We start from the raw sequence: 72089 nt of genomic DNA, 5'->3' as shown, positions 1-72089 counted from the left end.
ACTCAATGACCATCCATCCAAAAGCTCATGGAGTGATCTCTCCCAAGTCACTCTTTCACAGTTAATTTTGTTTAATCGGCGTCGTGAAGGAGAAGTTTCTAGAATGGAGGTCAAAACATATCTGCAGAGAAACCACATCAACATACAGGATGATATTTTGGAGAGTCTATCACCGTTTGAGAAGAAATTATGTGAGAATCTCACCAGAATAGAAATAAGAGGAAAGAGGGGTCGGAAAGTTCCAATATTATTACCAGCAAATGTAAAGGAATCAGTAGAACTTCTAATCAAAACAAGAGAAGATGCTGGGATTTCTCAAGCTAACCCTTACATATTTGCCCGTCCCAATTATGGATCACTAGAGAACATGCGTGGATGTGACAGCTTAAAGCGATACGCTAAAAGCTGTGGGGCTAAACATCCAGAGAACATCACTTCTACTAAATTGAGAAAACATGTGGCTACAGTTTCTCAGTTACTCAACTTAAAAACACATGAACTTGACCAGCTTGCCACATTTATGGGACATGACATCTATGTCCATAGGGAGTTTTATAGACTCCCTGAAGAAACGTTGCAAATGGCAAAAGTCAGCAGAATTCTTTTTGCCTTGCAAAGTGGAATAAGCAAATATAAAGGACAATCTTTGGAGGACATAACACCTAACATAAACTGTAAGTAAATGATTTCTGTGTATTGTGCTTTATAAACAAGGGAAATGCTGCACACTTGGTAAAACTTTGTCAATTTAATATATTATAAATAATATTTAATCATTTCAGCTGAAGAGGGCTCCAGCTCAGACTCAGAGGATGGTAATTCTAAAAAACAGACAAGCAGAGGCGGTAAGTTTTAAGTTGTCATTTTTTAATATAATTATTACTAATATTGAGTTAGGAATTATATACTTAAATGCAATATGGCTATAATTTAGTGTGCAATTTTAATTAAGGGTTGCTTCTCCATGTTTCAGAAAATGCTGACAAAGAGAAAGATCTTTCTGAAATTAGGGATCTCGACTCTGGAAAGGCTGCAGCCTCTCATGAGGTGATTGGACATATGAGTAATCCACTATTGTCCTTCAGTCAAAAACGTATGTGATTCTATACACTAAAATACGGAAGTTCTAAGCATTTCTTTTTACAATTGAAAGATGTCTTTTGTGTTTTCAACTTGTATAACTCTGTAATACTGACATTACATTTTACTTATTCATTTCTTCGTATATTTAATAACCAACTAAATTTCTTTCTCCTCTCCTTCTTTATTAGGAAAACCCAAAAAGCCCTGGTCAGAAACAGAGAGGAAAGTCATAGAACTCTATTTCAAGAGCAACTTTAAAGAAATGAAGGCTCCTGGAAAAGTGGACTGTGAAAAATGCTTAAACAAAAATACAATTTTAAAGGATAATGGAAGAGATTGGAAAGCAGTTAAATACTTTGTGCACAACAGAATAATTTCGATTAAGAGGAATTTGACTCAAGGGTATCATGCTCTATATCCCTGAGAGCTTGTGATGTGGACTATCAGTGTTGAATCATAACTGTAATAGTCTATGTAAATGGAGCATCAGTGTGTCAAATAATTGATATTAGCTTGTTTTAGATGCATGTCTAAACTTTTCAAGCAACAAAGTCTATTCTGCTTGGGCCTCTCAGTTATTGAATGCCTTGTTATGACTTTGGTTTTAGCCACTTTAAAATTTTACAAATTTCTTTATTTTACCTTTAATACCACCTTTTTTCCTTTACCAAACTATATATGTTTATTGTGATTTTAAATTTACAGAAAGTGAAAGCAACTTATTTAAAAAGTATTACAGAAAAAAATATAGTATTATTTAATGTTATTGATTTTATTGTTGTCAACCTGTAGCCTGGAGCCACTTATCACTGAGGGTGGAATTGCACTACTGCAAGGGGGGTGGGGACGGGTGGGGTTGGGGGGCTGGTCTGGGGTGCTCTATTAGTGAGCTTATGCTATTTTGCAGGTAAACTCAGCTTGACAGTTTATCACTTTGAAGAGCATTTCCATTGTGTGTGCAACTTGCAATCCAACAAGTCAAAATGTGCAATAAGTGCTTTTAACAACTAAACGTTTTTAGGCAGCTGTAACTAATAATGAAATAAAACATTTTTTAAATAATAATGCAAAATAATATTAAAATAAAATGAATAAGAAAGTTTTAAACAGCAGAAAGTCATAAACAGCAACAGGTCTGTGCATGTAGCAGTGAACTCTGAAACAACCATGTTGGCAATAAAGTTAATTTAATTAATTTTGAAAAAAAATACAATTAAATGCAGCGCTGCACGAACTGTTCGCTTGAGTCTGTAAAAAAAATTGTGTGCTCTGCCAGCCGAAAGCATGTCGCGTGCACCCAAAGTGAACCCTGGCAAACACCGCGATAATGTCACAGATATTTGTTGACTTGGAAATGTGCAGCTGGCTCACATTATTTATATGACCTAAGGATGTTCAATTTTATGTTGTTTTATTTCCCTGATTGACAACTTACACTTGTTAACCAGTCCTTACCTGTTAGTGACATGTACCTTTGGAATTAAATCTAACCAATATAATGCACAATATTGACATCATGGGTCAATGATTCATTCAGTCATGACCACTAGTAGCTTTTAACTTCATATTAATTAAATTAAATATAATAAATACAATTAAATGCAGTACAACAATGAAACATGTTACCTAAACTGAGATGTGATATGTTTTTTAGGTTTAGGTCCACGGTTTGTGCACAATGCTCTTATGTTGTAAAATCAAAGCCACATATTGCAACAGCAACAAAACACTGTGGAACGTCTGATCAACACTAGAAAAGTCTCTTGAAATCAGTACTGACCCTGATAAAGCAGACATATTCACTCACAGATTCACTTTTCCACTAACAGCCACAGTTCAGCTTCTGGAATTGGTTCGCATGAACATTTTTAAACCATCAAAGTGGATTTTTAATATAATTATCTTTTTAGTTTCATCTGTGTTGTCTTGTATGTCAAATATTGAAATGTTAGCAGTGTTTTCATGAGTGTGAAATTTAGTTTATGATATTGTGACTTTGCTGAGGTATGTGTGTGTTACTGACGCGTCTGAGAGTGTGTCTTCTCTGTATAGAGATGTAAATGAGCAGCGGGGGTCAAGACAGTGGAGGAGGGGGTCAGCAGCAACACAAACTCTGCTAGCCTCTCTTCACTTTAGTCTGCTAGAAATCTCTTAAATTTAACCGTCTTTGTTGAACAAAATGGCAGTGATGCTCAAACAATTACAGCATTAATCAAAAGCTGATGAAGATATATCATAAACTATTTTCCTTTGGTTTCTTTATTTTCATGTTCTCTGTTCTATAGTTGATGATAATCTGAGATCTCAGGCCCTGTCCACAGCAATAATTGTTTTGGGTTTTTTTTGCATTCATACAAGCATTGTTTCAAGGGCTGCGAGCAGATGGAAATGGGGAAACTGGTTAAAATGGTGTGATGTGTATGCTACACCTTATAGAGTAAAACAAGCAGACAGAGTAGCAAGATACACTAAATCACAGAATAGTTGTGCTTCAGCACAAAAATGGCAACAAAGATTACTAAAGTCAGACGATTTTACTATCATGTGACTTTTGATAATCTGTGAATCCTCATGTTCTTTATGCTGCTGTTTATCATTTATTTACAACTATACCCCTGCAAAACCTGTCACAGACACATATCCATTTTAATTTAATTTAATTCAAATTACATTTTCAGCTAAAGACTGGTTAACAAACAGAAATGAAATAATAATGTTTATTTTGTTTTATTTTCCTGATTGAAAACTTACACTTGTTAACCAGTCCTTACCTGTTAGTGACATGATTAGAAATGTACATTTGGAATTAAACTTATTTAAAATGGATAAATAAGGATTAATGTCATTTCGAGCTATGGTTTACACAACACTGGTGCTGTCCTGAAACGAACTTTTTGAACAATGGCTTACAGAGTAAAAACCTGTAACTCTGGAAGAAATGGACTTTATGAAGTGTCTTGACTGAAGTTAGTTTGTCATGGGCCATGAATGAAAAGTTAGTGACTGAAATGGCAGAGGTGGCCTGATGGTGGAGAATTTGTATCCGCCATCAGCTGTTTGGACTCATAGTGTGAGAAATGAACTGCAGTTGAACTTGTCGCAAAATTATTAACAAAATACCAAAAATCACATATGGTACAATGATGAACACTAACTTGTTGTTGTGTAAAATGCAGGAGGAAACTAGCGTCTAATGCTGATGTAATGATGATAATCCAGCAATGTGCTATAACATGTCAAATGGGATCATGAAAGGAGCATTCAAAAATCAACTCATGTAAACTCCTGAATCATATCAATGCCTTATTCTGATTAAGAAACATAATTAGATTACTGATGTCTATGTAAACAAAATCATTGACAGATTACAGAGCTGTGTTTGTGCTGCAGGCACTGCTAAGTTTATTTACACTACTATAACAACATGGTAAAGCTGTGTTAACTCTGTGCTTGGTTGTGTCTTTGCCATCATCTTCTGTTTCTGTCTGTACTCTGCATGTTAATGACTCTTCTGTGAGTTTACTGTATCCAGCATATAGGTGTGGTATACACCTTTATAGGTATTACACCATTTTAACCCGTTCTCCCATTTCTTGAAATAATACTAGTATGAATGCAAAACTTTATAAATCTGCAAAAAATCAAAAAATAAATATAACAATCGTTGTTGTGTAGACAGGGCTTGAGATATCCTGAACTATAGAACAGAGCACATACAATCAAAGAAACAAAAATAAAAGTGTTTATGATATATCTTCATCACTTTTTTCTTTAAATGTTAAAAAGTGTTTTTGTTTCCTATTTTTGAATTGTCATGATTGTCATTTTGAGAAACACAGACAGTTGGAGGTTAGAGACAGAGTTAGAGGTTTGTGTTGCTGCTGACCACACCACTGTAACCCCCACTGCTCATCTACATCTCTATACAGAGCAGACACACTCTCAGACGCTTCAGTATACAACACACACTACAGAGAACAGTTCCATATGCAGAAAGTACAGAAAGACTTTGTCAGTGGTAGTAATTAATAGTGATCTGATTATTTAAAGTAACGTTTAAATATTTGATATAAAAGACAACACAGACAAAACTAAAAAGGTAATTATATAAAAAAAATCCACTTTGATGGTTTAAAAATGTTCAGGCATGAACATTTTTTCAATTTCCATCTGCTCGCAGCTCAGATTATCATCAACTATAGAACAGAGAACATGAAAATAAAGAAACCAAAGGAAAATAGTTTATGATATATCTTCATCAGCTTTTGATTAATGCTGTAATTGTTTGAGCATCACTGCCATTTTGTTCAACAAAGACGGTTAAATTTAAGAGATTTCTAGCAGACTAAAGTGAAGAGAGGCTAGCAGAGTTTGTGTTGCTGCTGACCCCCTCCTCCACTGTCTTGACCCCCGCTGCTCATTTACATCTCTATACAGAGAAGACACACTCTCAGACGCGTCAGTAACACACACATACCTCAGCAAAGTCACAATATCATAAACTAAATTTCACACTCATGAAGACACTGCTAACATTTCAATATTTGACATACAAGACAACACAGATGAAACTAAAAAGATAATTATATTAAAAATCCACTTTGATGGTTTAAAAATGTTCATGCGAACCAATTCCAGAAGCTGAACTGTGGCTGTTAGTGGAAAAGTGAATCTGTGAGTGAATATGTCTGCTTTATCAGGGTCAGTACTGATTTCAAGAGACTTTTCTAGTGTTGATCAGACGTTCCACAGTGTTTTGTATGTGAAATTTGTATGTGAAAAGCCAAATATGTGGCTTTGATTTTACAACATAAGAGCATTGTGCACAAACCGTGGACCTAAACCTAAAAAACATATCACATCTCAGTTTAGGTAACATGTTTCATTGTTGTACTGAATTTAATTGTATTTATTATATTTAATTTAATTAATATGAAGTTAAAAGCTACTAGTGGTCATGACTGAATGAATCATTGACCCATGATGTCAATATTGTGCATTATATTGGTTAGATTTAATTCCAAAGGTACATGTCACTAACAGGTAAGGACTGGTTAACAAGTGTAAGTTGTCAATCAGGGAAATAAAACAACATAAAATTGAACATCCTTAGGTCATATAAATAATGTGTCATATAAATAATTTAAATTGGACAGTGTATATATTTAGGTGTTTTGAAACATCCTAGAGATGTGGACTAATAAGTTGACTTAATTCCTTCATGTTTTCCCAACACAACTCTGTTGTGTGGAACCCAGCATTTTACAGTGATGGATAAATTATAAATAAATCAGATTTCATTCCTATTCCTTGAATAAATGTTAAAAAATGCAAATATTCTGACACTACACACAACTGGGTAATTTAGTTCCTCACTTCACAACAAAACCTTTGAAACCCTTGAAAAAAAACAGTATTCAGCAGTAAAACAAATATTGAGTTTTGAGCTCCAAAATTTTTATGTTGTGTTTGTGATGCTGAGAAATGACGAATAAATGAAACATCGTTCTTAACCAGCCTAGCTTAGATAGTATGGAGCAACACATGTTCAGATGACTTCATATTTACTAATATTTCACTTGTTGAATATCTCTGAAACAACAGTGTTGATAATTATTTAAAAAACAGCAATTGCCTTAAAACATACACTGTAAAAATACTTAAAAGAATAAAAAACATACCAGCTTACCAGTAATTAGAAACAAAATCATGTATTTTTCTTTAAAAAAAATACTACATACAGTCAATCGTGATAAATTTTAAATAACTCCTTCAAATAAATGCAAAGAAATATTAAACACTAAAATGACACTAAACTAAGTTATTCTTTTGACTAGAAAGAAAAATTTTAACCAATCAGTTTACAGTGTACTAATGGCCTGTTTATCTGGGCTTTACTGGCGATAATGGTCAGAAATGTTGGACCATTATTGCCTTTTTAGCATATCAGTAGAGGACACAAACCAGCCAGACAGTAATGTGTGTATTGTGGAATGGGCTAAATCTAAAAAATAGAGTCAGCATGCTTGTGTTTGCTTTATAATTTAGCAAGGTAAAAAAAAGCTTTGTCTCCTATTTTGAATCATCAGGCAGAAATGTTTGTAAAATAGTATGTATTATGTAACACTCATAGTAAATATAACACACATACACACACAAACACTGCAGAGTACTATATACTTTGTCAAATAAAATACAAACCTTTAAATATATATTTGCTTATTTAATTGAAGTATGACTTGAACGATTTTTATTTTTGTGCAATGATTCGTATGTAGATAGATTTGACAGCTACTGTTATTGGCCACGTGAAAAACCTTCAGATGTAATTTACTTTTGTTTAGACGCTGACTAAAAACAAGTTTTGAAGTGTTTTGATGTTTATGTGTTATCTACATTTTCAGGGTTAAACTACATATTTGTACGAAGAGTTTGAGTCAATATTGTGAAAATTGCACATTTAACTTAAACAGTTAATTTACGAATTGTGAAAATGTTTATATTATACAGAGTAATGTGTTATGCATTTATGACCAAATAAATATAAACAGTTTAAATACAAGTAAAATAATAAGTAATAGCCCTAAGGTAACTTTTTGTTTGAATTTGTGTATTTTTCATATATTTTTTGCTTGTATTCTTGCCATGATAAACTTATATGTTTATATAGCAACCCATGTTCTGTTGTCATTAATATGTTAATAAACTTTAGGTAGAACTGTCAGAGATATAAACACAAAAGCAAGTGATGCAACAAAGTTTGAAAATAAAAAAATCTTAAATGATTATAAAAATTGTTTAAAATAACAATAATTAAAAAAAAATCTTGAACGACATTTATGATAAATATATATGATTATTAATGACTTCTCTATTTATCTGTCTGATTTTCCGGGGGTTTTCTTTTGACAACCACCTGACATTGTAAAGAATATGTCAACAGCGGACGCGTCATAAAAGGCTCGTCTGTATGTTGCGCACGCTGTCAGCAGAGGTTCACGATGCTGCGCCAGGAGAAAGTATAAATCAGCCTTTAGTATTGAGCGGCACATGTTTGGATGACTTTATATTTACTAATAGTTCCCTTTTTCAATATCTCTGTAAGAACAGTGTTGATAATTATTGAAAAAGAAAACAGTTATTGCCTTAAAACATAAAAAGTAACTGTAAAAACTGTAAAAAGACTGAATATATATTAATTATAAAAATAAAAAAAACACAGTAATTGCCTTAAAACGTACACTGTAAAAATACTTGAGAGATTTTTTTATAAACATTCCGAAATTGGGCAAATTATAAAAAATATATTTTTTGTATGTTTTATTTGTATGCTTTATATCTATTACATGTATTACTTTCAATGTCAAGCCTAAAATATTTGCAGGTAGAACTTATTTAGCATTAAATGTTTCTATCAGAATATTCAATAATAAGTAAAGGTTTAAATCTTCATCTTTAAACAAAAAATATATTAGTGTGGCCAAAGTTTGTCCTAAAGTTTAACATTAAATAAAGTTAGATTATGATTAAAATTCAGTGTTCCAGCTAAGGTCCCCTGTTGGATAGGTAAACGCCACTCAGAGCTTCAGGTCCCCACTTGGTGTGTGTTTTAGTAAAAATACAGTAACATTCACTGAGAAATAGATCAAATGTGTGTGTGCTCATTTAAGTTGGGCAGTGTATATATTTAGGTGTTCTGAAATATCTTAGAGAAAAAGTTTCAAAAAAGTTTCAAAAGGTCCCCTGTTGGATAGGTAAACGCCGCTCAGAGCTTCAGGTCCCCACTTGGTGTGTGTTTTAGTAAAAATACAGTAACATTCACTGAGAAATAGATCAAATGTGTGTGTGCTCATTTAAGTTGGGCAGTGTATATATTTAGGTGTTCTGAAATATCTTAGAGATTTGGCCAAAGTTCTGGATTGAGTTTTTGTCAGTTTGTTCTGTTTCTTCATGTATTTCCAGACAGACTGGAGCATGACCAAACTGACATTAATCTAAAGCAGATGTTTTTGATGATGTTCATTGGCAGCTTTATTATGAAAGCAGTTTCCACAGTCCACACTGCAACACGAAAATGCCGTTGTCATATTTTTCATAAATAAATGGTAAATATCCATTTTTCATTTCCTAAAAATGCCATCTCAGTGTGGAAAGAAGGCCGAAACAAATATGTGTTTTAAACAAAAAATATATTAGTGTGGCCAAAGTTTGTCCTAAAGTTTAACATTAAATAAAGTTAGATTATGATTAAAAATTCAGTGTTCCAGCTAAGGTCCCCTGTTGGATAGGTAAACGCCGCTCAGTGCTTCAGGTCCCCACTTGGTGTGTGTTTTAGTAAAAATGCAGTAACATTCACTGAGAAATAGATCAAATGTGTGTGTGCTCATTTAAATTGGACAGTGTATATATTTAGGTGTTTTGAAACATCCTAGAGATGTGGACTAATAAGTTGACTTAATTCCTTCATGTTTTCCCAACACAACTCTGTTGTGTGGAACCCAGCATTTTACAGTGATGGATAAATTATAAATAAATCAGATTTCATTCCTATTCCTTGAATAAATGTTAAAAAATGCAAATATTCTGACACTACACACAACTGGGTAATTTAGTTCCTCACTTCACAACAAAACCTTTGAAACCCTTGAAAAAAAACAGTATTCAGCAGTAAAACAAATATTGAGTTTTGAGCTCCAAAATCTTTATGTTGTGTTTGTGATGCTGAGAAATGACGAATAAATGAAACATCATTCTTAACCAGCCTAGCTTAGATAGTATGGAGCAACACATGTTCAGATGACTTCATATTTACTAATATTTCACTTGTTGAATATCTCTGAAACAACAGTGTTGATAATTATTTAAAAAACAGCAATTGCCTTAAAACATACACTGTAAAAATACTTAAAAGAATAAAAAACATACCAGCTTACCAGTAATTAGAAACAAAATCATGTATTTTTCTTTAAAAAAAGAAAAGAAAAAGAAAATACTACATACATCAGTCAATCGTGATAAATTGTAAATAACTCAGACTTTATTCTTATACTTCAAATAAATATAAAAAATTTAATTATTTTGACATTAACCACTAAAATGAAACTGAACACAGTTGGGTAATTTAGTTTCTCACTTCAAAACAAAACCTCTGAAACCTGATCAAAAAAAAAACTATTATTTATTTAGCATTTAATGTTTCTTTCAGAATATTTAATAATAAGTAAAGGTTTAATTCTTCAAAAGTTATCATTTAAATAAAGTTAATTAAAGTTAAAAGTTTCAAAAGGTCCCCTGTTGGATAGGTAAACGCCGCTCAGTGCTTCAGGTCCCCACTTGGTGTGTGTTTTAGTAAAAATACAGTAACATTCACTGAGAAATAGATCAAATGTGTGTGTGCTCATTTAAGTTGGGCAGTGTATATATTTAGGTGTTCTGAAATATCTTAGAGAAAAAGTTTCAAAAAAGTTTCAAAAGGTCCCCTGTTGGATAGGTAAACGCCGCTCAGAGCTTCAGGTCCCCACTTGGTGTGTGTTTTAGTAAAAATACAGTAACATTCACTGAGAAATAGATCAAATGTGTGTGTGCTCATTTAAGTTGGGCAGTGTATATATTTAGGTGTTCTGAAATATCTTAGAGATTTGGCCAAAGTTCTGGATTGAGTTTTTGTCAGTTTGTTCTGTTTCTTCATGTATTTCCAGACAGACTGGAGCATGACCAAACTGACATTAATCTAAAGCAGATGTTTTTGATGATGTTCATTGGCAGCTTTATTATGAAAGCAGTTTCCACAGTCCACACTGCAACACGAAAATGCCGTTGTCATATTTTTCATAAATAAATGGTAAATATCCATTTTTCATTTCCTAAAAATGCCATCTCAGTGTGGAAAGAAGGCCGAAACAAATATGTGTTTTAAACAAAAAATATATTAGTGTGGCCAAAGTTTGTCCTAAAGTTTAACATTAAATAAAGTTAGATTATGATTAAAAATTCAGTGTTCCAGCTAAGGTCCCCTGTTGGATAGGTAAACGCCGCTCAGTGCTTCAGGTCCCCACTTGGTGTGTGTTTTAGTAAAAATGCAGTAACATTCACTGAGAAATAGATCAAATGTGTGTGTGCTCATTTAAATTGGGCAGTGTATATATTTAGGTGTTTTGAAACATCCTAGAGATGTGGACTAATAAGTTGACTTAATTCCTTCATGTTTTCCCAACACAACTCTGTTGTGTGGAACCCAGCATTTTACAGTGATGGATAAATTATAAATAAATCAGATTTCATTCCTATTCCTTGAATAAATGTTAAAAAATGCAAATATTCTGACACTACACACAACTGGGTAATTTAGTTCCTCACTTCACAACAAAACCTTTGAAACCCTTGAAAAAAAACAGTATTCAGCAGTAAAACAAATATTGAGTTTTGAGCTCCAAAATCTTTATGTTGTGTTTGTGATGCTGAGAAATGACGAATAAATGAAACATCGTTCTTAACCAGCCTAGCTTAGATAGTATGGAGCAACACATGTTCAGATGACTTCATATTTACTAATATTTCACTTGTTGAATATCTCTGAAACAACAGTGTTGATAATTATTTTATTATACACCAGTTATTGACATCAAAAATACATTGTAAAATTACTTTTAATTGTATATAATTATACAAATTTATATAAAAAAACGTATTAAAACTAACAGTAAACAGTTAAAATAATCAAGTAATTTTATTTTGAAAGTTAAGCAAGTCATTTATATATTCATCCATACCTACATACACTACACAACACAGTCAAAAAAGACTGATCAATTCTAAATATACTAAACTAAATTTTTCATTATTGTACACCAAAATAATAAATATGACTAAATACAATTAATGTAACCACTAAAATTACAATAAACAATATAATTCCTCACTCCACAACAAAACCTTTAAAACCAATTGAAAAAAAACTTTCAATAGAAATAAAATGATTGATTCTTGAGCATCAGAATCTTTGCAGTTCTTGGCAAATTGGAAATAAAACAGGCATTGCTCATATCCAACAGGGGACCAGGGCTCATACTAACTAATTCAATTTTCTTTGTCTACTCTAAGCTCACATTTCTTCACACAAAGTCCAATTTCTGTAAACCACATATTTTATTTAATAGACCAATAAAAGCTGCTGCTTTATTAAGCTTTTTAAATGTATATAGTAATTGTCCTACAGTATTTAGCACTAGAGTGAAATAATAATGGAAATAACTGATATTATTTTGCTTCACTTTAATCTTAGATGTCCTAAATGAGTAAAGTTATATTTGAAGAATTTAGAGGAGTTTAGAAGTTTAAAAGACTCTAGACTAAAAGACTTTAGAAGTGTTAAATCTCCCCCAGAGTCTCTCAGGGCCATCAGCCATTCACAGACAATAGAGAAGTGTGTGTGAATGACGTGTGTGAAACAGCCCGCAGTACCTCCCCCCAGCCTACAGAGACGCTGCTGAGAAGGACTTTACACACACACACACACTTAGGTCCCCTCATGGTCAAAATTAAAAAAACATTACCAAAGGTCTTTTCACTTGATTTTAGCATGTTTTAAGGCATGACCAAGAGGGGACCTGAAAAAAGGTCCCCTCTTGGCTCCAGGTCCCCTCTTGGTGGGTGTGTAACCACGACATGGTCCCCTCTTAGATAGGTGCGCAAGTGCACACACACACACACACACACACACACACACACACACACACACACACACACACACACACACACACACTTAAAACATGCACTAAGCACAATGCCATTGACCTTTAAACCCAAAACCTCCTGTGCGCCTGTGAGTTGAACAGCAAATGTAATGTTTTATATAACGCAAAGCATTAGTTTTTTCTTCGAAAACCTGTTTCCATTATATTCAGCTAATGCTTTCTAATGTTTACATTTTACTCTCTGTAGGCTGTGAGAGTGATTCCAGGAGCTGTTCGCTGCGTTTCTTTCCATTATTGGACTGAAATACACAAGATTGTTTGGTCAGTCGCTACATGTTTCGTCAAATATTTTTGAATAATGGCCACTAAACTGTATTGTCCCTGGCAACACTGTGCACATTTTAGGTCACAAGGCACTTAATGCCTTATTCAAATACTTTTAGCTCAAACCAACATTTTCCGTCCATATATTTATTTGATTTTTAAAAAGAGATGTTAACGTATATTCTAGTGTCATTACTGTTAAATAAACTCAAACATGGTCTTGTATAAAGTTTATTTAGTGATAATGGGCAAATGACTGTACATTATCCTCCTTATTACAATGCTATTTATACAATTTAAAAAATCCCTTGCGTATTTTGACCTTTGCAGGATTGAGCAAACTTAAAGCGATAGTTCTGAGAAAACTGAAAACTCTGTCATCACTTGCTCGTGCTTCACTTGTCACAAACCTGTTTGAGTTTCTTTCTTCTGTTGAACACAAAAGAAGACATTTTGAAGAAAACTGAAAACCGGTAACCACTGACCTCCGTAGTGTTTGTTTTTTTCTAATATCGAAGTCAATGGTTACAGGTTTTCAGCTGTCTTCTTTTGTGTTCAACAGAAGAAAGAGACTTTTGTGTTGAACAGAAGAAAGAAATGATTTGGAACCACTTGAGGGTAAACAGTAAATAGTGAGAACATTTTTATCTTTGGGTGAACTATTCCACTAAAGAACTGACATCCTTTCAGAGTTATAAATAAATTGTAAATAATTATTGGAATATTTTTGACAAATTATGCCCGTTGACCCATTTTTGGCTGCTTAATTTTGTGCCAGTAGCTCAATGTCTGTATTTTATTTTTTATTTTTTTTATTTAATTTTAAAGGTCAATAGCATATAACTATAATTTTACAATAAAAGGTATAGATACCAGAGGGAGATAAGGATACACATACAAATTACATACATATAAACATACAAGCTGTACAATTTTTTTAAATACATTGCCAAAATGAAATTTTTGAAAGTGAGTAGGGCTTTCTTGTTTAAAAAGTCTACAAGACTAGTCATATTTAAGCATATTTCAGTCAACAAAACCATAAAATTAGGTTTCCTATTAGTAAATTTAGGCGGCACAGTGACTCAGTGGTTTGCACAGTCGACTCACAACAAGAAGGTCACTGGTTCCCAACTTGGCCAGTTGACATTTGTGTGTGAAGTTTGAATGTTCTACCCGTGTAAGTTTCCACTGGGTGCTTCGGTTTCTCCCACAGTCCATGCTATATAGGTAAAGTGAATAAACTTTATTGGACGTATGTGTAAATGACAGTTTCCCAGTACTGGGTTGCAGCTGGAAGGGCATTCGCTGCGTAAAACATATGCTGGAAAAGTTGGCGGATCATTTCGCTGTGGCGACCATTGAAATTGAGACTAAATCAAAGGAAAATGAATGAATGAATTATGAATGAACCGCCAACTTATCCAGCATATGTTTTACGCAGTGGATGCCCTTCCAGGTGCAACATATCACTGGGACACATCCATACACACTCATTCACACTCATACACTATATGCAATTTAGCTTATCCAATTCACTTATATTAATGAATGTGAAATTTGGTTAGCAGAATAATCAAATGAATTAAATTAAAACAACTGTCCTCTTGGTTAGGATAGTCAGTAAAACCATTTTCCATAACAACGATAAAGGTTTTGAACAATGAATATGATCATTAATACTTTTTTGAGCCTCACACTATAATGTAGCAGAATAAGTGTGATACCAAAATAAATGTAAAGCAGTCTCCTCATATTCATTGCAAAAATAAAATAAAATAAAAATTATATCAATACCATTTTAAAGTTTTGCAAACTATAATGTTTTGCAAAATAAAATTTGTGGATTAGATTAAAGGATATGTCTTTAATTTTATTTCTAATATGATGGAGAAATGCTTTTCTCCAGCAAATTGATTTACTTTTTAATAAAGACATATTATATAGTTAATAAAGTGCTGCACTGCACTGTAAGAAAAAAACAAAAAAAAAAAACAAAGTTGACTCAACTTAAAATTTCAAGGCAACAAACTTTCACTTAACTTGACTCAACCTTCTACCCAATTACTGCACTTGACTCAATTTAAGTTGATAATAATAATAATAATAATAATAATAATAATAATTTTTATTTATATAGCGCCTTTCCAGAGCTCAAGGACACTTTACAAGGAATGCAACAAAAAGATAAACAAACATACATGAGGTCAAATATAACAAACTGGAATTACACAAACAAGACCTAAGAGACATATGAGCAGAGTAGTGGTGGATCAGATTAAGTGGTCAGTTTGGCAGATCAGAATCGAAGCATTCAGAAAATAAGTGAGTCTTAAGTAAGGATTTGAATTCAGAGATATTATTAGCAGAGCCGAATGAGTGTGGTAGAGAGTTCCAGAGTTTGGGTGCGGTAACACTAAATGATCTGCCCCCCATTGAAGAGAGGCGGTACGGAGGGACAGCAAGAAGGCCAGAGTCAGCAGACCGTAAAGAGCGAGTTGGGGTGTAGGGGACAAGCATGTTGCAGAGATAGGAGGGTGCTAGGTTATTTAAGGATCTAAATGCAAGGAGGAGAATTTTGAATTTAACGCGGTATGCAACCGGGAGCCAATGAAGATCATACAAGATTGGGGTTATGTGAGCCGAACGTTTGGTATGAGTGAGTATTCTAGCTGCAGAGTTTTGAATATACTGTAATCTGGAGATGAGGCTGGCAGGCAGGCCAATGAAAAGAGCATTACAGTAGTCGATGCGTGAGGAGACAAATGCATGGTTGACAGTCTCAGCATCCTTGCTACTGATGAAGGGACGGAGTTGTGAAATGTGACCTAAGTGACAGAATGCAGATTTAGTGACAGATTTAATGCGAGACTAAAAAGAGAGTGTGGAGTCAAAGATTACACCTAATTTTTTTACAGAAGTAGATGTTTTAATGTGCAAGCCAGCAATCTCACAGGAATAACTGGTGGAAATATTGCTGGTAACTGCTGGGGTGCCAATAAAAATTATCTCAGTTTTGTCCATGTTAAGTTTTAGGGAATTTGAGGTTAGCCAATCGTTAATATCCTTCACACAAGCAGAGATATTGTCAATTTGGGCGGATGAGGTAGGTGTACATACAGAGTAAAGTTGAATATCGTCAGCATAAAGATGATAGTTAAGACCGTGATGTTGTAGAATCAGACCAAGTGGGATTAGGTATACTGAGAACAATAGTGGGCCAAGAACAGAACCCTGGGGAACACCTCGCTTCAGGGGGACAGTAGATGACTGAAAATCCATAACAGAGACGAAGAATTGTCTATCTGAGAGATATGAAGAGAACCAAGAGAGAGCAGTACCAGAAACACCCAGATCAGAGAGACGTGAGATAAGTAAATCATGAGAGACTGTATCTTGTGACAAGTTGAGTCAACTCAAATGTAATAAAAAGTTTGTTGCCTCGAAATGTTTTTAAGTTAAGTCAACTTTTTTTGACAGTGTGGATATAAGGTACAGTAATGATTTCTGTTTGGAAAAGGGCACAAAAACTGTATTATTATTTTTATTATTATTATTATTAATTTGTAAAACAATTTTTAGCAACACAGAATTTAGTAATATCAAAGAACACTTAATCAGAAGGGTTCATGATAATTTTATATTTTATAATAACCTCTGAAAATTACACTGTAACCCCTAACAGTAAAAATCATTAAATGAAATAAGTTGTTTTTAACTTATATGAATTATATGAATTAATAAGTTCATTTTTTTTGTTGTTTTTTTTGTGTCAATTTTAATACTAAAAGCAATACCAAACCGTTTGAGTAGCTAGAGTATAGTTTTTTGGACTCAGTTCAATGTTTATATTACTTATACTCATGCATTACTTAATATATTTGGTTTTTGAAACTTAAATGGTATGCTGTAATCGGTTTCATCCAACAGTTTGAATTCACTTATTGGGTTTGACAGTGTAGGCATAACAGATAAAATCTCTTGGGTACTTGAAATTTTGTAGTGAGAAAGAACTACAAGCTCAATGTCTGCTTTCAGTTTCCCCAGATCATTGTTGTGACAGCCTAACAAACAGTCCTGAGCCAAACACATCACTGGCTAAGCCTACTTTATTAGGTTGTTCAGGTGGAAAGCAGTTGCGCTAAAACAACAAGCATATACAGTTGAAGTCAGAATTATTAGCCCCCTCATTTCATTTTTCCCCAATTTCTGTTCAACGGAGAGCAGATTTTTTCAACACATTTTTTCAACATAATAGTTTTAATAAGTCATTTCTAATAACTTGTTTATTTTAACTTTGCCATGATGATAGTACATAGTATTTTACTAGATATTTTCAAGACACTTCTCAACAGCTTAAAGTGACATTTAAAGGCTTAACTAGGTTAATTAAGTTAACTAGGTAGGTTAGGGTAATTAAGAAAGTTATTGTGTAACAGTGGTTTGTTCTTTATATTATCAAAAAATATTTGTAGCATTAAGGGGCTAAAAATATTGACCCTAAAGTTAAAAAAAAACTGCTTTTATTCTTGCCGAAATAAAACAAATAAGACTTTCTCCAGAAGACAAAATATATTCAGACATACTGTAAAAAATTCCTTGCTCTGTTAAACATAATTTGGTGAATGTTTATAAAAGAAAAAAAAATTCAAAGGGGGCTAATAATTCTGACTTCAACTGTTTGTATTCACAAAATGGTTATAGAGCAGAAACAATAACAGTGGATTAATGTTCTGAAATTAGCTTTCATGTAGCACATTAGCGAAACAATTTAAAAGAAATAAAAATCAACCCTACAATCTTTCTTGTGCATTTCTCAGAACTTTAAAGGGTTTTCTAAATCGGTGAGAGTTTCTGTGATATGATTTAACATGTTTTCTAACATCTCCTTTGTCTGTAGGATACAGCTTTGTTCTCTACTTAGTTTATGTTGAGCGTAATGTAGTAAAAAGCAAGCACTAATGTTTTCATCCAACTCTTTCATCTTCCCTCACACCATCCATTGTCATTGTGTCACACTTGACAATCAATTTTTGTTTGCTTTAGTCAAAAATAAATACTATTATGGAGATGAATTGGAAACGTCTTATTTCCTGCATTTGTCCATCAGGAGTGCATTGGGCCACATCCCTCATTATACAACCAGGAACAATTGTACATCCAGACTTTGATCTGTAATATCAATGCTTATTATAGGAGGCCTGACATGGAGTGTGTCTGGTATCTTGACAGTATGTCAGCTTCATCTGAACATGCCAAAAGACATTTCTGTCTGTATTTTCCAAGCACAAAAATATGTAAATGCTCTTAAAGATTTTCTTAAGAAGTAAAACCACTGAAAACATTTAAACCACTGAATTTACAAAACCACTGAAAAATCTATATCAAGTTTTTTTTTTTTAAAGATGTAAAACCACAGAAAATCTGTATACTGGAAAAAAATCTGACAAAATTGAGTGAGTTCATGTTTTCCAAAATAATAATAATAATAATAATAAATGGTTAAAGATGTGTGTACAGGAAAACAAGACAAAATATTTAAGAAAAATATTTGAAGTAAAACAATTTTTTTTCATTTGTATGCATTTAGAAGTTAATATTAATTGACACAACAGCATTAAATATTTTTTTTACATTAAAAAGGGGATTCTAAAATATTTAGAAAATCCTTACATAACATAATACAACAATATGATATTACTTTTGATTTGATCATTACTGGTTAGCTTTCCAAATTTTTTATGCAATGTTATATGTATTTTAAATGTATTTATATGTATTTTAAATGTATATTTATAAGAAATATTTCTTTGTTTATTTCCGTAATAAAAACGGCAGTTGGTTTATTGTTGACTGAAATATTTATAATTATTAATCAATAATTAGTTTTGTTAAAATACTTAAAAATAATTATTTTAGCATACTGTTAAGAAGGAAAATTAAATGAAAAAAATCAATAAATAAATAATAAAAATCTTCACCTATGATGAAAATCAACTTTTGTAAGCTTTTTGGACAGAACTGTAGCGTGTCCACATATTGGAGTGATATAAACCTAACAAGTCTGTTTTTTTAATTTCCTAACGTTAAAATAGGACTCAAATCCCATTGATTTTAAGGCCCACCACAACGTGACGTAGGTGTGTGGTTTTCCTCGCCCATCGAATTGATTCGCCATGTCTCCATAATAACACATATAATAACAAATAATTAATTTTTATAATTTTAATTTTTTTTTAAAAACAGAGCATGTTTGTATAGTAGAGTAAAATCTCTAATAAACTTACTTGGTATATTTGACTAATGAGCTGTATCTCAGCTTCATCCATGTCTGTCTCTGTCACCGACTGCTGTCTATTTGATGTAACGCATGATGAAAAGCAAACACGCATGTGGGAACGGTGGGTGGGTAGAAGCAGCTCATTTGCATTTAAAGCCGCAGGCTACAAAATAGCTTCACTGTTTTCAGACAGCAAAATGGGCAAACTCTGCAGGCTATAATAAATAATCTGATGGGTATTTTGAGATGAAACTTTACAGACACATCACATTCTGGAGACACCAAAGAGTTCTCTTACATCTTGTAAAAGGGGTAAAATAGGTACCCTTGAAATAAAATAACAATACAACACAACATTAGTGTTGAATTGATATTAGTTTTTTTTCCAAAGTAATTTTTTGAATAGAAAAGTTTTAGTCAACTTTAATTTCAACAAACCCTTATCAGGAATAGAGCTGTTTTTCCAAAGCATGTGACACTTTTCCTCATAAGATATTTATTTATATAATACAAATGGGAGTGTTTTTTTTTTGTTTGTTTCTTTAAGGAAAATTTCAAAAATGAATAATTAATTTGGCCAAAGTGCTTCTGAATATGGTCAAGAAGTGAAATTTACTCAAGGCTTCGCTGACATTATCATTCAGTTTCATGATCAACAGTAAATCAGACCACAAGTGCTCCATTCACCTTCCTTTTCTGTGCTTCTTTTCAGCGTCTGCAACAGAGCTCCCTTTCAGCCCGTTTTCCACCTTCTCTCACAAATAAATACAATCATCACTGCCATAATTACTAAATGACGTCAACACTCTCTCGGGCCTCCAAATAAGTGTAAACAAAAACACGCCAATGAAACAGGCTTGTTAAAATCATTACCATGAGAAGCGCTAGTAATCCACATAAAATTAATCAAACAGTTACATGGCGATTTCATTTCCTCAGTGTTCTGCCAGTGTTTGCTTCACCTGCTTGGTACTATAACATTACACTCTGTTTAAGGTGAATCCTTTGATTCAAGAGCCTTTGTTTGTGCACTTTTGTCTGTGTCTGTGGTACAGAATCTGCAGTTATCTGTCAATTTAGGCTTTCCTAGATATTCATCTGTCATCCCTTTCTGCTCCTCCCAGGCTTTTGTTGCTTTCCTCTGCGTGTCTATTAATGGACGCTGGGCAGAAACGAGAACGCTTTAGTTCAAAGGGAGCTTTAAAGCCGCATTTCTGTCCTTGATCTGTCTACTTTTTGCCTTCTGCCCCCCACTGAGGTAATGAGAGCAATCAGGATGGGCCTCCGCTGAGCGGGACGGCGCTTCAACACAGATGTGCTCCAGCACACGTGCAGGCAAAAAAACACCTATAATCCATATCCATGCCCAGTTACGTATTCTTAACTATGATGCAGGTTATTAGGCTGTGACTTGCAAGCAAATGAAGATCTTTTGTGCGATTTAATATGGTTTCTTCCAAGATTGCAGAAAGCATTTATGGCTCCAGCATCAAGCTTTTGTGTGGCTTAAAGGGATAGTGCACACAAAATTGAAATTCTGTCATCATTTACTTAGTCGGCTCGTCCAAATCTGTGTAGCTTATTTGTTCTATTTTTTTTTTATGCCACATGCAAAAGAAGTCAAATGGGTGCAGTGTTGTTTTAGACCCATTAAAAAAGTGAAAATCACTGTATTAAAATACTGATATTATAGTAAGATAATTAGATAGTATTTTAGACAATTAATGATTTATGGTGTCCTGCATATTTCCACCCATAAAATCCAAGAGAAAAAGCTCCAGTGTTGTTTTTTCTCTGTTAAAATATGGAAAAAATACCTATCCATCACTCAGTAATTAACAGAGTTGTCCTATACATACACTACATGACACAAGTCTTGTTGTTGATCCTAGTTGTAAGAGTAACAAATAATAACTTGACTTCTAGTGGATCATTTGCAAAAGTGGCAGAAGGTAGATTTTTCTGATGAAGCATCTGTTGAACTGCATTCCAATCATCACAAATACAGCAGAAGACCTACTAGAACCCACATGAACCCAAGATTCTTGACCCAAGTTTGATGAAGGAAAAGTCATGGTTGGGGGATACATACAGTATGTAGTATGGGGACGTGCGAGAGATCTGCAGAGTGGATGGCAACAGCATGTGCTCCAGGATTGGCCATCCCAGTCCCCAAAAATTAATATTGTTGAGCATGTCTGGGGTAAGATGGAGGAGGCTTTGGATTGAATCCAAAGGGGAGTCATACACAATATTAATTCTTTTCCCACTGCACCATGACTTTATATTCTATACTGTACATTATTTTTGTAAAGTGACAAGACTTTTGTCTAAGCAAAGTCAGATCTTGCTGCAGTCTAAAAAATGCAAGGTCATTTCAACCCAATTCTGGGTGTAATAGGGACTAACCCAACTGCTTGGTAATTTTTTTTTATTAAATTAGTAGGACCAAAATTAAACCAGTGTTTGGGTTAGTCCATATTTTACCCAATTTGGGTTTAAATAACCCAGCATTATTTAGAGTGTGTCCTAATTAAATAATTAAAAATCAAGACATGATCATATTTTATTTTGGTAAAAAAAAAGCATAATCTTGAGGCCATTGCCTTTCATGTAAACCACTTCTGATACCAAATGATCAACTAGAAGTCAAGTTATTATTTGTTGTTCCTAAAACTTGTGTAGGCTGCAAGACTTTTGTCAGGTAGTGTATATTACTAGTGAAAATCATCATTTTACTGTAATCTTTACATTAAAATGAAACAACATGCTTATTCTGAACTGTATATACAGTATAGCACGGATAAATAGGTAAAACACTAGTTGTTTGAAGGACACTGCCATATAAAACTTCAATCAATGTAATAATTAAAAACATCATTGGTAAATTGGGGCTAAACTGTGATCCTTAAAAAGATTTGTTTGTTATTATTAGTTATAATGAATGACATGTATGTATGATTCATCAAGTCATTCATATGAGTAATGTTTTGCTCAGAAGAAAATAAAACTGACCAAACACAAAAAATAACACGAAATTCACAGGAAAAATAAAGCTGTAAAACACTTGTTTGACATCCCAAATTTGACTTTCCTCTAATTTAACCTTAGACTGGCTAACTTGCTCTGGTCTGCAGGTTTTAAATAGTTTTCCTGCTGTCTTTACAAGTTCAAGACAGATTTCTTTTTAAGTGTTTATGTATAATAACTAAATGAAAGAAGCTTTCATGATGAAACAATGTTCTGCAATGAGAAAGTGGAACAGGTAAGATTTATTTATGGCAAAAGGTAAGTTAATCCATAAACCGATATTTGTAAGGACAGCTCATTTATTTGACCTTTTTATGATGCAACTTATAACATGGATGGACATGCATTTATTTCTGAGGTTAAAACAGTGACTTTCAGCCTCAGTCAATAAGAGTGTTGTTTTTTAATCTGAATTTGTTGATTCAGTGTCGTTTTCATCTGGCCATAACGAAATCCCAAGAGAAATGTCTTAAATGAACTGGTACTTCATGCCTTTTCACACAGAGGACCTCACATTGATTTTATTGCTTGTCAGTTCAGCGTTTTCTCCTTGCATTCCCCTTGTAAAGCCGCTAGATCCTCCACACAAAAGACTCACAGATACTTCACCTCTCCTGTGCCTTTGTGAAAATCATTGGATTAAGAAGCAGGAGCTTCCAAAGTCATCTGAGACCAGGTGTTAACTCAGAGTCACCATAGTCAGCAAAGTCCTATATGCAAATCGTCACCTTGGAATTATGGAAAGTTCTAGCTGCCTTTTTTTAAAAATCAAAATCGAGTTATTCACATATTGTTTTTCTTTGACAACTATGGGTTACATTTTAACAAAAAGCAGCTAACATTTTCCCATTAAAACATTTCAAATTTTAAGATATTTATTCTTATTTTCATCCTTAAACAAGTTTAATCATATATATATATATATATATATATATATATATATATATATATATATATATATATATATATATATATATATATATATATATATATATATATATATATATATATATATATACATAACCAAAACATATGGGCTAATGTAGCAGGAGACTGCTGGCATCTTGTACAGATAGGGTCAACAGAGGAATACCTCCTTGCCAGCTTGGCCTTGGAAAGATGAAGTCTATGTACCTCTTTAAATTGAATAAGGTTATGTCTAGCACAAATAGAGGATCTATAGATATAGCCATATTCCAATCCTTATCTGTCAAACTGATATTAAGGTCTAGCCATCAAGTTAATGTTAATGAATCTGCTGATATGATCAAAGAATAAGCACAATATAGTGTTAATTCAATTTTTGCTAATGTTAATTAATGAAAATTAGTCAGTTATTTTTAGTTCCTACAGTGTGTAACTAAAGTTCATGAACACATTTTTAAACAATGTAATAGTAAAAGTTAAATTATGATTAATAAATGCTGAACAAGTATTGTTTATTTGTAGTTCATGTTAGTCAATACATGAACTTTGACTAATGAAATCGTATTGTAATGTGTATTGTAAAATTCTTATATGGAAAAAAAAGACTTCAAATCTCAGAATCTCAAAGGCTCAACTTTACTGTAAATGTACTTTGTATATGATTACATTGTAATTATTTTATTGTTGATAATACATTGAAAACGTGCATATTGAGGAATTTGCAGGAGAATGGCTGCTAATCAAATAAGTGAAAACCAGTAATATCTTTATATGTAATTAATTTGTTATAACTGTATATGGCCAATTAGGTACAATTCTCACTATTAACAACCCTTTTGCCTCAAACTCCTAATTTGCTGCTTATTAATAGTTATTAGTTAGGTTTAGGTAGGATTGGGAATAGGTAGGATTATGCAGAATATGTACTTAATAAGAACAAATAAACAGCCAATATTCATTCATTCATTTTCCTTCAGTTTGTCTCTATTTCAGAGCTCGCCACAGCGGAATAAACCACCAACTATACCGACGCATATTTTACACAGCGGATGCCCTTCCAGCCACAACCCAATACTGGGAAACACCCATACACAAACACTATGGCCAATTTAGTTTAGTTTAATTGACTTATACAGCATGTCTTTGGCTTGTTTGGGAAACTGGAGCACTTGGACTCACACGAACATGAAGAGAACATGCAAACTCCACACAGAAATGCCAACTGGTCCATCCAGGACTTAAACCAGCTACCTTCTTGCTGTGAGGCGATATACATTAACCATTTTATTATATACACTGTAATTTTATTTTAATGCCTAAACTTTTTAGATAAATTAACTGAACTTTTCTAGTAATTTTAACTTACATCAATCAAACTGCCTAAAAATCTTAAGTTAAACTGTGTATAGTTAAAAAAAATTGTTTAGTTTAAATCTGATTCACTTATTGAAATAAATTAAAGTCACAAAGTTGTGTTTTCATTATTTTTCTTGTATCCTTTTTTGCAGTGTATATAATTTTTAATATTATTTTTTGCCACATACAGTACATAATTTATTACATTACCAGGAATCATGACCAGGGTTCAGTGTTACAGTGTCCATTTTAACACGCTACATAAATTTAGATGGTTTTGTATGGTCGTTAAAAACAAATATTTTTCTATGGACAGCACTTTTGCCACCCGCAAAATCAACATTGGACCACTTTCTTTGAATTTCATTGTATTCATTTGAAGGAGCTTACAAGACACAGCTAAAAGCATATTTATTTTGCTCATTTGTTTAGGCAAAAATGTCATTTCATGGGGCTGAAGACAAACTATTAAAAGCAGGTTACAAGCAATGCATGGGTTTGTGAAAACAGTAGCATCATGTGTGTTAAGTTTAAGCGTGCAAGTACTTTATAATCAAAACAACTGTGGTGGATGAATAATGCTTCTTCACAAAGCGATATTAGCAATCACTGTTCTGGCTTGAAAAATACAGTGTTTTTAAGTCATTTTGAGCATATTTTATTTAACTGTGGTGATTTTAACTGTTGACTGAATCCAAAATGAAAGCACACTTTACCATGCAGAACGTACCCTAAATATCAAGCTGTTTTCCAAAACATGCTCCTCTGGCAGAAATGTGTTAAGACATCATGTATGATCCTGTGAGGGGGACTGCTTGTTAACTTTTGGGTCTCTCAGCACTTCTATTAGGAGGAAGTCTGTTGATGACATGCATATGTGTCCAATGCCAGACAAATGCTCTGTTAGAGGAAAACAGCTGCTCACTAATTATTACTGGCCACAGAAGAAGGTCTAAATCTATAGAAAGCCATATGAGATCAGTGAGGTCTCAGATCTGGCCCTCGTCCCTGTGCAGCGGGGCCCTGGAAACGTTCCCTTCAATAAAGCGTCTGACAATGGGAAACGACAGCAGCCTGCTCCATTTCTGCTTGATTTGTGCTGCAAATGCATTCTGCCATGGCGATATTTGTCCAAACCCACAACAATAGGAGAGGACAGAAAGACAGCACTGATAGTAGTCTGTCAAGAAGAGGTGCTGTGCAGTACTTACAGTTCCTGACCGATTTGGGCACATTTGTCTTATTCTTCTTAATTAGCCTGTTACCTAAAGGCAGTTCAGAAACCCCATTGTGTCATAGTTGTAATATATTGGAAAATTAGTTTTAATACCAGTGGGAAAACAATAAACTTTTCTAATTATGTGCAATGAATTAAACGCTTTATTAGATTAATTATTCAGAGTATATACAGGGTTCAAAAAGTAAAATACAATTCACTTTTTAAGACTTTTTTTAAGACTCTTTTCAGACATTTTAAGACCTCATAACCACTTTCACTTGGAAACACTGGCAAGATTTTGACATAAAGTATGTTTACTAAATATTAGTGTAAGAAATTAATCCAAAACTAAAACAGTTTTCATATACTAAATAAAAATCTATCAGGTTGGCACCTATAGAACTGCAGAGATAATGGTGTTGCCTTGATTACTGCAGTAACCAAAGCAGCACAAAGTCAAATCTAGTAGGATTTTATTGATTTCATGAACTATACAGCATCCTGATATTCGCAGAATAAATTCTGGCAAACTTTAGTATACAACCACACATTGCATAATCAAAAATAATATAGAATGTAATACCTTACAAAATAGCATTTAAGACTTTTTAATATTTTTAAGGGCCTTAAATTTCTCAACATTGATTTATCAACTTTTAATACATTTTAAGACCCCGCGGACACCCTGTTATTGGAGAATTTACAAACTATGCTTTCACAAATCACATATCATGCTTATAATGCAAAATATAAATTTAAAATTATAACAATTTTGAAACTCACCGGAGCTCATATCAAAGAGGAATTGTATTGCCTATAATTTCAAGTAACTGAAATACATAGATGAACTATTGTAAGACTATTTATTATACTTATAATCATACTTATATGTCAAATAAATAAAACAAACCATTAATAATTAAGCAAATATTGGTTAATGGATTAATTTATCTTTTGCCATCAAAAACTTTTTAATCATACCCATTTCAAAATCTCAATTCATTTAGTTATTTTTTATACATAAACACTTGATGTGAACAATCAATCTGTCTTGACTTTGTAAATGTAAACAGCAGGAAAAACCTGCAGACCAGAGCAAGTTATCTAGTCCAAGGTTAAATTAGAGGAAAGTCAAGATTGGGATGTCAAAATATGGCTAAAGAAAAATAAGCAAACACCAGAACAATTGTATTACAGCTTTATTTTTCCTATGAATTTAGTATTGTTTTGTGTTTGTCCTGTTTTATTTTTCTGAACAAAACATCTTAAAAATAAAGTTGCCACGAAGAACCAGTAGAAGAATCAGTGATGCCATAGAAGAACGTTTTTGGTTTACCCAAGAATGACTGAATGAAAAGACTGAATCGTCTCAAAGATCTATTTTGTCATTGTGTAAAGAAAATTTTAATAATCTAAAACAAAAAAACTTTGCAATATAAATATTTTCTAAAAATGATAAGCTTTCATGGACGATGAAAGTTTCTCATGCAATCACCAATGCCAGTAGACAACCTTTACTTTATATGTAAAAGTGTAAAATGAAAGAACATTCTGCCTGCCATCTCTTTTCAAAATCCATCTCCCTGAATCACTGGAACACAAATCAGACAATCATTTCCATATAACTGAATCCAAACACATTTCACAACATACAGCACACATACAGAAATGCATTGTGTGAATGTCAATCAGTCGTCCTACAAATCCAACAAACTACAACAACTGCCAAAGAGTCCAGTCACACCCAGGGGCTGGTCAATGTAAATATGAAAGCAAATATTGGCACAGATCACCCTAAACAGCGTTACAAACTATGACGATGTGCGTTCGGCTAAGATCTGTGTATGTGTGTGTGAAATGCACGTATAGGAGCACTTCACATTACAGTCTCCTCCCCTCGTCCAACAACACTGGAGACCTGAGTAAAGGAGAGACGAGAGGGAGAGAGAGAGAGTGGCTGAATGTAAGAGATATGTTTATCCTAAGCCCATGCTCAAAATCAACGGCATCAGTGCAGCGCTCGCTCACATGAAGTGGGAAATTAAAGCTCAGAAGCAAAGGGTCTCTCTTGGAATGAATTGCATTGCTTTATTGGAGGTCAGAGTGAAGAAATGAAGTTCAGAATTCAGTGAACGTGAACTTGGGTGAAAGCTGCAAAAGCACGGCTTTAAACATTCACATAGGGTGTTGAAATACCTCAGCGCTGTTCATCAGCACGGCGGCTCTTATGTCAACTGACCATCACAAAGAAGAACTGCAGCTTTGAAGAACTGAACGAGGATTTTCACTAAACACATGGATTATTGCTGCTGCTGATACAACTATACAGAGTAAGTTGTCTATTTATTTATTTATTTATTTAGTTAGTTAGTTAAATAAAATGCATCTAGGTTACAAAAATTATTTTCTTGAGTTTGTTTTACTAATAAAATATGCTTTTTATGCCAAAATGTCAATAACAAAATTCTTGAATATATCATATTCTTCTTGCATCTGTTCATTTTTTAATCACTACATTGGAAACTGTTTTGTTCCATTATAAGCGTGAATGTAATGAAATGGAATGGAAATGAAAACTGGACTGACAGTTTAAATTTACTAGAACTTCTATGTTAAGCTGCTTTGTCACAATCTACATTGTAAAAGTGCTATAAAAAATAAAGATAAATTGAACAAAAAATGAAATGCATTGAGGTTTAGAGTTTTAAAAGAAATGTTAAATGCCACCATGGACCATAAAACTAGTTTTAAGTATCAGCAGATTTACACATTTGCTAAAAGCTGAATAAATAATCATTGGCGTATATTTGGTGTAGAGGACAACAATTGAGGGAGATAAAACTTAAAAATCTGGAATCAGAGGGTTCCAAAAAAATGTTTAAATACTAAGAAAATCACATTTAAATTGGTCTAAATAAGATCTAAACATTGCCATTTTCATATATTTACAATAAGGGTATTACAAAATATCTTAATGTCACATGATCTTTAATTTATATTTACCATGAATACAGTACTCAGCATAATTGAGTACATCACATTTTGAAAAATATTTTTTATCCATATTTCAGTGAATATGGGTCATATATGCTGGTGCATTTGAACAAAACAGATTTATTAAACAGATATATTTTCTAAAATAATGTTTTAGTTGCCAAACATCTTTATAGATAAAGAGATAATACTTTTAAATTAATGTGAAATATTGGAACAATAAATTCCAAACTACAAAATATCTACAGAATTTTATACATTTTTTGTTTTTCTTGAATGTTGTTCTTTTTAAAAATGTATTTCATATTTTTCCCAAATATATACATTTGGGAATACTAATTCCAAACTGTTACAATAAGTTATTTTGCTCCAGATTTGACTATGGTACTGACTAATCGAATGTATATGCACAAATATAATCTTGTAAAGCTTCCTTTAGAAAATATTAATGTAAATGAGAAATTTGTGAGGGGTGTACTTACATATGCTGAGCACTGTATATATTAAAAACAATGTTGGCCCATATTGCCGAAAATAATCCCTTACATCATAAGACATAAGGTTTTGTGGTGCAGGGTTACAAATACAAAACACGGTAATCTTGTTGCTAGGATATTTTCAGTGTATAAGATTATAAGATAATATAAATATAATATACTAAACTGTCATTTCACTATAAGACCATTTTTAAAGCTGTTAAAAATGAGTGAGCAATTTTGGGCTATTGCATTAAGGGCATACACACTCTATAGTTGTTTTATGTGCTGGGGCAGTTATTAGATTTTTTTTATAAAAGACTGAATTTGAAAACAAATCAAACTAATCTGTTTAGATTTTAGTGCCAGACAGAAGAGTTTTGCTAAATCAGACGAAAGTGTCCCTTCACTTGCTAACTGTTTAATCTCTCAGAACATGGAGAATGTTAAGCAACGCACAGCTATTTCTAGTAGAGCGTTTTAACTTCTGCAAGTGAGTGTTTCAGGCCATAAAATAAATGCTGTTAGAAAAAGCCTGAGGGGAACCCAGGACTGACCAGCAGAAACGCAGCATTTTAACTCAGGGTGTGCAGAAAATGGCCATATTATGATCTCAAAGCTTTTCTTCACCTTTTTGGTAGTTCAGGTGAGATTTGGTATTAAAGAATGAAAAGAGCTAATGTTTTATTATTTTATTTTATTAATCTATACTATTTCTTATTACGTTCCCTATTAAATTTCTGAAAGCTGTTCCTGAAGATGGCTTTGAGTCTGTGATTGTGTAAGCTAATGCTCTTATCAGCTGTGAGAAGCTGTTGAAATCCAACAGGGATGTTTTGGACTCATGCTGACGCAATATTGTAATGCGCGTTTGATTTGTTTAATAAGGTGCTGAGTACAGTGATACATGGCAGGCATCCATGACCCGTAAAATTAAAATCGCAATTGCATGAGCCATTGGAGGATAAAACTAAAGAGAAAGACATTTGTAAAGAAATTCAACTTTTAATGGCATACTCAACTGTTATGCAACCTGGCCTGATTCTAGATGCAATTATTGCAAACTGCAAATGCCATAAACCTGATATTATCATCAATAACAAACAACTTCTTGAATGCTGACAAATTTATGTTTTATGTTCATCAGTTTAGTGGAGAAAGAACTTTTAAAATAAGATTGAACTAAAATAATGTAAAAAGATTCACGAATCTCTAAAAACTTACACCCAATGTACAAATCTTTGCCATCATGACAGTGCATATTATTTCTCAGGTTTTTTTGTTTGTTTTTTTAGAATTCAATTTAAAGTCCACTTTAAAGTATTCACTATATTCTTTATTTAGGAAAGTTTTTAATTGCTTTATTTAAGTAATTAAGCAGTCATTGGACAACGGTTTGCTCTGTAGCCAATCATTTCTTAAGTGGGCTCAAATATTTATTCATTTTCTTTTCGGTTTAGTTCCATTATTAATCTAGGGTTGCCACTGTGGAATGAACCGCCAACTTATCCAGCTCATGTTTTACACAGCGGATGCCTTTCCAGCTGTAACCCATCACTGAAAAACACCTATACACACTCATTAACTACGGACAATTTAGCCAACCCAATTTACCTATACCACATGTCTTTGGACTTGTAAGGGAAACCCACGCAAACATGGGGAGAACATGCAGCAACTGACCCAGCCGAGGCTCAAACCAGCGACTTTCTCACTGTGAGGCAAACTTCCTACCCACTGCGCCACCGCGTCACCCTCACCAATAATATTGACTATAACATTTTTTAAATTGCTTTCATTCCAGACAAACCAAAAATAGTACTTCCTATAATATAATAGAAAACACGTGCTACAAATCCTCACAACGCAAACACATTTTTAAAAAACGTACAGAACATTTTCAAATAGCACAGAACACAATGGAAATGTTTCAAGGAGACCCTAAAACGTGACAGACACAGCTATTTAGGTTGTAGTTATTTAGACTATTATTTAGTTATAGTTTTTGTAGTCACGTTTTTGGCTCTACTTGAAACATTTCCGTTGTGTTCCTTTCTTTCATTATTTGTTTGCATTGTGAGAAAATGCAGTGTGTTTTATTAATTTATTTTTTAATTTTTTTTAAAATGTGTTTGCGTTGTGAGGATTTGCAGTATGCGGTCAAACAGATGAATAACTTTTTTAATTTGCAGGCGTTTTTTTGGAATTGCATGTGTTTTCTTAAATTACAGCACGTTGAGCTCTCTCAGCCACTGTAAGTATCAGAGAGAGATTTTTTATCATCATTCAGTCTAACAGATACATTTATGTTAAATGAAACAACAAATTTATTCTGACTTGTATACTTATGAAAATAAAAGTTGTCAATTAACATTTTGTTGTACTTTAAATTACTAAACAGTACAAAAAGTATGCAAAACCTAGCGGTCTGAAGTATAAAGATACCAAATCAAAGCATTTTAATATGTTATTTATTTTACTAAACATATAGTAAAATACAAATAATTGGGACAACATTAAAATGGTTTCTCATTTTTTCTAGGCAGGTTTTAAGTTAATTACAATAAAAGATGCATATTCCATTGTTTGCAGTGATTATTATGCAATGAAAATAATCTTAATTATCATTATATCATGGGTTTTCACAGAGTTTGTATTTTTTCTTTTCAAATTGTCTAAGTTCAAACGCATTATCACACAATTCTAAGTGTCTTCTAAAGTCGCTTTGAAAACCTTTTATTCTAATTTTTTTAAATTTGTTGCATTTTTTCTCTAATTGCATGAATGAATGATAATCCCATTGCATATGGATGTGTTTGATCAATTACAATCTAATTATAAAATCATCATCATCACTGTATCTTTCATTTTGACATAATTTTTGAGACAAATATTCAATTAATAACCTAAAATTTTAAGGACTGAGAAACTTAGCTGTTTTTTTTTTTCTTTTTACAAGAACAAGCTAAATAAAACAGCTCATTTAATACTTAGTTAAGATCTGAGACTGACAAAAATGGTTTGCTCACTAACTACTATCGAGGGGGAGAAAATTACAATATGAACTTAAGATTAATTTGAGTTGCAACTCAGACATTTCATGGCCAATTATCTTGGAGCAACTAAAGCTAATCTGTCCAATCACACCATCACAACCCAAAGCATGTTTAAAACATTTCTAGACACTCCACATTAATAAGCAGCTATAAAAGCACAGTGCCTTTTCTGTATCATCAGCTACATTTAGTGTAGGTCAACATTTCTGCTGCACCATATTAGTGGATTCCACAGAGAGAAAGGATTCAAGCAAAGGTAGAAAATGACAAAGCAAGGGTAAACTGAGCAGCTCATGCATCAGCGGCTTCGAAAGATGACCTCAAACACTGCTGTGACAGGGACAACCGCTTTTATTTATGACTGTTATGACTGGACCCCGACAGCCACACAGCCAAAGAGAGAAGAGAGAGAGAAAAAACACTCATTCCATAAAAACCAAGGGTTTAGCAATGTTTATATTTGCTGCAAGAGAATGAATTACAGACTGCGAGGAGAATGACAGGTGATAGATATTGTCAAACATTATAAATGAGGTGATCTTAATGACTTTTTTGGACGAGATATTTTTTTGGTTTTGTTTCTAGACTAGTTTTGGGGTCTAAATAGTTCTGAATTTAAATAAATAGCTTAAAGCAAATTCAATAACACTGATGCTTTTTTCACAGTGACCAGAATAAACGAGAATTTTCTATTTTTTTTTAGAAAAAAAAATTAATGCAGTTAAAGTCTTCTTTTATACATTTTTTCTGCAAGTTCTGTTTAATGAAGAGAAACTTTCTAAGCATAGTAGTTTTAATAAAAAATTTTAAATAACTGATTTTCTTTTAAACTGCCATGATGACAGTACAGAATATATTACTACATATTCAATGTATTCAGCTTAAAGAGTCATTTAAAGGTTTAACTAATTAGGTTAACTAGGCAAGTTAAGGTAATTAGGCAAGTCAATAGTCCCTTTCACACATATATACGGATCATGTATGAACAGGCTCTTTTTGAAAATACCGTTAATTCCATTCCAGCAATTGTCCGGAAAGAAAAGCTGTTCCATTACCGTACCATAATTTGAAGAAAGAGCGCGTTCATGATTAGAACCCGCTGATGTGAGACGTCAACTCCAGCCAATCAGAACACTCAGACGCATTTACGTCCACACTGTTTCTGAAAATAAAAGCCTTTGAATATTTTTTCCAGACACTTTTAGCTGTAAGATGTTAGTTAGATAATGTTTCTATATTCTTTCTTAATGCCAACTGTGGAAAAAGTGATCCGATAAAATGCTTATGATAAACCGCTGTTTGTTTACCTTCAAGCTCTGCTTCAGTTGCTTGACTCGTGTGCACGGGAAGCAGGTGGTGAGTCCCAGCACACACACATATTATGTAGCACAACCCATCAACAAAAGGCCCCGACCCCTTCTGTGTTTACAAAAACAAGCGCAGCTGCTTAGAGGTCATTTCTGGTTGATGATATCAGAATTTACCGGTATTTTGGAATGGATGTGTGAATGGTCTTTACCAAAAGTTATTTCTACTCATTTGAAAAGAGTTTTGAACTTAGTGTTGAAGGTAATGAGTTAATTAAATACCTCATTACTTCAACTTAAATGGAGGAAGTTCACAATACTCACAAACATTTTTTTTTTTACTCAAATGGTTTGTAGCAATCGGTTACCTCAAACAGTTTAAGTTGCCTTAACTTATTGGGTTTTATAGTACTTGGTTTGAGTTTTCTTTATTTATTGGATTTTACTGTGCTGAAATTGCTTTGTTTACTCAAATGGATTAAGTTCACAGTACTCATTAGGATTAGTTTTTGAACTTAAATGGTTTGTTGCAATCGGTTTACTCAAATGGTAACAAATGGTAACCTTAACTTTTGGGATTTTAGAAGAAAAAACACTGAAATGCTGAAAAAAAAACCTGGCTCCATTAAATATCACTTGAGAAACTTTTGAAAAACTGTTTACTGAATACAATAAACGTGTGCAAATCCACTTGCTTTTATTTGTGTATATATGCTTGCTTTTAAAAATTGGGAAATGTCAAAAGAAAAAAGAATTGCAACTAACAAAAGCATTTACATGCCAAAAAATAAGTTATGAGAAACATGGTAATGCAAAATAGTATATTTAGTTTTATCATTTTTGCAGCACTTCATTTAAATATAAGAATATAAGAATTCACACTTAGCTCATGATTTATACATAGCTTGTTTGGCATGCTGTCCCGGGAGAGAGCCCTGAGCTCAAGGCATCCTCGGGCCCTGGGATCTCCCCTTTCGCAGGGCGAGGGGAAATTGAGCTCAGGTCCATCTCAAACTCCCCCGCCGCTGAGGCCAAGGTAAACTTCCTGAAAGTAAGACATTAGAAAAAAAGATTTAGGCTTATTTTATCTATAATAGAAGCATATTTGGATGGTGAGAGGAAACCGGGGGAAACCCCCGCGGAAATGAGGAGAACATGCAAACTCCGCACAGAAATAACAGATGGCCCAGTAAGAACCCGACGCCATTGGTATTCTTGCTGTGAGGCAAGAGTGTTATCACTTTGCCACCATGCCGCTCATTTTAGATAAAGGTAAAAGAAGAGGAGGAGGGGGTTTCTTCCAGACAAAGATAGTTGTGGAAAGAAAATGAGGATATATAAAGTGACTTGAGATCCTTTGATTGGAGGATCATGATTAGCTAATGTGGGCCAGCTGGGTTAATCATGAGCATGTGCTCCTCTCGAATTTATAATTAAACTTCATTTTGTATTGTATAAGTTCTGGGCAACATGGTATCTCAGTGGTTAGAACTGTCGCCTCACAGCAAGAAGGTCGCTGGTTGAGTCCCGGCAGGGTCGACTGATTTTTCTGTGTGGAGTTTGCATGTTCTCCCATTGTTCATGTGGTTTTCCTCCGAGTGCATGCACTATAGGTGAACAGAACAAATTATATTGGCCGTAGGGTTTGAATGTGTGTGCATGTGAGAGTGCATGAGTGTTTCCCAATACTGGGTTGCAGGTGGAAAGGCATCCATTGTATAAAACTTGGTGGCTCATTCCTCTCTGGCTAAGCTAAAGGAAAATGAATGAATGATGAATGTTTTACTTATTTAGGTTACAACACTTTATGTTAATGAATACAAATGTCTAATAAAAGTAAATAAAATAAATATAAATAAAAACATAAAATAAATAATAAAGTAATATATAGTGGACATAATCATGAATAAATATACTAAAAACTTAATTTTCAGAGGGAAATGAACTCATTTATACTGGTCACTTTTCAGTTTTCATTCTGAAATAGATTTTTTGTTTGAGAGTTCAGGGTTTGTGTGGATAGGGGAAGACTGGAGAAGATATATATGGCTCACAGGCAGTGTAAAGAAACTTCTCATTGATTTAAGATGAGGTGACTGATGAAAACAATGGTCTTTCAGAAAGAGAGAGATCGAATAAGAAACATAAAGGGAATAAGAGAATGAGGAGCAACAAAGGGAAAGGCTGATTCAAAGACGCGCTTAAAAACGAACAGGAAGAAACTGTATAATAGCTACCTTCTTTTTGACATTGGACTGTGTAATGTATAATTCATTTTCATTCATGTAATAAAATTAATTAACAAAGATTCTAGATTGCAAGTTTCCAGCTCCAGCTATATTCCTCATGAATTATCATCATTGTGTCTTTGTTTCTTGATGTAATGTGGCAGACAGAAATGAACTGTGCAGTATCACACAGTACTTTATGCGTTGCTGTTATGATTTTGCGTTTTTGATTGTTCATATCCTATATATGATCATCATCAGTCTATATAATGCTAATTGTCAAACATTTTTAATATAGAATGTTATAAAAACTGCTACATGCAACTCATAAAATGGATAGTGGTAAAATAAAATAAAATAAAAAAAGTTACATAATCATTAAAATCCATTAAAAGAAAATGATTGCTATCATAATGTACTATAATAAAATGCTATAACATAGTTGTAACGTTATAACATCTACAATTTAATTTTATGCATACTTTTTCATTAAAAACTTGACTTTCAGGCAAATTCTCAGTGCAGCTTAAAAGTACTAATTCATTGGCATTTTAACTATCAATCTGTCATGCTGAATGAAACATTGTTTTCCCCATATTTTCCCCAACAAAATTATTTGAAAAAATAAGCAGACACATTACCTACATTTAATTCGCTTTCTGTGTACTAATAAATAAAAACACTTTCAATTTACATTTGACAGTTTTAGAACAGCGAGATGTTTTACCATTTTTTTAAAGAAACTGAGTCTGTATTCATTTGTTCCAATGTACAGCAAAAACAGCAGAATTTTAAAATATTTTAATTATTTAAAGAAATTGTTTTCCAATTTGAATATATCTTAAAATGTAATTTACTTAAGTGGTTTTAAAGTTGAATATTTAGATTTAATGCTCAAAATTTTTATTATGATTATTATTTTCATTATTATTATTTTTGGTTGACTAGGTGGCTCTGTGGTTAGCACTGTTGCCTCATGGCAAGAAGGTCGCTGGTTCGAGTTTCGGCTGGGTCAGTTGGCATTTCTGTGTGTAGTTTGCATATTCTCCCCATGTTCACGTGGGTTTCCTCCGGGTCCTCCGGTTTCCCCCACAGTCTAAAGACATGCAACATAGGTGAATTAAATAAACTAAATTGGCCGTGCTCTATGTGTGTGAATGAGTGTGTTTAGATGTTTCCCAGTACAGGATTGCAGCTGGAAGGGCATCCACTGGGTAAAACATATGCTGGATAAGTTAGCAGTTCATTCCACTGTGGCGACCCCTGATGACTAAAGGGACTAAGCCATAGGAAAATGAATGAATTAATTAATATTATTAATATTATTATTGTTGTTGTTGTTCTTAAAAAACAGCTGAGTAGAATTTGTTCAGCTTTCTTTGATAATTAGTTCAGAAATACAGAATTTATCTAAAAAAGAAAACTTTTGTGATATTATGAATGTCTTTATGACCACTTTAAGATCAATTTAAAGCATCCTTTGTTTTTATATAAACAAATTGCTCGTTAAAAATTCTACAGATAAATGCTGATCTTTGGATCTTTCTATTCACCAAGAAATCCTAAAAAATACATGTATAATAAATGTAAATAAATGTTTCCTTAAAAAGCCAATCAGCAAATTATAATGATTTCCAAAGGATCATGTGACTGGAGTAAAACTAAAAATAATAATAATAATAAATCAGCATTCTGAAATACAATGACAACTGTTTTTATTGTACTTTTTTTTTTGTTCTTAGACCATTTCTTTTCAGTGCATTGGTCAAACAAGGTTTTCAATTTGCATGGAGAGTAAGTTCTTTAGTCTTTTTTTTAAGAAGCCTGGCTTACCAAGCCTGCATTTGTTTCATCAGTCGATTCGAATGTTATCACTCGAATGAATGGCCGTTATCAGTGGTTATCAGCTGATAGATTAATAGATATGCGCCAGTAGGGGCCTTCTTCACCTACTAGTAGACTCAGAAAGCTGTTATCATCTATCCACATGGTTAATCAGCTATACTAATAGAGAAGACTCCAGATCCAGATCTGTTTTTACATTACTGTGACGATTGGGTTTAGGGTTAGGATAGGAGTACATTTACATTTACATTTACATTTAGTCAGTTAGCAGACACTTTTATTCAAATGAGGACAAGGAAGCAATTTACACAACTATAAGAGATGGGAATAAAATTATGAGAAATTTAATAAATAATATAAATGATTCTCGTTAACTTCCAGCTGTATGTGATCTATTGCTGATTAACCACGTAGATGGATAATTACAGCCTTTTGAGTCAACTAGTAGGTGCAGAAGGCCCCTACTGGCCCATATCTATCAGCTGATAACCACTGATAATGCCCATTCAATCAAGTGATAACATTTGAATCGACTGATAAAATTAATGCAGGCTTGGTGAGCCAGGATCCTGTAAAAATTACTTCTCTTTTACAAACTTAATTTTCACGCAGAGACCAAATTTCACCTTGTTTGACCAATGCACTGAGAAGAAATGGTCTAAAAACTAATTTCACTCAGATATTGCAATTACATTTCACAGTCACAGAGAAATGGCAAGAACAGAAATCATTTTGTAAGTATTATTTACTAATACAGTTTTTCTACTTCAAACGATTATGTTAACTTTAACATATACTGTATGTAATTCAATATAACAGTATTTATTGTCACATCTCTGTAGCATTTTTCACTCTTTTTAAGAGAAGAGATGTTTAGTAAAATAACCACCAGACAAATGTATCAGTAAAATGTCACTGTGACTGTTCTAGCATCGTTGAATAAGAAACAAAAACATCAGTTTTATAAAGCAATGCATGTAACTAAAAGCAATGTAAAGCACACATTTAAATTACTTATTGTCATATATGGGCATTGTTATGAATGGCCCAATATCTGGTTATTTTTCATTTGTGTGTGTTCTAATCTCACGCTGTATCATACATCTCACCCCAGCATCTCCTCCCCTCCTCCTCTTTGTTTATTTAACCTAGTGTCCCATGCTACCACTCTCTCAAACTGTCAGTAGTTTTATTTGTATTATTTATTTGCATAGTTAAAAAAACAAACCATATTTTATTGGGATCAAGGAGCAGTTGATTCTAGACAGGGAGAGGAAGCCACAGAAAAAGGGGTAAAAGAATGGGCAATGGAAAAACTGAGGGAGGAGGAAGGAGCACGACGACTTTATGGAGTCAATGAGGGATGAGAAAGATGCTGATATAGGAGCGAAGGTGATCTGAAGCTGGGTGGGATTGGAGGACTCAAATTAAGCCAGGGGAAATTTGGAAAAGAAAACAAAGAGAGAGAGGACTTGACAGACCCATTCTGGAAGGGAAAACTGTAGCCCTTGGGGATTAAACAAATCAAAGAGTGCAAGAGGAAGCAGATTTGTTTGCTTGCTTTTTGTGTGTCTGTGAAATTGCTAAACTAACTGAGGTGGCGAAAGATCAGATTGTCAAACAAGATTTATGTCGAGAGTTTCAGTGTAATGCACAATGGCCAATTATGCGTTTGTGTGTTTGGTCACACTTTATGTTTAATATACAATTCTCACTATTAACAAACCATTAACTAAAGCCTCATTCACCCTAGCAGTGACTTTGTATCTGCCTGTCGCTCTGGGTGGCAATTTACTGCAAACACAGGTCTGTTGTAAGTCTACCGTACGGAGAACACAAGTGGCCTCTGAGCGGGCTGTGAGAGGATCACATGAGCTCTACCGGTGTCCCTATTGACTGTAGCTCAAGAAAGTTGCTCTTCATTTGCATAAAGCTAAAAGATTTTCAACTTTGTTGCATCATTTGACACGCTAATCTGGTTGCCAACGGTTGCTGTTGCTTGCGTAGACGAAGGTAGCCAGAAGTCAGTCATTCTCCGTTGAAATGAACGGTGACTTGTCGCTTTGTTGCAGCAAGTCGCTCGTAGTGTGAATGAGGCTTAAGGCTTTTAGGTCATACTACTAATTTTCTGCTTATTTATATTGATTAAGAAAGTAGTTGTTGTTTTTGTTTGCCCCCATTATTTTTCTTTTGAATTATTGCATAATATGACCTTGATCTTTCTTTCAACAACTTTAACCTTAAAAGTTGGAAAAGGTGACTTTTATTAACATTTTTAATAGTTTAACCCTGTGGTAGTGCTGTCGCCTCACAGCAAGAAGGTCGCTGGGTCGCTGGTTCGAACCTCAGCTCAGTTGGCGTTTCTGTGTGGAGTTTGCATGTTCTCCCTGACTTTGCGTGTGTTTCCTCCGGGTGCTCCGGTTTCCCCCACAGTCCAAAGACATGTGGTACAGGTGAATTGAGTAGGCTAAATTGTCCGTAGTGTAAGAGTGTGTGAATGAGTGTATAGATGATTCCCAGAGATGGGTTGCGGCTGGAAGGGCATCCGCTGTGTAAAAACTTGCTTGATAAGTTGGCGGTTCATTCCGCTGTGGCAACCCCGGATTAATAAAGGTACTAAACCGATAAGAAAATGAATGAATGAATGAATGAATATATATTTTATGGGTCTGTGTTGTGTATTACGGTACAAAAACCTTGTAATGAGCTGCGAGTACATTTTCTGTTACAGACTTATTGTCACGTTCATCAGTGATCTAACCCTTATAGATCACTGGAGAACATTAATTTTTACTCAGTTCTACTACAATTCTGCTTCTGTATGAACTACAACTACCTTTAGCCACCACATACACACACCTGTCCCGCTTCTCCGGTGATCACACAAACAGCTACATGGACCATATAAACAGCACATACACTCATACATTACAGAGTCTTGTTGGCACATTCCCTGTAACATTATGAAGCATTTTCCATGTTTAGTCTCTGTGTTTTTTCTCTCATCTTGTTTTATTGTTTATCCTGCCTGTTGCCTGTATCTGCGATCATTGCCTGTTATTTGACTATGCTTCTGAACTTCCCTGTGTAACCGTTTGCTCCTGATTGTGATCATTGCCTGCCTGACAATTCCCTGTGTAATAAATTGCTGCATGTGGATTCTCAACTCCGTTGTCCAGCATCCTCAAGATACAGAAATTTATATATTATTTTATATACATTATGTTATTTCAAACTACTAAAATGTCAATAATGGTCACTTTGATAAACTGTGGAGTTGATTTATCAAGATCAAAAGTCGACAGAGCAGAGATCAAGCTCTTATAATTCAATTCACAACCAAATAAACAAATGAAGGGAAAACACTTGTAAAATACTAAAACTTTTAATTAACAGATTTTTTTACAGTGTAAAATACCATTTTAAGTACTAATATACAGCCAATATCCTATTAAAAGTAAGGCAATAAGCCAGTAGTTTATAGTGGGAATTGGTACTTATACAAAGAGTGTTACTGTTTATTTTAATTAATTGTAACAAAAGTTAATAAATTCTTTAAATGGTGTTGCTCATAGTTGATGCTAATTAATGTACTAACTAAACGAGAGCTTACTCTAAAATGGTAATGTTACTGCATATAATTTGAGACTGATTTGATTAAATGGTCAGAAAAATCACAAACACCATACTTGTAATTCTGCAAATTTTCCAAACAAACAAACAAAAAAAAAAAAAGCGTTGTGCAAAATGATTCATTTTTCACTGTAGCAGTCTTCAATCTTTTAGAGAGAGGAAATGTAAAAGGAGCCCTGGGTATTGCACGTTGAAAACATTTGTCATTAAAATTTTAATGTGTCTAGCATCTCTAAATAAGATTACATCAGTTTTACAAACTAAACAAGCACGTCATTTAATTCAAATCAAACACTATGCCAAGTGTGCTGATGTGAGGTAAAATGTTTATTTATGTATGTTGTAAAGCATGGCATGATTTTACAAAGTTCGATGCGATCCTGGATTAATATCTATGTTGATCCTGGAATGTAATTTTTGTAGGAAAATGTAATCCATATATATTCCTTAGCCCAAAACCCAACCATAACTGTAAATCATTCCCAAATCAGAGGGGAATAATTGTTGAATAACAATCATGTAGAAGTGCATAAACCTAACTACAAGTCTAAACTTAACTTAAACAGTAAAAATTTCCCTTAATTCTGATTGGAATGTTGTTCCAGGATCAAATAGATGGTGATGTCCTACTTGGCGAAATCAGGTTAGGGATGTTGAAAACATTTGAGTGTGTAATAAATGATCAATATGGTCACAAACGAAAACTCTAAACCAAATAATACAATTAAGCTGTATAACTATGTATATAGCTTACTTTGTTATGGCTAGTCAAATTTATTGAAATGTGGGTGCAAATTTTTATTCATATAAAAATATGGCTGATACTAATATACTAAATATAGTGTTTTCAGTTTAGCACTGTATTATGTTCACTTCCCAAGTTTTCTGTTGAACTTATGTCATGTCAATCAGGTGACTGCAGGTTTTATATAACAAAATCGCATGCTTATGTATATATTTATAACCTTTTCATACCTTTTTTAACTTAATTTGATTGTAAAGTGCATCTTTTGTAAAGCTGCTTTGAAACAATAATCATAAAAAGCGCCATACAAATAATCTGCACAATATTTTTTTTTTTTTTGACAATATGCCAGTACTTTTTAACACATTTTGAAAATGAAAGTTGCTCTTGAGATACATATCTGTTTTTGGTTTGTTTGTGTGTTTGTTTGCAGGGAAGATTTATCAAGTAATGTGTTTGTGATTTTTATTAGTCACACAAGCCATAGTTTCCAGCCAATAACTCAAATCAGACCACTGCTTATATGGCATCATCAATAGCTTATTTATTTATCTGCTAACCTCAGCAATATACACTCACCGGCCACTTTATTATGTTCTCTTTACTAGTACCAGGTTGGACCCTTTTTGCCTTCAGAACTGCCTTAATCCTTTGTGGCACAGATTCAACAAGATACTGGAAATATTCCTCAGAGATGTTGGTCCATATTGACATGATGGAATCATGCAGCTTCTGCATATTTGTCGGCAGCACATCTATGAGGCTAATCTCTCATTCCACCACATCCCAAAGGTGCTCTATTGGATTGAGTTTGGTGACTGTGGAGGCCATTTAAGTACAGTAAACACAATGTCATGTTCAAGAAACCAGACTAAGATTCTCATTTTATGACATGGTGCATTATCCTGCTGGAAGTATTCTATCAGAAGATGGGTACACTGTGATTTTAAAGCGATGGTTATGGTCAGCAACAATAGTCAGGTACGTTGTGGCGTTGACATGATGCTCAATTAATACTACTGGGCCCAAAGTGTGCCAAGAAAATATCCCCCACACCATATAACACCACCACCACCAGCCTAAACTGTTCATACAAGGCAGGATGGATCCAAGCTTTTATGGTGTTAATGCCGAATTCTGACCCTACCATCCGAATATTGCAGCAGAAATCGAGACTCATCAGACCAGGCAACGTTTTTTCAATCTTCTATTGTCCAATTTTGGTGAGCCTGTGCCAATTGTAGCCTCAGTTTCTTTTGACAGGAGCGGCACCCGGTGTGGTCTTATACTGCTGTAGCCCATCTGCCTCAAGTTTCGACATATTGTTTGTTCAGGGATGCTCTTCTGCATACCTCAGTCGTAACAAGTGGTTATTTGAGTTACTGTGCCTTTCTATCAGCTCAAATCAACCAGGCATTAGTATCCACAGAACTGCCGCTCACTGGATATTTTCTCTTTATTGAATCATTCTCTGTAAACCCTAGAGATGGTTGTGTGTGAAAATCCCAGTAGATCAGCAGTTTCTGAAATACTGAGATCACCCTGTCTGGCACCAACAACCATGCCACGTTCAAAGTCACTTAAATCACCTTTTTCCCCCATACTGATACTCAGTTTTAACTGCAGCAGATCGTTTTGACCTTGTCTACATGCATAAATACATTGAGTTGCTGCCATGTGATTGGCTGATTAGAAATTTGTGTTGTACCTAATAAAGTGGCCGCTGAGTGTATACAACCAAACACTAAAACATTCATACCCCTGGCAAATTTTGACTAAAATTCTGACGCTAAATATATGTTTTTTTCCTACAATGATGCCTCTTGTACATCATCATATTATCTTTTGGGAGAAGCCAGTCTTTTCTGCTCAAAAACAAAACAAAACAAACAAACAAAAAACTTGCTGGTTGAATAAAAGTAACTAAATTTATTTTAGATTTTTTACTTTTATTGCTGTTATTTTTTAAAGAATCCACTGTTCACCGCTTGTTATTGCCTGTTCATGTTAACAAATAAAACGTTTGGGTTTTTTTATGATAAATTAGTGAATATAGAAATTAAGAAAAAATTGTAAATGGTGTTGAATGTTATTGTTAACTTGTTAGTTCTTGTTAACTATTGTAGTCAACTACTGTAAAAAATTAAATTGTATTTTACTGTCTTTTTAACAAGCATGCACAATCAAATATATCAATCCTAAAGCAACTGATCTATATTATACCTCCTTGAGATAATTGTGTTATTCTTCCAGGCATGGAGACCTTCTCAAGAGAGCCAGGTTGGGAAGGATCCCCCCATGCGACCACAGCATGGACCAACTTCACCTCATCCTTATTCTCTGATCACACTGGACTTAACAGCACTTTCAGAGGAGGATCCTACTTCTGGCTGGTGTCTCAAAACAGCTCAATAAACCCCACTCAGAAGCCCGGGCCGGTCAAGATACGCGACGTGGCTCTGGCTCAAGCTGAGATTGGAATTCTGGGTCTGGTTCTGGCTCTAACAACATTAGGGAACAGCTTTATACTGTGGGTTCTGCTAAGGCGACGTAAATACAACGCACCCATGCACCAGTTTATGGTCAATCTGTGTGTTGCAGACCTTGTGGTGGGATTTTTTCAGGTGAGCTGAACTTCAGTGCACAGCAAGGTTGACGAACAATAATACCATAGTACTTATATAAAGCATTGAAACATACATATTTGTATTGCCTTAGGGCAGTTTCAGACATGCAAGAGCAATTTAACTTCTCCAGTATTGGTTCTGCCTAAAATATGTTTTTTTTATGCAGACGTGCAGTCCAAGGCGTGCATCTCAAGACACTGTGTCCTACTCGAATTGCTTTTCTATTTATAGTATGCAAAAACAGAACGACAAAAGATGTCTGAACAGATGAAAGAGTATTAGAATGACCATAAAAAGTAGTCCAGGCTAAACTTTGAAATCGCATACGCACATGTGTTTCATACAGCTCAAGAGAAAGATTTGTGCAATGATTTAGATTAAAATAATATGATTATTCTTAAGGCAGAGTCATTCGTTTGGACTATGCATTTATAGAATATATATATATATATATATATATGTATATATATATATATATATATATATATATATATATATATATATATATATATATATATATATATATATATATATATATATATATATATATATGTGTGTGTGTGTGTGTGTGTGTGGTAAAAATGCTGTTGTAAATCTGACTTAGAAACTAATTTGTATTTCATACACTGGGTTGCAGTATCTGCCCAGTTCTATTACATATTCTCTCTTGCTCTCTCTCTCTCTCTCTCTCTCTCTCTCTCTCTCTCTCTCTCTCTCTATCTGAGCTGTTGCATGCTCAAAACCTTTAAAGGCACCCATTATTGGTTCAAGCCATGTCATTACTAAGCCAGGTAACCCAAATTGGCGACCCTGGAATTGTCATTTAAGTGAATTGCCAACAGCAGTACACTATGTTTTGCAGGTGCTCCCGCAGATGTTATGGGATATTACAGAGAGATTTCAGGGTCCTGATGTGCTGTGCCGCTCAGTGAAATACCTTCAGATTGTGGGAATGTTTGCATCCTCTTACATGATCGTTGCTATGACAGTGGACCGTCATAATGCCATCTGCTGCCCCCTGCAGGCTTACAAAGGAGGGGCAGTTTCACGCTGGAATACACCCATCATGGTAGCCTGGGGTCTGTCCCTTATTCTCAGTGTGCCGCAGGTAATGTTCATCACAAAAACTTTGGAATGGTTGTAATTGTCAGTGATTATGCACTCTTAGTATGATAACTTTGCTATATTTATCTTCACAAACCCACAAGTTACTACATATTTTATCTAACACTAGAAGAAATAATATTTTTCATATATTCTCTATGCTGTTTTGCCTGCAGGTGTTTATTTTCTCCAGGTCAGAGGTTTCTCCGGGGGTCTACGAGTGCTGGGGAAATTTTGCTGAGCCATGGGGGCTGAAAGCTTATGTCACCTGGATGACTGTAGCTGTGTTTGTGCTTCCTACCTTTATTATCACTGTTTGTCAGGTACTGCTAGTCTCCATGTCTTCATTTGTGTCTCCACTCACAGTTTTCTCACTTTAAAGAAAACAAACACTTTAGTTAAGTATTAGCTCTAGTTTGAAAGAAACTAATGCTAAAGATTTATAGTTTTTATCAATATTAATTTTACCAACATTAATTCTTGTATAACCACCATAAATGATGGTTACACTGTTCTGTATTATAACTTCCACTGTGTCGTGTATAAGGATGATGTACAGTGCTCAGCATAATTGAGTACTCATATTTGGAAATTTAAAGATAATACAACTGAATTTAAGCAAAATATCGCAAAAAAAATTAAGCTACAAAATTTTAACAAAAAATTTAAATGTTTTTGCTTCTATTTGATTTTTCTTCTTTATAAAATTTGTATTTAATATTTTTCTATAACTTATAAATTTGGGTGTCCTAGTTTTTGGACTGTTGCCATAAGTTATTTTGTTAGATAAGCTCCACATTTGGCTTCAGTAATGACTAATCTAATGTATATGCAAGAATATAATATTGTACAGCTTCATATTAAAAATATCAATTTAAAAGATCAAATTGTGAGGGGTGTACTTATATATGCTGAGCACTGTATTGTAGGCAAACAATGGAGGTTAGGGTTACCCTGATTCTCTCAAAAAAAAATAATAAATAAATAAATAAAAAATTCCCTTGTTCATTCATTCATTTTCTTGTCAGCTTAGTCCCTTTATTAATCCTGGGTCGCCACAGCGGAATGAACTGCCAACTTATCCAGCAAGTTTTTACGCAGTGGATGCCCTTCCAGCCACAACCCATCTCTGGGAAACATCCACACATACCCACACACACTCATACACTACGGACAATTTAGCCTACCCAATTCACCTGTACCGCATGTCTTTGGACTGTGGGGGAAACCGGAGTACCCGGAGGAAACCCACGCAAACGCAGGAAGAAAATGCAAACTCCACACAGAAACGCCAACTGAGCCAAGGATTGAACCAGCGACCTAGCGACCTTCTTGCTGTGAGGCGAACGTGCTACCCACTGTGTCACTGCGTCGCCAAAATTCCCTTGTCTTAAGCTTTATTGTAAAAAATAATTTCAGCAATTAACAAAAATGTTTTATCCATACACATCCGCTCATTAAAATAATCTTTACAAATTTAATCACTTTTAAAAAACTAAACCATGGTTACATGATTTTAAAATCTTAAAATAACTGGCAGTAAATAATTAAAGTTAGAATTCTTTGAAATAGCACCACTCTGTAAATAAAATAAATTGTAAAAGCAGACAGTAGGGAGTACAGTTAAATATCCATGGCTACATCCATTGTCACTTTTTATTCTCATTAAGGTACTCCTTATATACAGGGGAGATTTTTTGGGGGGACAACTTACTTGTTTTATGTACACACCCTTAAATTTGTCAAAACATTTTTTACTTAAATAAGTTGTGTTACTTAGCTATTTATTTGTGTAGTTTTTGTGTAACTTAATTAATTTGTGGAAACCTGCATGTTTTTAAAGCGTAGAGTAAAACCAAAAGCAAAAATTCAATGACTTCAAGACAATGCAGCTAATTCATTTAAAACTTTTGGGAATGCTTTCCTGCAGAACTCTTTTAATTGATGGCTTTGTTATCTTGAAATAAAACATGATCTGCTTCAATGAAAATTATTTGAGGGATGGCTGATTCCCTGACGTGCATCATAAAACTTGTTTAGTAAGATTATGGTCTCTGACCTGGTCAAGGGTTTTTTGGTCAGTGAAGTTCTATTTCAGGAGAGGAATTCTCTAATGTGCAGATCCTTTCCTTTACTAGCTGATACAGTTCCCAGGAAATTATTCTTATTTAAGAGGGAATACACTGTTCATAAAATGTTCCCCATAGAAGGTAAACAATATGTCTTTGGCAGCAAATAATCTTTAGAAAACATTCTGCAGAATCTTTAATATGCTGGTATGACCACTAAAGTCTACTTTTTTCAAGCAAACTGGCATGAAAATATACAGGTATATTCCCACAAAAGCTGCAATAACACTGAAACTCCCCACACTTTATAAACTTACATATCAAATTTGTTCCGCCATTGACCTGCAGATGTTTTTTGACAGACTTTTGAAAGCTATACTTGCTGTACTTTTTTTACATTTATTATTTTATTGTGATTCGACTTAACATTACAAAGTCTCTAAATGATGTTAAAAGTCCTATCTGGGATTGGTTTATAAACAAGATTTCCATTAAGACACTTTTTTTTCTCCAACATTTACTTAATAAATGAGTGTCAGAGACAGGAAAGCAGTGATTCTCAACACTGCATGTTTTTGTATATCTTTCTTATGTAACAAACCAGACTCATCTCAGCTCATTAGTGAAAGCTCCAAATTTTGAAAGAATCCAGATTTGAAATCCTCTGCTGATGAGTTTGAGAGTGAATCAGTGTTTTGAAAAACTATTTAAGTGAAAGAATCGATCCATGTTTGTTATGTTTGTTCACTTTAATCTGGGAGAGGCAAGCAGCTGTCTGAATTTGCATATTTTGTTAAAGTCTGTGACCTCGATCCTCAATTTTCAATAATGTACACTGGTTTTGTGCTTCAGGGTCACATATACAGTGGGGGAAATAAGTATTGAACACGTCACCATTTTTCTCAGAAAACATATTTCTAAAGGTGCTGTTGACTAGAAATGGTCTCTGGATGTTGGTAACAACCAAAAAAAACATATATGCAAAAATATATATATATATTAAGTTATGTGTGATAAAATGACATGGGAAAATTTATTGAACACGAAGATAGGAAGGTGTAGAAAGGCAGTGAAAGCCCAGACAGCAGCTGAAATCTTTCAGAAGGTTATTCAACTACTAATTATTCAAGGACAACCCTCTGCCCTCAACATTAGCTGCTTCAGTCCAACATCCTCATTAACAGAATGATGAAGATAAAACCAGAGTGGACATTTCAGCAAGACAATGGCTGCATCCCAATTCACATACTATCCATCCTAAATAGTATTCCAAATTACAATTAGCATGTCCCAAACTATAGTATGTTAAAAAGAGTATGCCAAAGGTTCCCAGATGGTTTACTATTTCCGGTAAATATTCTAAGTGTAGAAGGGTCCATACTCTAACCACTAATATTCCACACAACATTGCACGTTGGACGTAAATTTGATTAGAACTACAAACTCGGGTAAAAAGTGTAAACAAACTACAAACATGGCAGACACGCATCAGAGGCTTTGTTAAAGTTGTTTGAATGACTGTTAATCAATACCTAGCCAACTGGAACATATTTAAACCACGTTTTCCGTGTTATATTTCATCTGCAACAACAATGTGTCAACTTATATCAAGATATGCTTGGACATTAACTTCTGATTGCATAATTACTCAAAGACCCAAGGAGATTTCTCTGCATGAAAGACTTGCGAATGGCAAATTATCCTGCTGCTCCAATATGGTAGGTAATTAAATATGAAAGAAATGTGGGTGATGTGTCGAGATGATTGACATGGGACGAAACTAATCGACATAACAATCTGTTAAAAGGTGTATATGTTTCCAAAAAAGTACATACTTTTAGGTTGTAGTATAAGAATGTGAACTGGGATACAGCAACAGATCCAAAACAAAGCCAAAAATAGGAAATCAAGCTGCAGAATGGCTCAGCCAATCGCCCAAATTCAATAGAAAATGTTTTGTATTGTTTGGGCTTTTACCAAAACCTGGTTCAATTCCATGTCAACAGCTCTTTTAGAAATGATATTACCAGGAAAAACATGATGTGTTCAATAATTAATTCGCCCACTGTATAAAACCCAGAAACTACTGTGGCCATTTGAAGAAATAAGTTAAAAATATATCTAATATAAAACTGATGTAATTAATCAATGCCTCACGATGGCGCAGTGGGTAGAACGATCACCTTACAGCAAGAAAGTCGCTGGTTCAAGCTCCAGCTAATTCAGTTGTCATTTCTGTGTGGAGTTTGCATGTACTCCACTTGTTTGCATGGATTCCTCCGTGTCCTCTGGTTTCTCCCACAGTCCAAAGACGTGGTATGGGTAAAATTAATAAGCTTAGTTGGCCATAGTGTATGTGTGTGAGGGGTGGTGCAGTAAGAAGTACTGTCGCCTCACAGCAAGAAGGTCGCTGGTTTGAGCCTCGGCTGGGTGAGTTGGCGTTTCTGTGTGGAGTTTGCATGTTCTCCTCGTGTTTGCGTGGGTTTCCTCTGGGTGCTCCGGTTTCCCCCACAGTCCATATACATGCCGTACAGGTGAATTTTGTAGGCTTAATATTCCGTAGTGTATGAGTGTGTATGGATGTTTCCCAGAGATGGGTTGCTGCTGGAAGGGCATCCGCAGCGTAAAACATGTGCTGGATAAGTTGGCGGTTCATTACGCTGTGGTGACCCCAGATTAATAAAGGGACTAAGCTGAAAAAATAAATGAATGAATGAATGAATGAATAATTAATCTCGTGTACCATATATAACTTTAAAGTGACACTGGTATTTATTCTTGTTTTTCTAGGTGCGAATATTCAAAGAGATTCATGACAACATCTATCTAAAGTCTGAACGCGTGGTTTCTGTGGATTTGAAGAAGAACCGGGTCATTTTTCACTTTCCCATCTTCAAAAAGCGAGCCAGGACAGTCCGAGAGACAGCGCGGCGCTCAGGCATGCCGAGAGAAGCAAGAGAACTCCACAAAAAGAGCACCAGCAGTGAATCATCCCGTTCTCACACCTGCAACTCAGAGGATGCACCAGAGCCGGATTACTGTGATCAATCTTGTCAGGATGGCTACAGTCCCAGCAATCTGGCCTCACAGACTCACAGTTCATCTCCTGATGTGCTGCCTCGCATTCAGACTAACCCTCACACCATCTGGAGCAACTCTGCAGCCGTCCAGACATCATATGGATACTCTGTTCCACACAGGAACTCTAAAAACACCACTAATAATGAGGACTCCAACACTTCCTCAGAGCCCTCTTTCCAACCATGCCCCCTGCATCCACCTCTTACAGGTGTGTCCAAGGCTATGTCCAAAACAGTTAAGATGACTTTGGTCATTGTGCTTGTCTATACCGTGTGCTGGTCACCATTCTTCATTGTCCAGCTGTGGGCTGCCTGGGATCCCAACCCTCCCGACCAAGGTGAGAAACTAAAGCTGTTCTCACTCCAAAATATAAAGCCAGTGCTGTAGATGACCTACAAACTGTTGTCACTTACTGATTACATATTAGAGCAGCGGTTCTCAAACTGTGGTACGTGTACCACTAGTGGTACGCAGGCTTCCTTCTAGTGGTACGCGGAGGAATTAAATATGTCATGTACGTGCTACACTCACTTAAAAATTTATCAAAAATGATGTGAATAATATGCCATATATGACATATAGCCTATATTTCTGAGGTAATCTGCCACGTTTTATTTACAGTGCAGAGGTGTAGCTGCTTTACTGGGCCTACTACGCTATTGTATTTCAATATTGCTTATTTTGGTGGTACTTGGAGAGACATTTTTTTTCTGAGGTGGTACTTGATGAAAAAAGTTTGAGAACCACTGCATTAGAGTATTATAATAATAAGGTAGTACATTAGTTTAACTAGTAGAATAATACAATGATACAGTTAGTAAAGTAATAATAATAATATATACATTTTACATGTAATATATTCAGAGTACTTTTGACCTATATTGGTAAATAACAAATTAATTTGAATGTAATTATATTCTAACACTTTGATATAAAATATAAATACATATATATTTGCATAAGTTTTAAAGTAATAGCAAACAAACTGATATAGCAAAACTGTTGCATATATAAAATTTCACTTATATTGTTATTATGAGAGAGTGCTTTCCAGTAATATAGAGTAATAAAGCATAAATACTGTATGTTGGAAAAATACTAAAAATCATTGTTATCTTACTGATATATTTATCAAATCATATTTACCATATTAAATATTTATTTGACTAGTTAATGTCTTTTTGGGTTTGTGGTTCTTTGGTTCTGGTAGAATTATAGGAGGTTGAAATGATCTTTAACATAACCAAATCCATTGGCGTAGTGATTTAAAACTTTATTGTAGTTAAGATCGGCCTGAAACTAACGTATTTGTTCTATTTCTTAAAAAATATTGCACATCTGTTCAAACTATCAGAATCAAGCCAATAACTAATTAAAAAATATGAAAGTAACTAAAAAATATATAACTAAGAAATGTAAATACACTGAAAGAAATTTGGTATACTGTCAAACTGTAAATTTTAAGCATAAAAGTGAAATAGGTCAGCACCAATAGCCTCGTGCTTAAACGCTCTGACACGGCGACCCATATTTGATTCCTGGCTCAAGGTCTTTTGCCAACCCTACTCCACTCTCTCCTTCCAATACTTTCCTGTCTGTGACCTCCACTGTCCTATCACAATTAAATGTGAAAAACCCCTAAAACAAATTAGATAAATAAGTGAAATAGTATTTTCTAGTATAATGAATCTTTTTTACAATGTAGAAAATGTAGTTTATTATAAAATTTTATATTATTTATTATTATCACAAATACACTGTTATACCTGCCATTTGTTTTCTACAGAGGGTAACAATTCATGTATACTGATGGTCCACCTGACAAGTGGCATGTGTGTGCAAAGATCTTTATTTTTAATATTTAATATTTATAATAATGAGCTTTTAAAGATTATAGTTTTTATACTTATATCTTTATTTATACAATTCAAGAGAATGAATACATTTGTGTGAATATTAAGTAATAAACTAAATACAGTACAAAACAATACAAAAAGTATTTAATTTGATTATGAGCATTTGAAAACAATGGTGTTAAAATATTTACAAGCAAGCTCAATTTTTAAAATTCATTTACATAATCCAAATTACTTAAAATCAGGTACTTGCCAATGGATATAGAGTTGAGAATTATTATCCCCCATTTGATTTTTTTTTCTTTTGTAAATATTTCACAAATGATGTTTAACCGAGCAAAGAACTTTTCAAAGTATTTACGATAATATTTTTTTTTCTGGAGAAAGTCTTATGTGTTTTATTTCAGCTAGAATAAAAGCAGTTTTTAATTTTAAAAAACCATTTTAGGGTCAAAATTATTAGCCCTTTAAGCTATATATTTTTTCAAAAGTCTACAGAACAAACCCTCATTATACAATAACTTGCTTAATTACCCTATCCTGCCTAGTTAACCTAATTAACCTAGTTAAGCCTTTAAATGTCACTTTAAGCTGTATAGAAGTGTCTTGAAAAATATCTAGTCAAATATTATGTACAGTTATCATAGCAAATATAAAATAAATCAGTTATTAGAAATGACTTATTAAAACTATTATGTTTAGAAATGTGCTGAAAAACATCTTCTCTCGTTGAACAGAAATTGGGGAAAAAAGTTAACAGGCGATTAAAAAATCTGACTACAACTGTACCATAGCCATTTCTGGATGTAAAAAATGTGAGGTACAAATCAGTAACGGCATGAGACTGTTCAATAATTCCTCTACAAGAGCCCAGACTCCCAGGATAGTGGAAGTGCTTTGGATTGGCTGCAAATTATCTGGGAAATGTGGAGCCTGTCAATGCAGTGACTCAAGTCCTTGCTTACTAAAAGAAATGCCCTTTAAATGCCCTCCATATCTCTTTCTCCTCTTAGACAAACGCATATTTGAAGCCAATTTCTTCACACTAATAAATAACCCATTTTCATCTTATCTATCACTAACCAGATGTTGATATCTTCCAGCACAGGTCACTGGAACCTGCTAATGTACACACATCTGTGCTCCTGCTCCAGCTGCATTTGATTAGCTTCAGCTGTTTACTTGCAGCCAAATGGGCAACAAATTGCACTGATTAAACAGCTGAATGTACTATAAACTGTTTAGTATATCTGATTTTCTTACTAAATTTCCCACATTGGAAAATTATATTTTAATGTTTTGTTGTTATTATATTGTAAATCTTTGCTTGGATGTTTCAGTTTATAGAGTAAGCTCTGTCCTCTACTAAGTTTAAGTACAAAATGTGGTTGGTAGGACACAGTGTTAGAATGTTTTTTGGAAAATACAGTAATATTGTGAAGAGTTATTCTAAATTAAATAACTTTTTATATTTTAATATATTTTTAAAAGTCATTTAATCCTGTGATGGCAAAGCTGTACTTTCAGCAGCCATTTCTCTAGTCTAGTAAAGTTGTCACGATACTGAAACCAATCGATACAGAAATTTCCCGCTAACATTTGAGTGCTGTTGAGCACGTTCTTAAACAGTACTTTTTAAACAGCGTTTTAAAGTAGCGATTCATCAGCAGATCGCTCATATGTCAGCTTATAGACAAACCAGCTGATCAACATGAGTTTGAAACACTCCAATGTCCCTGTATCTGTGGGTACACTCAGTAGACAGCAGTGAGTTCGGTGAACTGATGACCTTCACGGCCAATCACAGTAATTTCTGTTGAGCACTTGAACACAATGCCAAATCAGCGCTGTTTAAGAACGTGCTCAACAGCCCTTAAATGTTAGCGGAAAAAACATTTTTAAAGATTCATTATCGATTGGTACGAAATTCCAGTATTGTGACAACCCTAGTCTTTAGCATCACATGATCCTCCAGAGAGTTCAATGTTGCTTTAATGTTCAAGAAACATTTTTTTTAAATTATTATCAATGCTTTCCCAGTACTGGGTTTCAGTTGGAAAGCCATACACTGTTTAAAACATCCGCTGGATAAGTCGAGCCGAAAGAGGCCGAAAGAGCCCAAAGAGGGTATGGCATAGAGAAGCTCCTCCGCTTAAAAAAACAGCCAATACCATTTGGTTTTTATCACAGCTCTGTCAGTGAGATTGGTTGAGATCAAGCACATTAAACGAAAAGCAAATGAGAAGCCTCTTGAAGGGGGTGGGGTGGTCTGATACAAAAGAGCATTTGATTGGTCAGAAGATTTAAAAATAAGCTGCTAATCCATTTGGTCGGAAGTGACAAACTGCAAGCTTTGGAGGTTTATATCAGATTTATATCTTATAAACGCAACATTTGTCACAGTTTTAGAGTACTCTAGCTTATAGATATCCTTAAAACTAACACATTGATACTAACATCCAAAACAAAAACGTTATTTTATTTCACAGGGTCTTTAAAGTTAGGTTCTTTCTGTAATACACCCACTGGAGTGTTAACGCTTCAGTCCTAATCTTATAAAAAACTGATAAATGGGAAAGAACATTTTATTTACATAACAGGAAAATTGTTTATCCATATATTAAAGGACATTCCCTTTTATCCCTGACATGTGCTTGTAAAAGTATAAACAAGATTTTACGGTAGTCAAGCTTTCCGAACAGCACATCTCAAGGTGTCATCGTCTCTAATGTGGTTTATATTAGTAGCTCAGTGCCCTTTAAACAAGGACAATAACTTGACCTCTACAATAATTGACTTGAAATTGATTCGTCTTTCTCTTCTCACCTCCTCTATATCCTCAGGAGTGGCTTTCACCATCCTGATGCTGTTGGCCAGCCTGAACTCCTGTACCAACCCGTGGATCTACACGGCCTTCTCCAGCAGCGTGTCCCGTGAACTTCTCGCCCTGCTGCGCTGTCGGCCAAAAGTGCCCCGTAGGAGCTCATTGTACGACCACTCTAGTGATATAAACACCTCCACTACCAAGGACAACCAGTACTGACACCTACAAAGGAAAACACAATTGAGTGTCAGCAGACGTGGAGATTTATGCGGGTATATTTGTCCTATATATTGCCATATCTCTTCGTATATCTATTATAAACATGCTGAAGATGTCGCTGCATCTGAGTGAACAGCAAAAAGAGACATTTTAATGGCCAGCGTGTGAAATAAATGAGGATTTTGAGGCTTACATTTGCTGTTTTATCAACTATTACAATAAACAGCTTACTGACCATCATAATAAACTTAATTAAACTCCAAAGCAACTGAAATTATTTATTAAACACTATATTTTATTGATGGAGATGAACGTCTTATCTGCAGAGGAAGACAGGATCAAGGCTTTTTAACCTCTGAGCCAGTCATTTCATCCCATTTATCAGTCATTCTTGCCACAAGTCTGCTTCAGATTCAAAGCTTTATGGAAAAGACTGAGGAAGCCGATAAATAACGTGATCAATAAATAGAAATATCAAGAGGACAGCTGAAATCCATGCAGGACTAAAAGTGATGTGCATTTGTTATTGGACAAATATCTGACAAATGACTTTTATTTACGTTCGATACTAAAAGGTACAGGCTTGCATGCTGAACATTTTTGGACTGATTTGTATATTTAATGTGACTTACTGACTATGTGTGTGTTCTGTGAAACAGTAGCAGCATGCAAAGCGGAAACACTTTCAGTTCCTCAATAAGGGCTGAATTATTTATGGGCCAATTATTTAAAGTCGTGCAAAGATTACAGGAAGTCATTATGAATATGAGACGACGGTAAGAGAAACTTATATGACATGAATCACACAGTGCCTTGATGTATGTATAATTCTGTCTGCAAAAGCATTTTCTTAATCAGCAATTTGGTTTAAGTCATACACAAATCATTTTACTCCTAAACACACAAGTCTGGAAAAAGGTATCAAGTTTTGAAGACGGCTGGAAATCTATACTAGGAAAGCAAACCAAAGTACTGATTGAGAGAATATTTTTGTAGCATTATCTGATGTCACGCTATTTATATATTTGTTTAAATAATATTAAAACACATACTGTTAATATGCTGTAAATACATTTTAAAAAACTATTGATGAAGATGTTTATCTACAGTAAATATATTTATTCTACATTTTAAAGAGACAAAATGTCTTTCAAATGTTTGTTCTTGTATATATACTGTAGTCCAGATACAAAAAATGATTAAAATAAATCACAAAACTGCATATATTTGAACAAATTTTTAAAGAAATACTGCTGAAGTGTTTAAATAGAGCATTTAAATAATTGCATTTAGGATTATTTATTGTTTTGCAATCTAGTCCTTTATCAGATTATTGTGGAATTTGTAACCATTTTGATTTTATGGACCACAAAAACAGTTTAATTTACTGATATCTATAAATGTTTGTTCATTTGTGCAAATAGATAGACTGAGCACAGTTGTCAGTTTTCACAGAGGAATAAACGCGTAAAAGAAGACGGCATTTAGCAAATAACCCCAGGCTTACACTGTAATGATTTGTCAAAGACCACCTGGGTGAACCAGACAGCTATTTAAAGAATGCTCTGCGGACAAAGAAGATGAAAGTTCAACTTATGGCATAGATTAGGATTGAAAGTTTGATGAAGATGAACCGCATCCCTCCAGGAAAGTATCTCATTCCAGCCATAACATGTGGAGATGAGACTATCATTCGGCATCTGGACTGTAAAAAGGAATGGGCTAAAATTCTTCTCAAGCTAATGAGCAAGATCACTTCATATGTCTGCTTGTGTAATGTTGAATAGCAAATCGTCACCTTGGAATTATAAGGTTCTATCTGCGTTCTGAAGGATTTTGAGATATTATTGAGCTTCAAAGTTTTTGTATTCCATAGCAAAAAAGTATGTGTGTAACATTTGTTTTTTAAATAAAAAGTCCTAAAATGTAAACAACTTATATAAAAAGCATCCCATAATGTAGATAGGTTGTCATTTAATAAGAATATGTCAATAACTCAATTTTGACATAAATGTCAGATAGAACCTTATAATTCTAAGGTGATGAAATTAACTGATAAGTTTAATAAGTAATGGGGGAAAATTTCTTAATTCTAAACAGTTTATAGAATTTCACACTTTTATTTATATTTTATGAAACTCATAATGGGTGGTTCATTCCTCTGTGGCGGCCGAAAAGAAAACGAATTAATGCATGAATGAATCAAACTCATAATGTTTTTCAGAAATATATTGACATTGTTTGCTTAGCCGGAATATGTGACCTTTTTCAATTTATCGTTGTGTTTTTTATTGGTCTGTGACTGAAATAAAGAAGTACTTTTAAAGGTAGATTCCTAAAGGATAATTTCAGTATATTAAATATATTTTTAATCTCTCTGGTGTGGGATAATGATTACATTGAAATCATGATCTTTACCTGTGCAATATTATCTAATAGCTTGTTCAATTTCATCCATAGCAATGTTTTTATTACTGTAATAATATTGCAACCAGTGCTGGGTAAGTTAATTTTAAAAAGTAATAAATTACTAGTTACATAATTAAAATTTGTATTTAAATTACTTTTCTTTTTACTTGGCCAGAAAAGTAAATTAATTACTCTATAAGTAATAGAATTACTTTCCTTAATACTAATTAATTTCCCAAAGATGGGATGCAGCTGGAAGGGCATCCGTTGCGTAAAAACGTGCTGGATAAGTTGGCGGTTCACTCCGCTGTGGCGACCCCAGATTAATAAAGGGACTAAGCCAACAAGAAAATGAATGAATGAATACTAATTAAATCCATTTAAATCTCAGTGCATAGAAATAGAAACTAAACTCTATTAATATTTTAAATTTATGTCATACAGGACCTTTAGTTTTATTTAAAGAATAACACAAACAACTTTAAGCTTCAAATGTATCAAAACTCAAAATCAAATTTAGTTGAAACATCAGCTTATTATCCACATATGAACTATATATACTTTTTTATGGACTAATTTCTGACTTATTTTTACTTCTTAATTTTTTCTTAAGATTATTGAAGATTATTTTCTTATTCTAAATTGATTTATCGAACTGTTCCATTTATTTACAGAGCTTAAGGAAAGCACATTATAAATAACTGTCCTTACTTTACTTTTTTTAGCATTAAAATTGAGGTACAGTAGTTACTTTGTAATTACTAACCTCATCCTTGTAGCAACATTGACTGTTTTGTGCATTGTGATAAGGATGTTTTTACAGGAATAATACAGGTGGTCAAAATTTTGGGATCAGTAAGGTTATTAATTGTTTTAAAATAAGCTTCTACTGCTCACCAAGGCTGCATTTAATCAAAAATACAGTACAAATTGTAAAATTGCTAAATGTTATTGCACTATAAAAGAACTGTTCAAAAGTAGTTTATTATTTAATTTAACAATTTATTTCAGTGATTTTAAAGATACATTTTCACTTGATCCTCCAGAAATCACTCTAATATGAAAGATTATTATTATTATTATTATTATTACTATTATTATTATTATTATTATTATTAATGGTAATAGTAATAAAAGCAATAATGACTGGAGTAATCATTTCATTTGAAACTACATACAATAAGAAAGCAGTTATTTCAAATTTTTTACATTTAATAAATGCTGTCTAGATGAACAGAATAGTTTTCTTTGAAACAAAACATGAAAAAAACTGACCCCAAACTTTTGACCGTTAGTGTATATTTTTAAAAGCATCAAATCCGTATTTTGCACTCACATATCTATTTGATAACTTGCGCTATTATCATAAGAGGCTATTATCGAAGATAGCAATATTTCAACAGGTATAGGAGCGGTTTCTTTCTTTTTTTTTGGTCAGCAAATCAGCTGTTGTTGCATAATCATATTAAAAACTGCTGTGAAATTTGCTCACAAAAATATACATTGTTTATAAGAATAATAGACGATTTATACTAAAACAATCTCCTTAAATGGGTATATGTCTCTTCGACAATACCATATAGACATCTGTTTGTATCCCAGATTATCCCATGAATCCCTTTAAGTCTGTTTCCTCTGAGAACAGGAAATACAACAAAGACCGGTATTAAACTAATGTGAACTGCCTGGCAAGTGAGTTTTATTAAATGCTGTTTATGTGGCAAAAGAAATATATAACCGTCTTGAAGTGAAAACCTGGAAGCCAGGGTCATGAGGGATAGATTTGGACCTCCAAAGCATTCCTATGAATGAAACTATCATTTTCTTCCCATCCCGTAGGCCTTGTAAGACAGCTTCACTGTGCTTATTAATGGCCACAGTTTGCAACGACCACAAAGATCCTGCCAGTGTTAGGCATCGTGCTGCGTGTGTCCGAGGTCATTCACTAATTCACTGCCATTTTTGGCAGTTTAAGAGATATATATAACAGTTAAAAGCTTGACATGCAATAGCCGACCCCTGTATGAAGTAGTAATTAGGGTCACAGATAGCATGAAGCTTATACAAGACTATAAACTAGATTTCTTTTTATGGAAGCATATATAAAAATATTATGGAAGTGTGTTTCCTTCAGGTAATAAGAAAAAAATGTGAAGTAAAAAATGTAAGGTTATTGCAAACTTATCTTTAAATTCTAGCTTTGCTTTTCTATTTCTTTCAACTGCAAGTTTATATGTGACAATTTGGTGCTTTTTCTATATCCACAGATTGTATGTTCAGTTTCTAAGTAAAAGAAATCTAACTAGAAAGATAATAACTTAAATAAAACAATAAATTAACATGTTGGGACTTTTTTTGAAAATGTGTGTTTGTGTAACGTGATTTCAATTGTTTTTTTAATTTCCATGAATTACAATAAAAATGGCAAAAAAGTGAGAAACACATTATTAATTCTAAAGAAATAAAGCCACATTAAGATATTTTTATAGAAAATAGATTTTTATAGCAATTCCAAGTTTATTTGTCAAAATTTTAAGATATGAACAATTTGAAGTTCTATACCCACAACAGCAATTCTCAATATCTCACAATTTTGACTTCTTAAATTATTATTTAAAAAAAATAAATTTGTCTAAATTGTGAGAAAGTGTTCCCATTCTGAGACATATCACATTGGACAAATCATCATAAATAGATTTCAAGCGCAAGTTTGTATCTCTTAATTTTGAGTTCTAAACTTGAAACTGAGAGTTCATTTCAAAAGTAATTACAAGAAAAAAATCTGAACTTTGAGAAAAGCTACAATGACAATCTGAGAGAAAGTTGCAAGTCTAAAAATAAAAGTCAAAATACGACATCTAAAACTCATAATTCTGAAGTCAGAATTGTTGGATATCCTAATTTTTACTTTTGCCTTGAAATTAAAGTTAATATCTCACAACTTTAGTTGTAAATGTGCAATTTTGAAATTTTTTTTAAAAAATGCCGACAGCTAGCTCTCTGCAACTCTCACACTGAAGCTAAGCAGGGCTGCGCCTGGTCAGTACCTGGATCAGAGACCACATCTGAAAGCTAGGTTGCTGCTGGAAGGTAGTGTTAGTGACACCAGAAGGAGGTGCTCAACTTGCGGTCTGTGTGGGTCCTCACACACCCCAGTATGTTAAAGGTGCAGTAGGTGATTGTCTTCAGAAACATTTTAGGTTGTGCTGGTTAAAAGTCTCTTCACAGTCCAATAGTAATGATTACAGTAAATGGTCTAAATGTGTTTATTTTTATATTGTGGGTGAGACATAAAACTAAAAAATGTGCATCCGATTAAATATAGTCGGGCCGACATCTCCCATTATTGCGATAAGTAGCTCAAACTGTCAGCAAATGCAGATTTGGTCTTCTGCACATCTCTGTTCACGCATATCTGCCATTAGTGTGTGCACGCCTGTATGAGTGCCGCGCGTGCACGCCAAGGAGAGCCTGCCCGTGCACACAAGACAGTCACTGTCGCGGCAAAATCAAATGCTGAATTGAAACTTTTTAAACTCTTATATTAATATTTGTAGATACTTTTGCTCGCTGGATGAAGGACTACACCATAGCTGAAGTATTTCTGTGACACAGGTAATGTTCTGTTTTAAAACTATTTTAGCCTCACGCAGAGCTGATGCAGATTGGGTTGTAAATGAGTTTTATGCACAGACCTGTTGTCCAGCCACTGAAATCTTAAGGTGAAAGATTGATTTGACTATTTTCAATTTTATAAGGGCCTTTTCCAGCATCGATATTGTAGATTTATATTTAGTTTAACAACAAAACATCAGTAAATAGCACTATTCCACCTAGCCTGCTTATAACTGAGCTGAAGCTGCTTTTATATTCACATTGGGTCATTTCTGAACAATGACAGCCTTTGACATGCTCCCTATATTGTTTACCGCTACTCTGAATAGTTGCTCTGAAATAGCTTGTAAAATTGTGGCTTAGTATTAATTGAAATTCTTGCATGCCACCGGGGAATACACTTCTAACTGGCGAACGTTGAATCATGAACTAGTGAGTTGCCTGCTGTCGTGTCGCGGTGGGCGCCAGGGCCGGAGTGGGACACCTTTTCAGCCCTGGAGTTTCAAGCCTCAGACCGGCCCACCTCAGTTCACGACTGACTATTTTAAAATAAGGTAGTTTCCAAATCAGTTTCTAATGACACTACCACGTCTTTTTTTTTTTTTTTGAGAAAACAGCTGCTTTAGAACTTCAAATGTTCAACAACCCTAACAGTATTATTTGTCTTAACTATAAAAATGAAAACAATAAGTTACTTTAACGAGAATCGAACCCGAGTCTGCGGCATCTTAATCTAACGTGCTAACCGCTGGACCACAATAGCTGTATTCAGTAAGTAAATAAATACATTTAAAAAGTGTGACTGCTGAGAGCAACAGATTCTGGAGCTAGGGACACCGGCCCTCGCGGCCAAAAAACGGACCGGCAAACCGGGAATTCTCCTGGTCCTCCCGATTAGCCAATCCGGGCCTGGTGGGCGCGTTCGCAATTTCAGGAGGCATGGCTTTTAAACACAGTCCCTTTACCTCCCGTCCAAAGTTAACCGATTAGCATTTTGGCAGATCACCTACTGCACCTGTAATGCTCAGTGAGCGCCTTCTTTCGGAAAAGTTGTTAAACCGAGGTTCTGACTCTCTGTGGACGGTAAAAATTCCAGGATGTCCTGCGAAAAAGAGGGTTTAATCCCAGCATCCTGGCCAATTTTACCCACTGGTCTCTGTCCATCCTGGCCTCCTAACCATCCCCATATCATAATTGGCTTCATCACTCTGTCTCATCTCCACCAATCAGCTGGTGTATTGTGTGCAGTCTCATGCAATATGGCTGCTGTCACATCATCCAGGTGAATGCTGCTCTCTGGTAGTGGATAAAGAGATTCCCCCAAAAAAATGTGTATAGCGCTTTAAGTGTTTAATATGCACTTTATTAATGTAAGGAATGAATGAATTAATTAAAAAGTCAGAATTGAAAAATCAATAATTGTGACAAAAAAGGTCTGAACTCTAAAAAGAAAAAAGAGAAGTGTGAAATTATATTTTTTTCTAGTTTAAATCTTGCAATTTTGAACTGCAAGAATGAAGGCCTAAATTCAGAATTGTAAGAAAAAAACTAGAGTTGTGTTAAAAAGAAATCTGACATTGTATCTCACAATTTTTTTGGCATATGGCGATAAGAGGCTTTTAAAATGTACAGCGTTAAGTCACAACAAAGAATTTAATGTTTCATAATAGCCCCATTTCCTTTTTCAGGAATGCCATGTCTGGTCTAAATTTTCCACTCTGTAATTTTCCTCTTGGAGTAATGGATTTTACTACAATGGATACAATAACAAGCATTTTCAGTGTGCTTGTTATATATATTTGTGTATGTGTATGTGTGTGAGAGAGAGAGAGAGAGAGAGAGAGAGAGAGAGAGACAGACCCATTAATTTGAGCAAAATTTGTACAATTTGTAGAATCTAATTTATAAACATTTATCATTCCGATAACAGAGACCTCGAGTTTGTATTTAAGAGCCTTAAGTTTACAGGTTTTATTATAGCACATATTAGGACATATTAATATTTTTGTTTTAGCGCATAGGGTTGTTTAAAAATCTAGCTGAGAAAATCAAAGTATGATAAATAGGAAATAACAGTGTGAACTTTACGTAGCATAAAACCTAAACAAAGATTATTGTTGCATACACCGATCCTGCAGTTATGTATACAAAATGATTACAAACAGCTGGTCTACATTACAACTAGTATCTAAAAGTTCAGAGACGACTGAACGGTTAATAAACAAGAGAGAATACAGACGTTTAAATCAAATGATGCTAAAAACCTTTCCACACCAGTTCAGATCATGCATGAAAATACAATTTCAGCCCTACATAATAAAACGCTGCTCAAACTAAGATTAGTCTGCACCCAGCTCATCTACGAAATATTTATCTAGGAGCCCTTTGCAAGAATGTTTTCAAGGATTTCAGCAAAAACGAAGTGTTTATTTTACAGTATTGCATAAGCTTTGAGCATTACTCTCTAATAAGGATGAAATTACTTACACCTTGAGTTTCAGTTCACCCTAGGCCACCCTGGAAAACGGCCATGTTACTGGCATGCTGCTGGATTCTGAACACACACGCACGCACGCACGCACGCACGCACACACACACACACACACACACACACGCACACACACACACAAACGTCTGAAAGATGTCTAGCCTTGTTTGCATTTAGCGTTAGAATCTTTAAAGTGTTATAGTATTATATTAAAGTATTAAAAGGTCTATATAATTCATAAAAAAATGTCACATGGAAGAAAGAGTTCATATACTTGGAATAACAATGGAACTACTTCAATATTTTTACATTGCAAGTTCTGTGGACAATCATTGACGTTTTGGGGGGATTTTTTTCATAATTTGGGGGAAATATTTGGTATGACTGATTGGCACTTCCTTAAATATCTGAGAAGTCTTACTGCCCTCAAGTGTTCATCAGTGGTGTAGTCGGGGCTATCCGCACGGCACGTCCTGATATTCCTGAGTTCTAAGTGTTTCAGGGTCAACAACTGTAGCGCTTATGAGACAAACGTTTTTATCAATCGATACAATGTTTCAACCAATCAGATCTGCGTGCGTGCGGTCGCGTGACGCGTTAGACGCAAATTTAAAGGCATTGTGATCTGTAAAGATAAGTCAATTTCCTCAATATTTGCATGTAAGGCTATCTATTACTCATCATAGGAAATTGGTTGTAATTTTATAATAGTTTGGTAAAATCTGCAAAATGAGGCATAAATCTTTTGAAACCCCTTATTGATGCCGTTATAAGCACCGAGTGCTGTCGCCTCACAACAAGGAGGTCACTGGTTCGAACCTCGGCTGGGTCAGTTGCTGTTTCTGTGTAGAGTTTGCATGTTCTCACTGCGTTTGTGTGGGTTTCCTCTGGGTGCTCCAGTTTGCCCCACAGTCCAAAGACATGCGTTACAGGTGAATTGGGTAAGCTAAATTGTTCGTAGTGTATGAGTGTGTGTGTGGATGTTTTCCAGAGATGGGTTGTGTCTGGAAGGGCATCCGCTGGGTAAAAACCTGCTGGATAAATTGGTGGTTCATTCCACTATGGCAACCCCGGATTAATAAAGGGACTAAGCTGAAAAGAAAATGAGGGAATGAATAATGATAATAATTAACAGGAACAATGAACATATTTTGTTTTAGCACGGGGACATTGTTCTTTAAATACAATGATAATAGTATATAAATATGATTATGATAAATATGCTAATAATAATAAAAATAATAAATTATCTTGTTAGCCCAGGGCCATCATTCATTATAGACTAAATAATATTAATCCAGCAATAACAGATTATTGGATTACAATCACAACAACATTTATAAAGATACATTCTATACATACACCCATGATACACTCTATACATATACACAAACAATACACTCCATATATATGCACACATGATACATTCTATCCAAATACACACATCTACATATCAATACATAAACAAAAACCTGACACATCCTATACATATAGACACATGATACAATCTGGGATAGAACCCGGGTCTCTACTGTAAAAGGTGAGTGACTAACCGCTGAGCTACTGGAAATTGATGGACCCATACAATGAAAAACATCACAAACTATACATAAACACAGATGCTACACTCTGTACATATGCACAGATGATACATTCTATACAATTATAAACATATGATACATTCTATACATATACAAACAAATGATATATTTTAAACATATACACACATGAAACATTCAATACATATACACACTGGAAAAGAACCTGGATCTCTGGCGTAAAAAATTAGTGACTAACCACTGAGCTACTGGGGGTTGGTAAAACCATACAACGAAAAGACAATCCAAAAAGTATATTTACACACATGATACATAGATAGAAAGACACATTTGATACAATCTGGGATAGAACCCAGGTCTCTGGCAGATCAGGTGAGTGACTAACCACTACGCTACTGGGAGTTCACACAACCATACAAGGAAAAGACAATGCACACATGATACATTCTATACATATGCACAAATGATACACTTTATAAAATTGTACACATGATACATTCTTTACAAATACACACACAAAACATTCTATAGAAATACACAAATGATACAATTTGGGATAGAACCCGGGTGTCTAGCGTGATAGGTGAGTGACTAACCACTGAGTTACTGAGAGTTGATAACACCATACGACAAAACGACAATCCAAAAAATATATATACACACATGATACATTCTATACAAATTCACATATGATACATTCTATACATATACACACACAAACATATGATACATTCTATACATATGCACACATGATACATTTTGCAGTTGACAAAGCCCTACAAAGAAAAGACATGACACACTCTATATATAAACACACATGCTACACTCCATACATATGCACTCATGATACATTCTATACAAATACAAACTGGGATAGGAGCCAGCTGCCATGTCTCTGGCGTGAAAGGTGAGGGACTAACCACTGAGCTGAAAGTTGAGTAACTCTTACAATGAAAGGATATGACAAACACTATATACAAGGACACATGATACATTCTATACATATACAAACAAAATACATTTTAAACATATACACACATGATTCATTCTATACATACATAATACATTCTATACATATACACAAACAATACACTCCATATATATGCACACATGATACATTCTATACATATACACACATCTACATATCAATACATAAACAAAAACCTGACACATCCTATACATATACACACATTATACAATCTGGGATTGAACCCGGGTCTCTGACGTGAAGGATGAGTGGCTAACCACTGAGCTGCTGGAAATTGATGGACCCATACAACGAAAAGACATCACACACTATATATAAACACAGATGCTACACTGCATACATATGCACACATGATACATTCTATACAAATACAAACATATGATACATTCTATACATATACAAACAAATGATATATTTTAAACATATACACAAATGATACATTCAATGCATATATACAACTGGGACTTGATAAACCCATACAACAAAAATACATGACACAATATGTAAGCAAACATGATACACTCCATACATGTTCACAATATATATTCTATACAATTATATACGATACATTCTATAGATAGACACATATGGAACAATCTGTGATAGAACCTGGGTCTCTGGCATGGTAGGTGAGTGACTAACCACTGAGCTACTGGGAGTTGATAAAACCATGCATCGAAAAGACATTCCACACAATATAGAAACACACATATTACATTCTATACATATGACCACATATACATATACAAACATATGATACATTCTATACATATGCACACATGACACATTCTATACATATACAAACATAAGATACATTCTATACATAAACACATTCTATACATATTCACACATGATACATTCTACACATATACACAAATGATACATTCTATACATATGCACACATGATACATTCTATAAAAATTCACACTTAATACATTCTTTAGAAATACACAAATTATAAAATCTGGGATCGAATCCGGGTCCCTGGCATCATAGGTGAGTGACTAACCACGGAACTATTAGGAGTTGAAAAAGCCTTACAACGAAAACACATAACACACAATATATAAACACAAATGATACATTCTATACATATGCACACATGATACATTCTTTACAGATACACACATATACATATACAAACATATGATACATTCTATACATATGCACACATAATACATTCTATACAAATACACATATACAAACATATGATACATTCAATACATAAACACATTCTATACATATTCACACGATACATTCTATATAAATACACATATGATACAATCTATAAATATACACAAATGATACACTTTATACATATGTACACATGATACATTCTATGCATATGCACACATGATACATTTTATACAAACTCACACAAAATATATGCTATAGAAACACACATTTGATACAATCTGGGATCGAACCCAGGTCTCAGGCGTATTAGGCGAGTGACTAACCACTGAGCTACTGGGAATCGATAAACCCTTACAACAAAAAGACATAACAGACAATATATAAACACACAAGATATATTATATACACGTGCACACATGATACATTATATACATATACACACATGATACATTCTATACATATACAAACATATGATACATTCGAAACATAAACACATTCTATAAATATTGTTACGTGCCGGCTCAAGCACGCAACAAAATGAAGGGAACCCAAACCAAGTTGAATGTAATAATGCAAAAAGATATTTATTTAAAGGTTACAAAAAGACAAAAATGATAAAATAAAATAATGTGCAAAAAGGGGTATCAAAATAAACAAATTAATTGTCTAACATAACAATATTCAATACGACAAATTATACAGGAGCAAAGTTCAAATAAACAAAATTAATATAAGCGGTAGGTAAGGCAAAGGAAGTCAAACGAAAAAACGGTCCTCCAAAGCAGTCTCTCCAACACAGTTTGGAAGCTCCTTTTATAAAGCCTGAAGATTAGCCGCACCTGCTGCATCATAACGAGTCACCTGTTTAGAAACAGAAAGCAAAACCCAGGAAACAGAACGAACCAATCACAAACCCATAACAATATGCACACATGATACATTCTATAAAAAATTCACACATAATACAGTCTTTAGAAATACACATATGATACAATCTGGGATAGAACCCAGGTCTCTGGCATCATAGGTGAGTAACTAACCACGGAACTATTGAGAGTTGATAAACCCTTACAACGAAAACACATAACACACAATATATAAACACACATGATACATTCTATACATATGCAGACATGATACATTCTATACATATACACACATATACAAACATATAATACATTGTACACATACATAATACATTCTATACATATACACAAACATATGATACATTCAATGCATAAACACATTCTATACATTCACACATGATACATTCTATATAAATACACATATGACACATTCTATAAATATACACAAACGATACACTTTGTACATATGCACACATGATATATTCTATACAAATACATACACATTAAATTTTATAGATATACACATATGATACAATCTGGGATAGAACCCAGGTCTCTGGCATGATAGGTGAGTGACTAACCACTGAGCTACTGGGAGCTGATAAACTCATACAACGAAAAGACATGACACACAATATATAAACACACATGATACATTATATACAAATGCACACATGATACATTCTATACATATACACACAATACATATGCACACATGATACATTCTATACATATGCACACATATAAATACAAACATATGTTACATTCTATACATTTGCACACATGATACATTCTACTCACATATGATACATTCAATACATAAACACATTCTATAGATATTCACACATGATACATTCTACACATATACAGAAATGATACATCCTATACAAATTCACACATGATACATTCTACACACATGATACATGCTATACAAATACACACACAATACATTTTATAGATATACACATATGATACATATCTGAGATAGAACCCAGGTCTCTGACATGATAGGTGAGTGACTAACCACTGAGCTACTGGAAGCTTTTGAACCCATACAACAAAAAGACATGACACAGTGCATCATGTGTGTTTCTATATAGAATTATGTGTCATATCTTTTCGTTGTATGGATTCATCAACTTCCAATAGCTCAGTGGTTAGTCACTAACCTTTCATGCCAGAGACCCGGGTACTATCCCAGAGTATCATGTGTGTATATGTACGAAAATACATAACACACAATATATAAACACACATGATACATTATATACAAATGCACACATGATACATTCAATACATATACACATGATACATTCTATACATATGCACGCATGATACATTCTTTACAGATACACACATATACAAACATATGATACATTCTATACATATGCACACATAATACATTCTATACATATGCAAACATATGATACATTCAATACATAAACACATTTTATACATATTCACACATGATACATTCCAAATAAATACACACATGATACATTCTATACATATGCACACATATACAAACATATGATACATTCTATACATATGGGCACATGATACATTCTATACATATACACACATACATATACAAACGTATGATACATTCAATACATAAACAAACACATTCTATACATAATCACACAATACATTCTATACAAATACACACATGCAACACTATGCATATGCACACATCATACATTCTAAACAAATACACACATGATACATTCTATACACACATACATATATACATATCTATACATATACAAACACATGATACATTCAATACATAAACAAACACATTCTATACATATACACACATGATACATTCTAAACAAATACACACATATGATACATTCTATATATATATATACACACAAACACATGATACACTCCATATATACACACATGATACACTCCATACATATGCACATATGACACATTCTATACAGATACACACATGATACATATTCACACACAACTCATTCTATAGATATACACATATGAGGCAATCTGGGATAGAACCCGGGTCTCTGGCATGGTAGGTGAATGATTAACCACTGAGCTATTGGGAGCTGATAAAACCATACAATAAAAAGACATCACACACAATATATAAACATACATGATATATTGTATACATATGCACACATTCTATACATATACGCTCCATACATATGCATTCTACACAAATATACACATAATGCATTCTATATATACACACATGATAAATTCTATACAAATACACACATGATACATTCTACAAATATACACACATGATACACTCTAGGATAGAACCTGGGTGCCTGGCATGAAAGGTGAGTGATTAACCACTGAGCTACTGGGATTCACAAAGCCGTACAAAGAAAAGACATGACACACTCTACATATAAACACACATGCTACACTCCATATGCACTTATGATACATTCTATTCAAATACACACATGATACATTCTATACAAATACACACAAACTATACACTCCATACATATGCACACATGATACATTCTATCCAAATACATACGATACAAATAATAGATTCTTTACATATGCACACGAGCCATTCTATGCATATACACATATATACAAACTATATAAATACACACGTGTTTGTCATATAACACACTATATATAAACACACATCATACACATGCACACATGATACATTCTATACAAATACACACATGATACATTCTATACAAATTCACACATGATACATTCTATACAAATACACACATGATACATTCTATACAAATACACACATGATACATTCTATACAAATTCAAACATGATACATTCTATACATATACAAACAAATGATACATTCCAAACATATACACTCTGGGATAGAACCCAGGTCTCTGACGTGAAAGGTGAGTGACTAATCACTGAGCTACTGGAACTTGATGAATTCTTACCACGAAAAGATATGACAAACAAATGATACGTTCTATACATAAACAAACACATGATACATTCTATACATGTACACACAGGGATAGAACCCGGGTCTCTGGTGTAAAAGCTAAATGACTAACCACTGAGCTA

General features: G+C 34.0%; 2 protein-coding genes across 4 annotated transcripts in view; both read left to right on the top strand.

Annotated features, from left to right (window-relative positions):
• Nucleotides 1-2588, top strand: part of LOC103909690 (uncharacterized) — a 6601-nt gene extending 4013 nt beyond the window's left edge. The window contains exons 7-10 of one of the 2 annotated variants that reach the window (XM_017353768.4): nucleotides 1-674; nucleotides 783-845; nucleotides 974-1093; nucleotides 1272-2588. The exon at nucleotides 1-674 is cut by the window's left edge and continues 1271 nt beyond it. In XM_017353768.4, coding sequence (XP_017209257.1) covers nucleotides 1-674; nucleotides 783-845; nucleotides 974-1093; nucleotides 1272-1507 — 1093 coding nt within the window. In that variant the 3' untranslated portion in view covers nucleotides 1508-2588. The remainder of the gene's footprint in view (nucleotides 675-782; nucleotides 846-973; nucleotides 1094-1271) is intronic. The other variant, XM_073939575.1, reaches the window with a different exon arrangement.
• A 25159-nt stretch (nucleotides 2589-27747) lies between these two features.
• Nucleotides 27748-58306, top strand: avpr2aa (arginine vasopressin receptor 2a, duplicate a). 2 transcript variants are annotated; one of them, XM_009296925.4, is made up of 6 exons: nucleotides 27748-28242; nucleotides 44450-44820; nucleotides 45848-45931; nucleotides 46104-46250; nucleotides 50787-51414; nucleotides 55777-58306. In XM_009296925.4, the coding sequence occupies exons 2-6, from the start codon at nucleotides 44452-44454 to the stop codon at nucleotides 55974-55976; spliced, it is 1428 nt and encodes a 475-aa protein (XP_009295200.1). In that variant the 5' UTR covers nucleotides 27748-28242; nucleotides 44450-44451; the 3' UTR covers nucleotides 55977-58306. The 2 variants fall into 2 exon arrangements, with proteins under 2 accessions (XP_009295200.1, XP_001346005.5); XM_001345969.9 differs by having other exon boundaries at nucleotides 45686-45931.
• Nucleotides 58307-72089: the final 13783 nt, after the last annotated feature.

The sequence above is a fragment of the Danio rerio genome, chromosome 23 (assembly GCF_049306965.1).
Source record: "Danio rerio strain Tuebingen ecotype United States chromosome 23, GRCz12tu, whole genome shotgun sequence".
Lineage (NCBI taxonomy): Eukaryota > Metazoa > Chordata > Actinopteri > Cypriniformes > Danionidae > Danio > Danio rerio.
This window is presented reverse-complemented; position numbering and strand designations above follow the sequence as displayed.

Bases quoted from the DNA above. Each gene is read 5' to 3' on its own strand.
- avpr2aa (XM_001345969.9), top strand. From the start codon at position 44,452: ATGGAGACCTTCTCAAGAGAGCCAGGTTGGGAAGGATCCCCCCATGCG. The intron at 46,251-50,786 runs GTACTGCTAGTC...TTGTTTTTCTAG, and splicing joins TTATTATCACTGTTTGTCAG to GTGCGAATATTCAAAGAGAT. The intron at 51,415-55,776 runs GTGAGAAACTAA...CTATATCCTCAG, and splicing joins TCCCAACCCTCCCGACCAAG to GAGTGGCTTTCACCATCCTG.